Source organism: Callorhinus ursinus, unplaced genomic scaffold, assembly GCF_003265705.2.
Source record: "Callorhinus ursinus isolate GAN/ISIS: 27379988/994484 unplaced genomic scaffold, GSC_fseal_2.0 scaffold64, whole genome shotgun sequence".
Lineage (NCBI taxonomy): Eukaryota > Metazoa > Chordata > Mammalia > Carnivora > Otariidae > Callorhinus > Callorhinus ursinus.
This window is the reverse complement of record NW_027397126.1, coordinates 5,610,321-5,682,409: the sequence shown is the minus strand read 5'-3', so window position 1 is coordinate 5,682,409 and position 72,089 is coordinate 5,610,321. Positions and strand designations below refer to the sequence as shown.

The window sequence follows — 72,089 nt, the reverse complement described above, 5'->3', positions numbered from 1 at the left end:
TGGAGTGCAGTGGCCTCAAACAGACCTCGAATTTGAAATTAGATGCCATTAATTATTAGATGAATGACCTTGGATGGTTAACATCTAAGATGTACTTGTATGTTTCTCGGTAAAATAGTAATAATAGCAGTATTTCCTTACTGAGAGTTATTGGGATAATCGAATTAGATCATGGATATGAAGGACACCTTCTCCTACACAGTAACCCCTCAGTAAATAAGAGCTATTTGTTTCTGTTGCTGGTCCTTGACGTCTCCTCCTCTGCCCTCTCCTCTTCCTCTTCCCTCTCTTCCTCCTTTTTCTTTTGCAAGCAGGGGGACAGGGATGTCAGAGAAGGGGAAATGGGGAGGGACCGTCAAACCTTTCTAGGGTGGTGGTTTATCAAAACTGCATAGAATTTAAACAGATTAACATGGAAAGAAAGATAAATATGTTCCAGATATAAGGAACATGGTGCAAAAATGCCTCAAGTCACGGACTCAAATTCTGCTCAGAAAGTCAGTGTGAATTCCGTCTATAAAACTGTATCATTTCAATGGCAGCCATTCTTCTGTGTTCTTTGCAGGAGAGGTTTGCGAGAATATTTTTGTTGTCCTCTGACTTCGTTGAGCACGACCAGTTACTTAAGTCAAAGAGCTCACTTTCCCCAGCCATCATTTCACTTTCTGGGAAAGAGGGTCTCCATACCAGCCAGGAGCTGAGGTCAGAGCAAAAGCAATGATCAAGCAGATTTTCCTGTCCTCTGCTTTTGGGAAAATGTATAAGTTGTCAAACGTCAATCATCAATGCCATTTTCTGCCTTCAAGCATATTCTAGAGTATAGATTATGTAATGGTATCTCTAAGTACCAGTGCTGAAGTGGAAGTTATCTACATTCCATCCCTGTTCTAATCTTGAGAACACTAAAAGGGATTTTATGGTTGATATAACTATTTCTTTGAAGAATGAAATTCACTTGGCCCTGGGGCCTTGCCAACATCAAAGAGCTTGGTTCAGATGGTTACTTCAGTGTGACCAAAATATGATTCATTTGTTTTCACCATCCTTCCTCCTGATTTTCCCCAGTTGCTGAAATGGTATGTGCATGTTCCTTCATAAATTCATGAGCTTTCTTTATAATGTATTCTATCAGCCGGCACTAGTTAAACTATTAGCTTCAAAGGTCTATAGAAGTGCATGAAATATAACATAAAATATTTAATAACAATGAAAAACTGCACAGTCTTCAGAGTGATTGCAACATGGCGGCCATGCATCTCCAAAATAAAAAATATTATGACAGCGATACTCAAAATAATGCATGCTATTTTTAAAAGAGGTAATGCAAAAAGGTGCTGAGGTGGAAAAAGTGTCCAATTAATTAGACGATGAAACAAATATAGGCAAATACCTGCCTGGACCATGAGTGTACTTTCTGTCTCCTCAAGTCACCCTTTTTCCAGAGGAATAGGTTTTCCTCCTCAGTTCCCCCACCCCACATCACATTTGCATTTGGTTGTTTTCCCAACCTTCATCAACTCATTAAAGAAACAGATATTCCAATTATTCTTCATTGAAACTTGGAGTAAATTTCACTTCGGGATCCTTGAAGGGGGTGAAAATCATTTTTTTTCCTCACAGAGAGTAAATTACCGGATTTATCAACTTTGAATCCAGTGTCAGTTTCTGGCCCAGTAGATAATGCTTTTTGTCTGGTGCCTTCTCTAAGCTTGGTTCAGATGGCTCAAGTGCCTCAAATGGCTTCTGTAACTCGGGTACAGCTTTGCAGAACTGAGCTGGAGCTCCACATTAAAAAGTGGGTATTTAGGGGCGCCTGGGTGGCTCAGTCATTAAGCGTCTGCCTTTGGCTCAGATTATGATCCCAGGGTCCTGGGATCAAGCCCCGCATTGGGTTCCCTGCTCCGTGGGAAGCCTGCTTCTCCCTCTCCCACTCTCCCTGCTTGTGTTCCCTCTCTCACTGTGTCTCTCTCTGTCAAATAAATAAATAAAAATCTTTAAATAAAAAAAAAAGTGGGCATTTAATAATTCTGATTGTTTCACCATTTCAATGTAACCCTTGAGCTATTACTTCTTAGACATTCTAAATCTTCGAATTGACTGTGTTCTTATAGTTAGAATGTATTTTAAACAGGCAGAAAAGTACAGAGGGTAATATTACAAAAACCCATTTCACTGTCACCCAAATGTAAAGCTGTTGCAACATTTGAGTCAGAAATTTTTCTAACAAAATAAAACATTGCAGAAAGATACATCTCTTGTTACTCATTGTGACCTCTCTATAGGATTGTATCTTGTATAAATGTCATAGTTTACTGGGACGCCTGGGCAGCTCAATTGGTTATGCGTCGGCCTTCTGCTCAGGTCATGATCCCAGGGTCCTGGAATCGAGTTCCGCATCGGGCTCCCTGCTCAGTGGGGAGCCTGCTTCTCCCTCTGTCTGCCACTCCCCCTGCTTCTGCACTCGCACTCTCTCTGTCTCTGACAAACAAGTGAATAAAATCTTTTAAAAATATATATATATATAAAATAGTTTAATAATATTTACAAAATGTTAGACAGTACGCTAAGAGCTTTACGTGTATTAACTCATTTTATTCATTAATCACCCATCTTTGGAAGATGCTGTTATACCCATTATACAAATGTGGACGGAGGCATAGAGAAAGCAAGTAACTTGAACCAAGTTTATACAACAAGTAAGTGGCAGAGTTAGCATTTATATGAGGCTCCAAAGACTATTTTCCCTTTTTTAAAATTTTTATTTAAATTTAAATTCTAGTTTGTTAACATACAGTATAATATTAGTTTCAGGTGTACAATATAGTGATTGAATACTTCCATGCATCACCCGGTGCTCATCACAAGTGTGCTCCTTAATCTCCATCACCTCTTTCACCCATTCCCCCCACTACCTCCCCTCTGGTAACCAACAGTGTGTTCTCTATAATTAAGGGTCAGTTTCTTGGTTTCCCTCTTTTTTTTCCCCTATGCTCGTTTGTTTTGTTTCTTAAATTCCACGTATGAGTGCAATCATATGGTATTTGTCTTTCCTGACTGACATATTTTGCTTAGCAGAATACTGTTTAGCTCTATCCACGTCCTTGCAAATGGCAAAATTTCATTCTTTTTTTATGGCTGAGTAATACTCCATTGTATATATATACCACCTGTTCTTTATCCATTCAACTGTGATGAACACTTGCACTGTTTCCATAGTTTGGCTATTGTAGATAATGCTGCAATACACATTGGGGGTGCATGTATCACTTTAAATTAGTATTTTTATATTCTTTGGGTAAATACCCAGTAGTGCAGTTGCAGGATCATAAAGGTAGTTCGTTTGTAACTTTTGGAGGAACCTCCATACTGTTTTCCAGAGTGGCTGCACAACTTTGCATTCCCACCAACAGTGCACAGGGATTCCTCTTTCTCCAAATCCTCGACAATACCTTAGTTTCTGCTCAGGTCATGATCTGAGTTGTGAGATCAAACCCCGCTTCCCGCTCCGCACTCAGTGCAGAGTCTGCATGTGGTTCTCTCCTATAGCCCATACTCTCTCTCTCTCTCTCTCTCTCTCTCTCAAATAAATAAATAAATAATTCTTTAAAAAAAATAAAGGTATAACACTTAATATGATGTCTGATATAGGTTTCTGAAAGACGTAATTTATGAATTAAAGAACCTTTTTTATGTTCCTAGTTCTGTAATAGCTTTGTCATGAATGGGCATTGACTTTTAAATTATACTAATTGGGGCGCCTGGATGGCTCAGTTGGTTAAGCGACTGCCTTCGGCTCAGGTCATGATCCTGGAGTCCCGGGATCGAGTCCCGCGTCGGGCTCTCTGCTCGGCGGGGAGTCTGCTTCTCCCTCTGACCCTCTTCCCTCTCATACTGTCTCTCACTCTCTCTCTCTTAAATAAATAAATAAAATCTTAAATAAATAAATAAAGAAAAGATTTTAAATTATACTAATTGATTTTGTAATATGAAACCGTCCTCATGATGCTGGGTTAAACATTACTTTATTATGATGCATCATATTTTATGCATTGATTTCAATTTATCAATATTTTATTGAGGTTTATTATAAGTATTCTAATTAATGAGATAGGTCTATAATTTTGATTTATTGCACTGGCCCTGTCAGGTGTTATTGTCAAGGTTATTTCAGGTTCATTTTTTTCTCTTACTGCTCTGAAAGGGTCTTGTTGGATTAGAATTGTCTGTTTCTTGAACATTTATAAAAACAGAACATTAAAACTCATGAATCTTGTGCTTAATTTTAAAGGACGACTACATATTAAATATATATAATTTATTGATTTACTCAAATTTTCTACTTTTTCTTACATTGGGTTATTTATGTTTTCTAGAAATGCATGCTTTGAATGTAACTTTGCAAATTCATTAATGATTTTGATAAGATTTTCATACTTAATCTTCTAGCATATATATGGGTTACATTCATTTGCTAATGTTTATTTTTACTTTACTTTTTTCTAGAAATACCTGCTCAGAACATTCCTTTTTTTCTTTTAAATGCTATAGTCTTTCAGTTTCGTTGGTACTCTCCATTGTTTATAATCTTATTTTTTTTCTAATATTTTATTGTTATGTTAATCACCATGCATTACATCATTAGTTTTTGATGTAGTGTTCCATGACTCATTGTTTGTGCATAACACCCAGTGCTCCACGCAGAACGTGCCCTCCCTAATACCTATCACCAGGCTAACCCATCCCCCCACCGCCCTCCCCTCTAGAACCCTCAGTTGGTTTCTCAGAGTCCATCGTCTCTCCTGGTTCGTCTCCCCCTCTGATTTACTCCCCTTCATTCCTCCCCTCCTGCTATCTTCTTTTTTTTTCTTAACATATATTCCATTATTTGTTTCAGAGGTACATATCTGTGATTCAACAGTCTTGCACAATTCACAGCAATCACCATAGCACATACCCTCCCCAATGTCTATCACCCAGCCACCCCATCCCTCCCATCCCCCACCACTACAGCAACACTCAGTTTGTTTCCTGAGATTAAGAATTGCTCATATCAGTGAGGTCATATGATACATGTCTTTCTCTGATTGACTTATTTCACTCAGCATAACACTCTCCAATTCCATCCACGTCATTGCAAATGGCAAGACCTCATTCCTTTTGATGGTTGCATAATATTCCATTGTGTATATATACCACTTCTTTATCCATTCATCTGTCGGTGGACATCTTGGCTCTTTCCACAGTTTGGCTATTGTGGACATTGCTGCTATAAACATTGGGGTGCACGTACCCCTTCGGATCCCGACATTTGCATCTTGGGGGTAAATACCAAGTAGTGCAATTGCTGGATCATATGGCAGCTCTATTTTCAACTGTTTGGGGAACCTCCATACTGTTTTCCAGAGGGGCTGCACCAGCTTGCATTCCCACCAACAGTGTAGGAGGGTTGCCCTTTCTCCACATCCCCGCCAACGTCTGTCATTTCCTGACTTGTTAATTTTAGCCATTCTGACTGATGTGAGGTGGTATCTCATTGAGGTTTTGATTTGGATTTCCCTGATGCCAAGCGATGTTGAGCACTTCTTCATGTGTCTGTTGGCCATTTGGATGTCTTCTTTGGAAAAATGTCTGTTCATGTCTTCTGCCCATTTCTTGATTGCATTATTTGTTCTTTGGGTGTGGAGTTTGATAAGTTCTTTATAGATTTTGGATACTAGCCCTTTATCTGATATGTTATTTGCAAATATTTTCTCCCATTCTGTCGGTCTCGTCTTTTGGTTTTGTGGACTGTTTCTTTTGCTGTGCAAAAGCTTTTTATCTTGATGAAATCCCAATAGTTCATTTTTGCCCTTGCTTCCCTTGCCTTTGGCAATGTTTCTAGGAAGAAGTTGCTGCAGCTGAGGTCGAAGAGGTTGCTGCCTGTGTTCTCCTTTAGGATTTTGATGGACTCCTGTCTCACGTTTAGGTCTTTCAACCATTTGGAGTCTATTTTTGTGTGTGGTGTAAGGAAATGGTCCAGTTTCATTCTTCTGCATGTGGCTGTCCAATTACCCCAACACCATTTGTTGAAGAGACTGTCTTTTTTCCATTGGACATTCTTTCCTGCTTTGTCAAAGATGAGTTGACCATAGAGTTGAGGGTCCATTTCTGGGCTGTCAATTCTGTTCCATTGATCTATGTGTCTGTTTTTGTGCCAGTCCCATACTGTCTTGATGATGACAGCTTTGTAATAGAGCTGGAAGTCCGGAATTGTGATGCCACCAGCTTTGCTTTTCTTTTTCAACATTCCTCTGGCTATTCGGGGTCTTTTCTGGTTCCACACAAATTTTAGGATTATTTGTTCCATTTCTTTGAAAAAAGTGGATGGTATTTTGATGGGGATTGCATTGAATGTGTCGATTGCTCTAGGTAGCATTGACATCTTCACAATGTTTATTCTTCCAATCCATGAGCATGGAACGTGTTTCCATTTCTTTGTGTCTTCCTCAATTTCTTTCATGAGATTTTATAATTTTCTGAGTAGAGATCCTTTGCCCCTTTGGTTAAATTTATTCCTAGGTATCTTATGGTTTTGGGTTAATTGTAAATCAGATCGACTCCTTCATTTCTCTCTCTTCTGTCTTGTTGTTGGTGTATAGGAATGCCACTGATTTCAGTGCATTGATTTTATATCCTGCCACTTTACTGATTTCCTGTATGAGTCCTAGCAGTTTTGGGGTGGAGTCTTTTGGGTTTTCTACATAAAGTATCATATCATCTGCAAAGAGTGAGAGCTTGACTTCTTCTTTGCCAATTTGGATGCCTTTGATTTCTTTTTGTTGTCTGATTGCTGTGGATAGGACTTCTAATACTATGTTGAATAGCAGTGGTGATAGTGGGCATCCCTGCCGCGTTCCTGACCTTAGGGGGAAAGCTCTCAGCTTTTCCCCATTGAGAATGATATTCGCTGTAGGTTTTTCATTGATGGCTTTTATGATATTGAAGTATATACCCTCTACCCTATACTCTAAAGAGTTTTGATCAAGAAAGGATGCTGTACTTTGTGAAATGCGTTTTCTGCATCTATTGAGAGGATCATATGATTCTTGTTCTTTCTTTTGTTAATGTATTGTATCACATTGTTTGATTTGCAGATGTTGAACCAACCTTGCAGCCCAGGGATAAATCCCACTTGGTCGTGGCAAATAATCCTTTTAATGTACTGTTGGATCCTATTGGCCAGTATTTTGGTGAGCATTTTTGCATTCATGTTCATCAAGGATATTGGTCTGTAATTCTCCTTTTTTTTTTTAAAGATTTTTATTTATTTATTTGAGAGAGAGAGAGCACATGAGATGGGGGGAAGGTCAGAGGGAGAAGCAGACTCCCTGCCAAGCAGGGAGCCCGATGCAGGACTCAATCCAGGGACTGCAGGATCATGACCTGAGCCAAAGGCAGTCGCTTAACCAACTGAGCCACCCAGGCGCCCTGTAATTCTCCATTTTGATGGGGTCTTTGTCTGGTTTTGGGATGAAGGTAATGGTGGCCTTATAAAATGAGTTTGGAAGTTTTCCTTCCATTTCCATTTTTTGGAACAGTTTCAGGAGAATAGGTATTAATTCTTCTTTAAATGTCTGATAGAATTCCCCTGGGAAGCCATCTGCCCCTGGCATTTTGTTTGTTGGGAGATTTTTGATGACTGCTTCAATTTCCTTAGTGGTTATAGGTCTGTTCAGGTTTTCTATTTCTTCCTGGTTCAATTTTGGTAGTTGATACATCTCTAGGAATGCATCCATTTCTTCCAGGTTATCTAATTTGCTGGCATAAAGTTGCTCATAATATGTTCTTATGATTGTTTGTATTTCTTTGTTGTTGGTTGCGATCTCTCCTCTTTCTTTCGTGATTTTCTTGGTTTGGGTCATCTCTCTTTTCTTTTTGATAAGTCTGGCCAGGGGCTTATCGATTTTGTTAATTCTTTCAAAGAACCAGCTCCTAGTTTTGTTGATCTGTTCTACTGTTCTTTTGGTTTCTATTTCATTGATTTCTGCTCTGATCTTTATTATTTGTCTTCTTCTGCTGCGTTTAGGCTTTATTTGCTGTTTTTTCTCTAGCTCCTTTAAGTGTAGGGTCAAGGTGTGTATTTGAGACCTTTCTTGTTTCTTGAGAAAGGCTTGTATTGCTATATACTTTCCTCTCAGGACTGCCTTTGCTGTATCCCAAAGATTTTGAACAGTTGTGTTTTCATTTTCATTGTTTTCCATGAATTTTTTTAATTCTTCTTTAATTTCCTGCTTGACCCATTCATTCTTTAGTAGGATGCTCTTTAGCCTCCATGTATTTGAGTTCTTTCCGACTTTCCTCTTGTGATTGAGTTCTAGTTTCAAAGCATTGTGGTCTGAAAATATGCAGGAAATAATCCCAGTCTTTTGGTACCAGTTGAGACCTGATTTGTGACCTAGGATGTTTTATATTCTGGAGAATGTTCCATGGGCACTAGAGAAGAATGTGTATTCTGTCGCTTTGGGATGGAATGTTCTGAATATGTCTGTGAAATCCATTTGATCCAGTGTGTCATTTAAAGTCTTTATTTCCTCGTTAATCTTTTGCTTAGATGATCTCTCCATTTCAGTCAGGGGGGTGTTAACGTCCCCCCCTATTATTGTATTGTTGTCAATCTGTTTCTTTGCTTTTGTTATTAATTGCCTTATATAATTGGCTGCTCCCTTGTTAGGGGCATAGATATTTACAATTGTTAGATCTTCCTGTTGGATAAACCCTTTAAGTAGGATATAGTGTCCTTCCTCATCTCTTATTACTGTCTTTGATTTAAAATCTAATTTGTCTGATATAAGGATTGCCACCCCAGCTTTCTTTTGGTGTCCATTAGCATGGTAAATTGTTTTCCACCCCTTCACTTTCAGTGTGGGGGTGTCTTTGGGTCTAAAATGACTCTCTTGCAGACTGGGGGTGTCTTTGGGTCTAAAATGAGTCTCTTGCATATTGATGGTTCTTGTTTTTTTATCCAATCTGATAGCCTGTGTCTTTTGATTGGGGCATTGAGCCCATTTACATTCACGGTAACTATTGAAAGATATGAATTTAGTGCCATTGTATTGCCTGTAAGGTGACTGTTACTGTATATTGTCTGTGTTCCTTTCTAGTCTATGCTGCTTTTAGGCTCTCTCTTTGCTTAGAGGACCCCTTTCAATATTTCTTGGAGGGTTGGTTTTGTGTTTGCACATTCTTTTACTTTTTGTTTGTCCTGGAACCTTTTTATCTCTCCTTCAATTTTCAATGACAGCCTAGCTGGATATAGTCTTCTTGGCTGCATATTTTTCTCGTTTAGTGCTCTGAATATATCGTGCCAGTCCTTTCTGGCCTGCCAGGTCTCTGTGGATAGGTCTGTTGCCTATCTAATGTTTCTACCATTATAGGTTACATATCTCTTGTCCCGAACTGCTTTCAAGATTTTCTCTTTTTCTGTGAGACGTGTAAGTTTTACTATTAGATGTCGGGGTGTTGACCTATTTTTGTTGATTTTGAGAGGGGTTCTCTGTGCCTCCTGAATTTTGATGCCTGTTTCCTTCCCCACATTAAGGAAGTTCTCTGCTATAATTTGCTCCAATATACCTTCTGCCCCTCTCTTTCTTTCTTCTTCTTCTGGGATCCCAATTATTCTAATGTTGTTTCATCTTATTGTATCACTTATCTCGCGAATTCTGCCCTCATTATCCAGTAGTTGTTTATCTCTCTTTTTCTCAGCTTCTTTATTTTCCATCATTTGGTCTTCTATATCACTAATTCTCTCTTCTGCCTCATTCATCCTAGCAGTTAGTGCCCCCATTTTTGATTGCACCTCATTAATAGCCTTTTTAATTTCGATTTGGTTATATTTTAGTTGTTTTATTTCGCCAGGAAGGGTTTCTCTAATAACTTCCATGCTTTTTTCAAGCGCAGCTCCTATCTTTAAAATCATGATTCTGAATTCTAGGTCCGACATCGTACTAATGTCCGTATTGATTAGGTCCCTGGCAGACGGTACTACCTCTTGTTCTTTTTGCTGAGGTGATTTTTTTCATCTTGTCATTTTGTCCAGAGAATAGATGAATGAGAGAACAAAATGCTAACAGGTTAACAACGTCCCCAGCAATATACTCTAAACAAATCAGAAAAGACCTGAAACCAGGGGAAAAGAAAGGGAAAGAATGAAAAAAGAAGGAGAAAAAAAAGAAAAAGGAAAAGATAAAAACAAATAAAAACAGTACAAAACAAAAAAAGAACAGAATATGATCAAATATGATCAGGCTAGTGCATAGATCAGTGGCACACTCTAGATCTTGGGTGGATTTTGTTCTGTTAGTAGAAAGTACCTCCTAATATTTTAAAGAAAGACTTATATATGTACCAAATAAGGGTTGATACAATGAAGGGTTGGAATATGATTGTAAAGATGAAAAGTATATAAGATTTTATAAAAGGAATTGATAAGATAAGAAGTTGTTTGAAAAAAGAAAGAAGATTTAAAGAAGGAAAAATAAGGGAGACAATGTGATCAGGCAGGAGACTAGAGCAAATCCATACACTAGTGATTTAGGGTATATTTTGATCTGTTAGAAGAATCTTTATCTCAAAATTTTAAAGAGAGCAACATATATATATGTTTATATATATATATATATATATATATATATGCCAAAAATAAGGGTAACTACTATGAAGGGATAGAATATGACTCTAAAAATGAAAAATAAAAATGTTTTTTTTCAAAGGGATAGATAAGATGTTGGTTGAAAAAGGGAAAAAGAAAAATTAAAAAGAAAAAACAGTCCAAAAAATTAACTTTGAAAAACTAATGAATCATGGTAAAAAAAAGCCATGGATTCTATGTGCAGTATTTCCCTAGCGCTGGAGTTCTCCTGTTCTCCTTGATCGGTAAACTTGGTCTTGGGTGGCTGTTTGTGCTGATCTTCTGGGGGAGGGGCCTGTTGCCGTGGTTCCCAAATGTCTTTGCCGGAGGTGGAATTGCCCCGCCCTTGTCCGTCCGGGCCAAGCAATCTGCTTGGGTTTGCTCTCCGGAGCTTTTGTTCTCTGCCAGATCTCCGTACAGCTTTGGAGGATGAGAGTGAAAATGGTGGCCTCCCAATCTCCGCCTGGAGGAGCCGAGAGCTCGGGGCCCCACTCCTCATTGTGCCCCCAGAGAAAAGCAGTCAGTCACTCCTGTCTCCGATTTTGTGTTCCGCGGCTCTATCACTTGCCAGAAGCGGCCAACAGAGGCCCCCTCCCCCGCCGTCTATCCTCCCGAATATCGCCTCGGATTCACTTCTCTGCACGTCCTACCTTCCAGTAAGTGGTCGCTTCTGTGTTCAGAGAGTTGTTGCTACTCTCTTCTTCGATCTCCTGTTGAGTTCGTAGGTGTTCAGAATGGTTTGATCCCCATTCAGCTGAGTTCCTGAGACCAGACGAAAACCAGGTCTCCTACTCCTCTGCCATCTTGCTCCGCCTCTGTTTATAATCTTATTTAATTCTTACTTATGCATACTTATTCCTCCCTCCCAGTTTATTTGTATTTGCTCTGTTGTTATTTTTCTAACTTTTTTGAGAACAGTGCTTTTCTCAGTATTCTTTAATTTTTCTTTTTTCCTGAAATAGAAATTCCTACTCTGTGTATTTTAATATGTAGTGATTTCATCATCACTCAGTTCTACGTGTTTTATAATTTCCATTTTCTTCATGCTCTCTTTTTATTATTCACATTTATTATTATCACATTGTGATAGAAAGAAAAAGTATGCTCTATCTCATTTAAATTTTCTGTACATAATTGACTGTCCTAGGTAGCCTGGTGTGTTTCCACGTCCAGATGTGCTTGACAAGTAGACACATTCTCTAGTTGTTTAGGGAACAAGTCTCAATCTCTCTCTCTCTTTCTTTCTCTTGTTCCTTCACTGTTAAATTGCATAACTATTTACTAATTCACGAGTTAATTTTTCTCCTGCTGTTTTATATATTTTCCTTCCTCCCAGATTTCTTTTTTTTTCCTAAAGATTTGTTTATTTATTTTGAGAGAGAGAGAGATTACATGAGGGGGGGAGGGTCAGAGGGAGAAGCAGACTCCCCGCTGAGCAGGGAGCCCGACGCGGGACTCGATCCCAGGACTCCAGGATCATGACCCGAGCCGAAGGCAGTCACTTAACCAACTGAGCCACCCAGGCGCCCCCTCCCAAATTTCTTATAATCTCTTATTCTGCAGTGAAGTACAAATCATAAAACTATCATTATTTGTATTGCCATGAAAACCCCCATGAGGTTGGGTGATTGTAAATTCTCTTTTCTCTAGTTTGATATGAAAAGAGGTTTCTAGCTTCCTAGTAGATTTGTCAATTTTCACTCATTTATTAAATTATTTGGGCAGGAAATTATAACACCCATTTCTCATCTGGGTGGGATGGGGAAGTTATGTGACACTTCTTAGAAATGAAAAATAGCTAATTTACTTGAAATGCCAGTTTTTTTATTAGTCTGCTAAATCAGTTAAAAAACCAAAAACAACAACAGTTCAGTTCCCTGACCCCTGCAGCCATGTGCCATACCCTTTTGTGTCCAGATTCAAACTCTCAATCAGCTCATCATCTCTCAGGTGGAAATGCAATGGTACACAAAGGATTCTAATAAGGTGGGAATAAGGCAAATGTCCTAAGGACAGTAACTAGGCCTGACTTGTTCACTCCTATATGTCGTTGTTGAATGTATGCCTGCTATGCACTGACTGGTCAGTTCATATCTGTTCAATGAATGGACGGACTTCAAAGGTTATCAGTACTACCTGTAATTATATGCAAATTCTTATGTATGGATGATCTCAAGAATCTCACATTCTGATAGTGACCATAATTATGAAACAATCACATATGCTCGTGGAATGTGTGATTTCATATTGTATAAAGGAATCAGCATTAAACCAACCTTGGGCATGTGTATACCGCCAGGCCATCACATACAGACGTTTCCACCCAATGGGTCTCCAGGCATGTATTGTCACTACAAGGTCAGTTGTGTCTCTGGTCCCATCCCCTAAAGTCTAAAGCCTTCCACGTGTCTGCAGTTTGCAAGAGCCACTTCAGCATCATCACCTTTTCTGTTATGGCTTTATTCTCGCTCTCTCTCCTTCTTACTTGTGGATTTCCCATTGACAGTTACATATTTAAACTTCATTTTGATTATATTTTTCCTAGGATGCCAATAATTTTGGAGGCAGAGGAAAGTGTGCTCAGTCTGCTATATCCATGCATACTGTTTGGTTATGGTTATTAATTCAATCTTTCACACATACATAAAATTGTTTAATGATACTTCTATTTTTCTATGCTCAGGAACATATTAAATGCTACAAGAGGGAAAAAAGATGAAAAATAATAAGCCTTTGATTTCTGTTTGCTTACAATTTAGTTGCTATGATAAGATGCATAAACATACAAATGCTTGGGGCGCCTGGGTGGCTCAGTTGGTTAAGCATCCAAGTTCAGCTCCGGTCATGATCTCTGGGTCATAGGATCAAGCTCCACATCGGACTCTGTGCTCAGCGGGGAGTCGGCTTGTCCCTCTCCCTCTGCCCCTATCCCCGCTCATGCCCTCTCTCCCTCTTTCTCTCTCTCAGAAATAAATAAAATCTTTAAGAAAAAAAAAGCTTACAATTCTAAAATCACATTAAGGGTATATATCCTGACTGCCCCTGTGCACTGGGGCACTGGAGGGAAGGCAGGAGGAAACAGTCTACGGCGAAAGTTTGAAAACTAATGGCTAGCCAGCCAAAAGAGCCCTTTTTAAGCTTAGAGAACAGAGCCATATAATAAGATATGTGGGGAAAAAAAAAAAGATATGTGATCTGGAAGGTTTTGGAAAACTGTCAATGCTCTCTCCAACATTACACCATAATGCTAGATCAGCTACACATTATTATTGATTTCACATGGTAGTGTCAAGCTGAACTAACATTACAACATGGGATTGAATTGAAATTGATGTACTTGAATAATTCAAGCTGTTATTGTTGTAAGTCAGCCATTTTTTGAGGAGCATAAGCATTTTTAAAATAAAGTTTTTTCAAAAATGTATGGGCTTCCAAAAGTTTCAGCACCCCCCCAATTTACAGCTTAAAATTCATATAAATACTGCATTCCATTTATGTCAGAAACACCAGGATGATAGTGTCGAAGTATGGTATTTATCATCAAAGTTTGGGAACATTCTTTAAACGACACCTCCCATTGCCTGACTTCATCTTAGGATGACCAATTAGGCGATGAAGAGCTTGAACATTTTGTAAACATGTTTAATTAGGAAGCGTACAGGAGGACTGAGCAAACTTGCAGGAACCAGAGTGAGAAAATGACTCATTTTGTGTGAGGAAAAAAAACATGTTTTCCTCTAGAATTTAAAAATATATTGCAGATATATTGAAAGCATTTTTAAAGCTCTGACAAGAAAATTCAGAATACCTGCACTTGGGGAAAAATAATCTATTTTCTCTTCAGAAAAGTAAGACAGCAACCAAGGCACAACAAAAACGACTCTGAGTGTTTTGCACTACTCTCTAATGTTTGCTTCTCATCCACACTCAACTCCCGTCGGGTGTTTTGTACCAGGTCAGCTATGCTGCTCTTTCCCAGTGTTAGATCTGAGTGCTAGAGGAAGGGAATAGCCTGCCACTTGTATGACTGAATGCAAATTTCTCTATGTTCCTTCCTCTTCCTGGGAGTGAGGATACAGATAAACCTGCAACCCAACTTCAACTGAGCCAATGAGGACAATGCCCAGGGATAATGCTAGAGAAATAAGAAGTCAGTCAAAATCCTTAGGTGACCAAATGGAGCATAGTAGCCTGCTTATCCATTCTGGACTGTTTATGAAAGGAGAAGTAAACATTTTTGGTCCTAAAGTCACTTAAAGAGTTGGATCTCTCTACTGCATACTTCATCAGAAGTCAGAAATATGGCCAAGCTGTTTTGGACACATGCATTAAATATAAAGTCCTTAGAGCAACATCTCAAGTATTTTATTTTATTTTTTAATTTAATTTAATTTTTTAATTTAAATTCAATTAGCCAACAGAGTACATCTTTAGTTTCAGATGTAGAGTTCAGCAATTCATCAGTTTCAAGTATTTTAAATGTTTTCATTCATCTCATGTCATTCTTGCTATTCACTAATAAGGATCTCAGTTGAGTCAGAATCAGAATTAGCTACATTTTAAAGGTGGGGAACTGAGGCAGGAGAGGTAGTTTTTAATCACAAAATTGTGCCAAGAGAATCAAAAATTACAAACCAATTGTATGACTCACAGCTCTGTCCTTACATAGAAATTTTATTCTATATCAAATGTTTTATACATATTTCCTGATTCATCATAAAATTCTGGGTTAGTTGACGACAGAGACAACCCTGGCCAAAAGGTTTTGACATTCACCAGATGTGTGGTTCATATTGCCCCACTCATATAACATTTACAAACATATCATCTGCAATCGAACAACTCTTCCCATCAAATAATATTGTAATTCCCAATAATAATTCCTCTCCAACAGTGAGGCTTATGTGCCTGAACACTTCTAGTACAGAAATTTTTGGTTAAAGACCTTCAGGTCATGTAGGCAATATTCAGCCAAAGAGACTGCAGTCATGGGTGTAATTGTGAAAGCCACTGAGTTTTTGTCCAATAAAAATAGTGTATTAGTAAAAGAGAACATAAAAGCTATTTTCATAACAAAATATTAATAGTACCATCAGATTTCCAGTTATCCTCACTTGCTTCCTAAACACTCAGCTCGGCCTTTTCCTATGAAGTTTAAAGAAATGAATTCCGTTTGCTTCATTGTATATTTAGAAGGAATACAAAGAGGCATTTTATCCTGTTTACTTCACCATTCAAAGATTTAATGTCTTTCCAATTTTGCAATGTGGAGTTGACTTTTGCCTCCTGCGATTATGAGGACTTAAGGAGCTATTTTCTTTTGATTGATTTCTAGCATTATTGACATATGATTGACATATACTATTGTGGAAGTTTAATATGCACGATGTGACAAAATAAATTTAAAAAGATGTACAACATGATGTTTGGATACACACACATGTATGTTGCAAAATGATTTGCACAATGAGGTTAGTTAATGTTCATCATTCATGTAATTACCTTTTCTTTTGTGGTGAGAATATTTCAGACCTATTCTCTTAGCAACTTTCAAGTATAAAATACAGTAACAGCTTGGATGCCTGAGAAAGACACAAACAAAAACAAAAAACCTTAGGTGGCTTTAAGTGATATGGCATGTTAAGTGACTATTAAATTTCATATCTACTTTGAAAACATTTTATCTTAGTTCCAGTCATGATTATTTCATGCTAAGGAGCATGCCAACCGTTTGTGTCTTACTTGGTCTTCCTTGATAGACAAATGAGTGCAATGGTCTGATTCTGGTTTACTTTTCCTGGCCTTTTTTTCTCCCAATGCAGCACTGCAAAATACCCAGGCCCTCCTCTGCCATCTTTTCAATGTTCCAAACTTTACTCCCTCTTCTAATAAAGAGCCTCAGTGGAGGGGTTTTGCAGTCTGTGCTACAAGATTTTACCATCTTTATGTACAGTTAACTCACATGACTCAAACTGTTGGTGTTCAGGACTCAGTGTGAATCCAGTGATTAATGACATACATTTTTCATGTAACAAACTCACTATCAAGCCAAGTCTTTCAGTGCATGCTCAACATTAAAAATAGCATAGTTTCAAATAGCAGTCTCTTTCAACAGACTGAAGGAAAAACTGGCTGTGCTGGGTTAATTAAGAATGATATAAATACATTATGGATCATTTAAAATATTTAAAGGGTGATAGTGACATACCCAATTTAAGCTCTAAACTTAATTTTGGAAAATAATCCTTACATAAGATGAGAATTTGATGTGCTGGAAGAAATTTTTTCATGGCTTATTTTCAAGGTATATAGAAGTAAATTAAAGAAACTCAGTGTATGAATGGATAAAGAAAATATCACATTTTCCTTATCAAATGTCACATAATACGTATATTAATATATATAATGTCTATTATATATATTTAATATATGTTACATATATATGTATGTATATATGTTATCCAGCCATAAAACAGAAGGAAATCTTGCCATTTGTGACAACGTTGATAAACTTAAGGACATTAGGCTAGGTGAAATAAGTCAGACAGGAAAAGACAAATACTGTGTGATCTCACTTACATGTGGAATCTAAGAAAGCCGACTTTCTAGAAGCAAAGAGTACAGTGGTGGTTGCCAAGGGCTGGGTGAGGTGGGGTGGAGTTATGAGATGTTGGACAAAGAGTACAAACTTTCAGTTATAAGATCAGTAAATTCTGAGGATCTAATGTATAGTATGGTGACCATACTTAACAATACAGTATTTTATACTTGAAAGTTGCTAAGAGAATAGGTCTGAAATATTCTCACCACAAAAGAAAAGGTAATTACATGAATGATGAACATTAAGTAATCTCATTGTGCTAATCATTTTGCAACATACATGTGTGTGTATCCAAACATCACGTTGTACATCTTTTTAAATTTATTTTGTCACATCGTGCATATTAAACTTCCACAATAGTATATGTCAATCATATGTCAATAATGCTAGAAATCAATCAAAAGAAAATGAACATTTCTCATAGGGGAAGCTGTGCAAGATAGATTTTAAGAGTATGACCCAGAAAACTAATAGACATTCCTATTTCTATACTATTCTATATCTAAGGCCATATCCTCAGCGCATCCTTCTCAGACGTGTCGGGACAGACTATTGTGTTGATCTCTGTAGTGCTATAAAGAATATGAACAGTGTAGTAAATACTTTCCAGGTTCTTTTTTTTTTTTTAAGATTTTATTTATTTGTCAGAGAAGGGCACATAAGCAAGAGAGCGGCAGGCAGAGGGAAAAGCAGGCTCCTCCCTGAGCAGGGAGCCTGGTATTGGACTCTATTCCAGGACCCTGGGATCACTACCTGAGCAATCCATACACTGGAATCCACTATTTGAATTTCTCATCCACGCTGCTCTTGATGGCAAATGCCCTAGAGATATGCTGTACCAACTTGTTTCACGTCCTTTGTTCTATGGAGGGGGTCCTGTCTGCCTATCATGGGTGTGATTTCTCTAGATTGGGAGGACAAACAAGCTACTTTTCACACATAACAAAATATTATGCTTGTAGATTATTCTGTTTCAGAATTTGTGATGATTTACCTAGGTAGAAGCTTCCCTCTCAGGGAAAGTAAGTTTGTTATGTAAATATATAGTTTTCAACAAATGGGAAAGACCACATTTATCTTTGTTTTTGTTTTTTTTAAGATTTTATTTATGTATCTGAGAAAGAGAGAGCAAGAAAGAGCATGAATAGGGGTGGGGAGGGGCAGAGGCAGAGGGAGAAGCGGAGCCAAATGCTAGGGCTCAATCCTAGGACCCTGGGATCATGACCTGAGCAGAAGGCAGACGCTTAACCAACTCAGCCATCCAGGCACCCCCTTTGTTTATTGTTAAACATCATATATTACATGATATTGTATTATTTTTAATTAATAGTATAAATCATGTATAACATATACACTTACATATTGCATATATACATATATTACATAAATCACATAACATGAATACAGTATTTAACATTAAATATCATAATATATTATTCTTTAATATCAACTGCCATTTTTATTTTTACTATTTGCTCGATATATTACCTAATTTACTACTCACAGCAACACTAGGAAGGTAGTCTGGTAATGTAATAAACTGTGTATCATTTTATTCATTCATCACTATGACCTTTTATGTTAGGAGGTATTATTCCCATTCTTGCAGATGAGCTATCTGAGGTTCAGGAAAGTTAAGTGACTTTTGCCAAATTTTCTGATTCTAAGGAGAAGTGTCAGATAATGTAAACCATCTGTCTGACCCCAGAGCCTATGTTGTGAACCATCACATTACTCTGTCCCTTCCAGCTCGTAAATGGGATGAGGTTCTGAAAACCACACTGGCGGCATAAACAGTAGACAGGGCAAGTCGTAGAATGTAGAGGTTAAGATAACAGTTACATCTGGGTTCATATTCCAGTTGTGACACTTGATAACAGCACGATCTTGGGCAAAAGTCTTTTCGGCATTGGTCTCCTTACTGTCACATGTGGATGAGGATACCTCCTTGATACAACTATTTGGAAGTGTAATTAAGATAAGGCAAACTGAATGCTAGGTGGTTTGATATACAGAGCACTAAATGGTCGCTGTTAATATTGCTGCGGTTCCCTCTTTGGGTGACAAGGGCAATAAGCACTAATGGGATGATACTCAATCAATATTTTATCTTCATTTATTCATCCATTTGTCAGATATTTATCACAGACCTTTAGCAAGTGGAAAGCAATGAAGTGGTCATGACCAGAGCCATCAATTGTCCATTCCACCTGGTCAGCACAGCCCCTTGATCCTCCATATTGGCTCCATATTCACCAAACTCTGCGTTTGTCTCAACAGAAATTTCCTCTATGTCTGGGTCTCTGATATGTGTTGGCATGCAATATGAAGGAGCACACAGGCCCCTCATTGAGAAACTCGCAGTTTAGCTGGGTGGACACACATTTGAACAACTAAATCTGAGGCAGTGAGAACTGTTTAATCACGAACACAATTCAATAGGTACACAAAGGAGTGATTAATCTGGGGAGAAAGGATAAGAAGGTCTTTAAGAGGAACTGATGTTTGAAAAGGGTTCTGGAAAGGAGAAAAGTGAACAGGACATTCCAGGGAGCAGGGGGCAGTAGGAGTTAGGCGGAAAGGAAATTCAAGGGGGAGACTCCAGATAGTTGACTTGGCTTAGAAGAATAGACTAAACTCCAGAACACGTCTGAAAAGCTGAAACAAGTGATAAAGTCCTTTAAATGGATAACATGAACAGCACGCCCTGTACTCACAGATCACGTCAGACTCCACTTGGTCTGCCTTCAATTTCCTCTTCTCTTTTTCTTACATCCATTAACATTAATTACCTGCTCACTCTTCATAGAAACTTGGAAGGAGAAAACTAGTTTAAGGAAGTCTGTGCACACCACAGCTGGTCATTGAGGGAGAAGTTCAAACAAGCTATTGAGAACAGATTCACTTAAAAATCTTGAGGTGGGGAGATCATCTGGCATTATCCCGGTGGGCCCAATCCTTATAAAAGGCAAGAGTGTGTCACAGAAAGAGGTGATGGAAGCAGAGGTCAGAAGAGAGGGATGTTTGAAGATCCTACACTGCTGAAGTTGAGGGTGCATGAAGAGTGGCACCAGCCAAGGAGTGTGACCAGCCTCTAGAAAATGGAGAGGGCAAGAAGATGGAGATCCTCCGAAAAGGAAGGTGGCCGGGCTGACATCTTGATTTTAACCCAAGGAAGTCTCTGTGGGATATTTGACCTGCAAAACTGGAAGCCAATACATTTTTATTGGTTAAATCTCAGTTCGTGGTAATTTGGAACCACAGCAACACGCTGTATTTAATGCCCTCGATAATGACCCTGAGGCATCAGAAACATTGTCATGGCGTTAAGCACACTTTTTTCTTCTGAGAGGGCAGCCATGTTTAGGGTCCATCTCAGCTTAAATAGAGCTTAAAATTATGAAAATAAATCTGAACTTTGTAGAATTCAAATATTCAGAAATGTTTACCTCCTTTTATTTCCTGAGAGGAAGTGATACCTGTCAGCACACAGACAGCACTGTGCACTGAACGACTTCTGCCTTGCGTCTAACTTTTATATTCTCTTGAGAGGTGGGAAAAGAAAATGTTTGAGCAATCGATCGCTGCATTTTAGACTATGTAAACACTTTTCCATTGCCCTATAAAGACTGGCCAAGCAAAATAGTCTGATTTCCATAATGCCAACTTCTTTCAGGCAAATGAAGTTCTTGAGCCTCTGCTTCTGGAGACAAAGTATCATGGCAGATAGTGCTCTTGCTCGGTCAGGATTCTCCGCACAGAGTTGCCAATAAGTCTGAGGTTGTGTCAGACTTTAAGGACTCAATGGAACAACATGTCAACAAATTTGATTCAATATAGGGAAAACAATCTGCATGCCTTAGCGCCAAATGGAGACTCTAGGTAAACTTATATTCCTCTATAGAAAGCTTTCACATTATATATTAAAGTGTTTAGCCCACTGGTAATGCTGCTGGGGACCCCCATAGCTGGTGACCTCTGAAAATGGCAACGGGAGTAAATGAATGTTGCCTCTCAGCTTGTTAAAAATAATGTAGCTGTGTTGTTAATAAATACGGAGCTTTAGAACATCACCCAATAGATTGTTATGTTAATGTTCTGATGTTTCTCTTCCTGGGACTGCTTCATTAGAAGTGAAAAGTACTAAATGATTCCAAGCAAAAGCTCAGAGTTACAGGATTTTGACCAGTTGCCTGGAAGCAGGATGGAATATTAAGTCCACACGGAAAACATTCTGCACAAATTGAGACTAATATTATATTAGAAAGTGTTGACTCCCTGAATTACATCTCTTCATGACCTTCACCGTACTGTCCAAATATCTCAGCGAGTCATACACAGCCCTCCTTGATCTTCTCACTGCTTAGCTGTCAAGCATCGGAAGTAGGTGGAAAATTACAGCCTGATGGAGGACCTCTCTCCTGTCTTGCCTCAGCGAAATGCAGGTCTTGTCTTCTCCTTGGTGTCTTACCCAGCCCTATTCCTGGAACCAAGTGGCCTACATCTCTACTGACCTTCTTCCACTTTCTCCCCAGCTGACATTTTGGCCTTTTTTTTTCCAGTTCTGTGGCTGCCTCTTCGATAACTTAGTAGTGTTAAATCAATCCATTTATTCACCCCTTGAATCTTTTAATTTTTGATGATTTCATTTCCCTTCCTAGCTAGCTCATTTCAACATAGCTACAGCCCTTCCCGTCATCCTCTATCTCTACCACTGTTTTTCCCAGCCCTTAGGCTAGGGCTCTGGAGACCTCTAGCCTGTCTCTTGCTTGGAACTTGATAAATAACATTTATAAAATCACATGATGGCATTAATGGAATTGGGCAGGGTAACCTAGGAATCCGAGAAATGTTTATAAGATTGCTTCTAGGAAAATAGTGCTTCTGTTTCCAGATAACCAATTATGTCCGGAGAAATAGTTCTTTTGTTTCTAGCCAACCAATTAAGACATGGTGAACTTTAAAAAATAAAAAGTTTTTCATAAAATGGGCCATGCTTGTGAGAAGATGAAAAGATGATGATGGTCACCAAGCATTACTGAGTGCTTGCTACATGTCAGACACTCTGCTATGTGTTCTAGATGCCTTATCTAATCTGGTATTCACAACAACTATCTAAGATAGAGAATTTCTAGGATTTCCATTTTGAGTTTCTGGGACTTTTACAAGTCCCACGAATGGGAATTGTTGTGGCTGCTGCGTGAACTTAGGTATATCATGTTCTCATGCTCTGTGGTACAACGCTCAGGGCAAACACTAGTCCAGTTGACAGATACTCATGGAAAAAAGGAAGGAAGGAGTAGATGGACAGATGCAAGAACAGATAGATCATGTAATGTTGCGTATTGTATAACAGATTTGAAAATACAACATTGTACTGCTTCAGTGGCTTTTAGTAACTCTCTTCCTCTCTGCCAGGTGCCTAGATCCCTGCCGAAAATATATCAGCCGTTACAACAGAAATCACTAGTATCATTTTGTATCATTTCACCAGCTAAAGTAACTGGCTGCCTGGTTACAATAGAGTTATTTTTTTCACAGTGCAATGATTGCCTCTAAAGTACCTAAAGCCAGGCACCTGGCTGGCTCAGCGGGAAGAGCATGTGACCCTTGATCTCAGGGTTGTGAGTTCAAGCCCCATACTGGCTATAGCGTTTACTAAAAATAAATCAGCTTGAAAGTGCTTGAAGCAGTATGTTTTTAATTATGTTTCATGATATAGAGCCAGACAGTTTTGGAGTGAAGGACGTTTGAGGAACACGTCAAACTCCAGAAATCCCTGGCTATAACCGTGAACATGCTGCTTGGCTCTTCTGTGACTTATATTTCTCACCTGTAGAATAGTACTTCACAGTTTGGGGATTTTTAAAAGTTTCTTTAGAGTTGGGTTCTTTTTTAGCTCATAGATCAGAATTTTTGGCTTAGTGCCTGGTACATTAAAATTGTTAGCTATTTATATTAATAGTGCTAATTAATAGAAATAGCTTCTTTCATTTATCTTATGACTTACAATTTTCAAAATGTTTTTACTGAAATTATCTCAATTGATCATCTAAGAAGCCTGGACATAAGACTTAAAAATAGCAAATTTGATCTTCTAAGACAATTATTAACATGTTCCAGGCTCTGTATTGCTTTTTCCATTCTTTTTTAAGGTTGAACAAAAATCCATTATAATTAACATAGAGTGTTACATTAGTTTTAGGTGTAGAATACAGTGATTCAGCAAATCTGTAAATTACTCAGTGCTCATCTTGGTTAATCCCCCCACCTCCCCTCTGGTAACCTACCAGTTTGTTCTCTGTCGTTAAGAGCGCACTTTTTTTCTTTATCCCTTTTTCTTTGCTTGTTTTTTTTCCCCCTTAAATTCCACATGTGGGTGAAATCATATGGTATTTATCTTTTTCTGACTTATTTCACTTAGCATTATACTCTCTAGATCCATCCATGTCATTGCAAATGGCAAGATTTTCTTTTTGATGCCTGAGTGTACACACACACACACACACACACACACACACACATTCATTGTGTATATATATACACACCTTTGTTGTAGATATATAACACATCCTCATTATCCATACATCAGTCGTTGGACACTTCGGTTGCTTCCATATCTTGGCTACTGTAAATAATGCTGCAGTTAACATAGGGGTTCATCTATCTTTTCAAATTAAAGTTTTTGTATTCTTTGGGTAGATACCCAGTAGTGGAATTACTGTGAATCCTAAGCTAGTTCTATTTTTAATTTTTCGAGTCACCTCCATACTGTTTTCCACACTGGCTGCACCACTTTGCATTCCCACCAACAGTGCACAAGAGTTGCTTCTTTCCATTCTTAAGCACAAATGTGGCAGGTAGGTACTAGTATCCAGTTGAAGAAAATGAAGTTCTCAAATAACTTGTTCAACGGTGTTCAGCTAGGCAGTAGCAGAAGTCCGAATCAAATGCACTTTGAGCCATTTCTCAGCCCCAATCGCAGCACTTTCCCAACATTGATCATGTGACAGCTTTATTCTTGAGAATGTGATTGAGCATAGAGACTTTAAAGATTTATTTGAGGGAGGGTGGGGCCGAAGAGGAGGAAGGGAGAAAAATCTCAAGATTCTCCCTGCTTCCCCGCTCCCTGCTGAGTGCAGAGCCTGAAACGGGATTCCATCTGATGATCCTGAGATCATGACCTGAGCTGAAATCAAATCATCTGACTGACCATCCAGGCGCCTCAAGCCTATAGACTCTAAAGCCCATGTGTGCATGGGTCCAAATTCTGGCTCATTCACCTACCAGCTGTGTGAGCATAGTCCTCAGTTTCCTCATCTATAGAATGGAACTTGTAATACTACTTGCTTCATCGGGTGTGGCGAGGATTAAATAAGATCATATATTCAAAGCAATTATAATCATCCCAGGGATGTGTTAGCCATTAATATTGGCAATTATTTCTGATGCACGTAGTCATCTCCTATATAATCAAACAATTACAACTCATTGCTCTTCCAGTATACTTACTCTGTTCTGAAACTGAATGGAAGCAATTAATTTAAAAATCCAAATCCTGGGTACCTGGGTGGCTCAGTCAGTTAAGCATCTGCCTTCAACTCAGGTCATGATCCCGGGGTCCTGGGGTTGAGCCCCACATGGGGCTCCTTGCTCAGCGGGCAGCTGCTTCTCCCTCTCCCTCTTCTCCTCCCCCTGCTCATGCTCTCTCTTTCTCTTTCTGTCAAATAAATAAATAAAATCTTTAAAAAAAAATCCAAATTCTTTATTATGAGGATCGAACAATGCACTATTTCAGCACTACCATCTACTTTTAAATAACATTTTGGTGTGAAGTGAAGGTACCCATTTTCTGGGTTGGGAGAATGAGATACCCACAGTTCAAAGGCCATTCTGAAAATGAGAAGATGATTGTCAGTGAGCCAGACATCAGTCTCAGTACTGGAGCACTGTTACTAGATGGGTGATTCTGAGAACACATTGATCTACCACTTCCTATCCCCCCAACATAAATGTAGAGTCTTGGTTGTAATAGAGCTTATGTTCCTTCCATGGAACCGATTTCTCTATTTAATAAGCATCTACAGTGTTTCAAGATATGAACTAAGCCCTTTATTTTTATTTTTTTATTTTTTTTTTTTAGAGAAAGAGAGAGTGCGTATGCAAGTGAGGCGGGGAAGAGGCATTGAGGGAGAGAGAGAGAGAATCTTAAGCAGACCGCAGGCTCAGCATGTAGCCCGAGGCAGAACTCAGTCTCACCACTGTGAGATTATGACCTGAGCCAAAACCAAGAGTCAGACGTTTAACCAGTTGAGCCACCTGAACTAAGCCCTTTATATTCATGAGATGAAAAGATAATCTGCAGAGCCAAGTGGTAGAGATAGAACTTTTTTGTCTTTTTGTGATTTGGCCTAATTTCACTTTGTGGCCCACATTTCCCAGGGTGGCAGAAAGTCAGTGACTCACTATCCTGGCAGGATTTCCCCCTGCCCATTTCCCCATCCTTGTGAATGCAGGGCCTAGGGCTTAGAATACGCCAAAGCATTTGCTGAGAATGGGCCCGATGAGTAGGAGTGCTGGTACATCTGTTTCTCATCCGGGTGATCTGATCCTTGCAGGAAACCATGGAGGCATCCCTCATTTCTCCTCATAGACCTCTGGGGTGATTCTTGCCACTACTTCACCATATTTAAGGATCTGGGAATCCATCTGTTATTAGTCATTCCCTGCTGGGCTTGTATAATCACTGCTGGACTGTTTATGCTTCATCTACTGAGACACAACAGAAAATCATTCCCACTCTGGGATCTTGCTATCTTCTTGTGTCTCCTACATAGTAACCAGAGTATAGATCCCCTTGATGTCTTGACAATGCCTTCCTTCATTGATCCTCAAGATGAGACCACAGCTGACATCTTGATCACAGCCTCATGAGAAAATCTGAGACACAGGATCTATCAGATTACTGACTCATAGACATTGTGGGATAATAAATGTTTGTTGTTTTGAGCTGCTACGGTTTGGGGTAATTCGTTATGTGGTGATATATAACAACTAAGATGGAAATAAAATCTCTGTTTGCCTTCCAGTATTTCTGTCTTTTCCTAAAGTCCTTATTCAAAACCAAATCCAGGAATTTTTCCTTTTGGGCTATGATCTCTGTTACTGTCACATCCTTCTACTGATGCAAAGTATATCACAATTCTTGAGATGAGGTGAGGGAAAGAAGCAGAAGGGCTTATACATTAGTAGAGAAAAATGGTTAGTATTTTAAAAATACCATTCTTACTTTCACTACCATTCTAACAGATAGTTATCATTATGCCCATTTTGTAAGTGAGAAAATTTAAGCTTCAGAGACATTAATTTACCAAAGGTCACACAATCATGTATTCATCATCAACCTTCATTTCTCTTCACTGCATTTCACGACCACTAGGAAGAAGTTTGAGCCTACATTAGAAAAGAAGAAACCATCAACCCTGCTATTTAAATCTGCCATGCAAGTTTTTATATATGTAGTGTTGTATACCAATCGAGAAAGGTTAATTTAGTGTAATTGAGGTAACAGCATAATAGGAGAGAAGTTGACTTTGGACTCTCTCGACTCTGCTTTTTTTATAAGAGCAAAACCAGACTGCAGTAATTTCTGCAAATTATGATGAAGTACATAGGAAAAATTCAGATACTAGACCAACATTTTCACCTTCTTAAGTTGTCATACTTATTCAAGTTCTATCCTACATAGTCCTTTGGAAAGACATGATTTAATATTGCTTTCACCTGTGAGACCATTCATAACATTTGGTTCTCATCACATTTTTCTTCTCATATATAATGAGTATTCATGATGGCACCTCTCTTCATCGAGCCTACAGAATTGAAATCAAAGCCAAGAAAATATATTCTGCTCTCTCCACATTGATATATTGAATCTATGACCATCTTGGCAATACAACAAAAATTAGTGTGCTCTGTACATAAATATATATTTCTTCATTAAGTTACTTTCTATTAAATACACTTAGATTGTTTGTGCTCCTTATCTAGTCCATCAGGTGGAGAATTTATTCAGCTGTATCTTTCTTTACTACAGCCTAAAGAATCCAGACTGCTCCAGGATATTTAGCTCATTGAAATATTTTCATTAAATAGAGGGGTAGATAGGTAAGTGGGTCATGGTTAGATGCTTCTGTGTTTTCAATAAAAAGAGACCTTCCAAGGCCTTAAAAAAACATTTATTACATTTATTTAACAAACATATCATAATTACAGTATCTGACACCATTCTAAAAAATTTTGTAAGTACTAATTTAATTTTCATGACAACCCCCATAAAGCAGGTAGTCTACATTAATTTTTAAAATTGAAGAAACCAAGGCATGAAAGATTTAAATAAGTTGTCCAAGGTTGGACAGCTACTAGGCAACAGAGACAGGATTCAAAATTTGGTCTTTTGGTTGGAAGATCCATGTCCTCCACCACCACACTATGCCTTAGGGACAAAAGGAATCATTTTAACAATGTTTGAGAAATCACAAGAATTTCTTTAATAGCCTATCAATGAAAATGCATACATATTTGATATCCATATATATTATGCATATTCCATTCATATGTGGCTAATCCTAATGAACAGCCCTGTGGATGACCTCTCTTAGATATGAAAGCATAGATGTATAATATCTACATATGGATATAATAGAGGAAAGCATTGCCTTATTATCAGAAGACATCTTGAGTCTGGACTGTAACTCATTAATTATGACTTCAGTCGATTTTTATATCAGCTTTTTTTTTTAAGATTTTATTTCTTGATTTGACAGAGAGAGAGAGAGACAGCGAGAGAGGGAACACAAGCAGGGGGAGTGGGAGAGGGAGAAGCAGGCTTCCCGCCAAGCAGGGAGTCCGATGCTGGGCTCAATCCCAGGACCCTGGGATCATGACCTGAGCCGAAGGCAGACGCTTAACGACTGAGCCACCCAGTCACCCCTTTATATCAGCTTTGTGTTTGTGTTTATGTTTTGCTCACTATTGTATTATACTCTGCCCCTTGCATACTATGCTTAGCAAACATTAAGTACTTAATAACTGTTTTTGTTGAATTGAATTGATAATGTGTACTGCTTGATTATTTGGGGATTATCTGTTATGTCTTCCCATGAGCTGTGTAATAGTGAATTCTCCCCTATATTTAACCAAGAGCTAGATAGTACTTGCTTAGTGTACATTATCAAAAAAAAGATATATTGTGTAGAGGAACCAGAAAGAAACAAGTTTCATAGGAAAGTCAAATGCATATCAACTCATAGATTAGATTCTACATGCCTTACTTATTCTTGGGTTTTGGAATATTAGACGAGCCCATTCTATGCTAGAAATGAAATACTTTATGACTACCCAGGAAATTGAAATGGAAAAAAGCAAAACAACCAACTGGGTCAAATAATTACCTTGAAAAGTTTGTAGATTAGGCCTACAGTTCCAAAATACTATGTTCTAAAAGAATTCTAGTACTTTCTTCATCAAAGAATCAAAAAAGGAGGGAAAAAGTTTTTTTTTTTAAGGTTTTGTTTATTTATTTGACAGGGAGAGAGACAGCAAGAGAGGGAACACAAGCAGGGGAAGTGGGAGAGGCAGAGGCAGGCTTCCCGCCGAGCAGGGAGCCTGATTCAGGACTCGATCCCAGGACCCCGAGATCATGACTTGAGCCGAAGGCAGACGCTTAACGACTGAGCCACCCAGGTGCCCCTGAAAAAAGTTCTTTTTATTGCCCTTTTAAGATGCTGTGTTTTTCTTTTTTATCTGACCTTACCCGATTTTCAGATTTTTTTTAATCACAGCTATAGGTATTCCTTTTGGGCTCAAGCAGTGTTTTTTAAAAATATTTATATAGGCAATGGATTCCTCTCCCTCTTTCTCCCCGTCTTCCCCCGCTTCCTCCTCCTCCTCCTTTCAACTGAGTATGTGAAATTACAAAGTTAATAAAGCTAACCTAAGCTAAACTTGCAAACTTGATACAGGATCTTACAAAATGTCTACAAAGAGAAATGGAAATATTTCGAAAATGATTGCCTTTAAATCACAAAAACTGTGTTGGAAGCTTTAATATGCATGAAGGTCTTACTCTCATGTTCAGGTCATGTTCAAAATCTCTCATTCTCATACTACTCATTGAGATGCCCACTGCCAGTCACTAAAGCTCTTTCTAGCTTAAGCCCCACTTTGCTAACCTGGACTGTAGCTACTTGCGACAAAGAAAAAGAATGCCTTTCTTTCAAATTCCTAGAAACTAGGAATCTTTCTCCCTCTCCAGTTTCAGTGTGGTTTGGTAAGCTGGCCTTACTTACATTTGTTTCTTTTGTTCATTCATTGCAGTATTGAAGAGGATGCCCTCACACCTACTTTCTTCCTCTTCATTTTAGAATTCTATTCAAAAACCCAAGCTTGTTAAAACCTCCAAATATATTGTTGTTGGAGATGGTAAAGTTTCCAAGGTTCTAAATTATTTATTTCTAAATAAATCTCTACACTATAATAAATACAGCCTATATAAGAAAATTGAAAAGATTTTTCACATTTCCCAAAAGTTGTGTTTACGTTCTCATTTATTATTCACATGAATATTCCCACTATACAGAACAAATTCTCTTTAAAAGGTGAGAGAATTGGGAAAGAATTCTACAAATCACTTAGGTGCAGTTCTTAGCACAGTTCACTCATGTATGGATTAAATGAGAATATTAGAACAAAGATTGTCTCATTTTCAAGGTCTTTTCTTCCAGTAAATTTAAGCAAACGTGAATTAGATTTCCCTATGGTGAGGCTGCAAACAGACACATGCTTTTCCCTGAGACTTATTCTTTTGTTCAAAATGTACCTGGATTTTTTCTCTTTGACAAACTGTTCATAATGGCTCAATGGAAAGGTTTTCGTGATTTATTTTACCTTGTTTTATCATTGGTGTCAGTGCTTCGGACAGTGTGTTTACCTATACAATCGGATGCTACCAATGTTGGACTGTAGACCCAAATAGCTGATGATATAAAACATTTGTCAATTTGGCAAGATGATTTTTGGTTTTTAATGAAAAATGAGAAAATCAATTAAAAATGTTCATTAATATTCTTTTCAGTTTGTTGACTAAGATCATCAAAATATATGAATGGTTTTGTTTCTTCATGACCAAAGCTCCAAAATTTTGAATTATTTTAACAGTGGTAAAGTGGCCTATATATGAACCAGCAGAGTAGGATATTCTGTAACATCATCATTTTTGATGGCTATCTCCAAAATATTGTTTATTGAGATGAATTATAGTTGATGTTAGCCAAAGGAGTAACATTTATCAGGTGTATGAGATGGTAGATTAAACCTTCATATTTGCATTTTAATAAGGACCAATACTTTTTCTGCTAAAAATAAATGAAATGCAATTTTTAATTAAAAATAAGTTTTTGACAAGGGTGCCAAGATCATTCAAATGAGGAAAAGCCAATCTTTTTAACAAATAGTATTCAAAAACTAGGTATCCACAGTCAAAAGAATGAAGCTGAATCCCTACCCTATACCAAATCCAAAAATTAACTAAAAATGGATCCATGACCTAAATTTAAGAGCCAACTCTCAGAAGAAAACATAGAGGAAAACTTCATGGCATTGGATTTGGCAGTGATTTCTTGATGTGATGCCAAAAGTGTAGGTAACAAAAGAAAAACCATATAAATTGGAATTTATAAGAATAAAAACTTTTATATATTAAAACAAACTATCCACAGAGTTAAAAAGCAACCCATGAACTGGAGAAAAACATTTGAAAATACTATACCTGATAAGATGTTAATATCTTGAATTTTAAAAGAGAACACCAACAGATCAACACTCTAGGTAACAAAACCTGATTAACATAAGAGCAAATGACTTGAATAGCCCTTCTCCAAAGGTAATAGGTCAATTACCAGGAAGCACAGTAAGATACTCAGCATCACTAATCATTAAGGAAATGCAAACCAAGACCTCCGAGAGGAGGTGACATCAGCAAGATGGAGGAATAGGAGGTCTCAAGTTCATGTCCCCCAACAAAAACAATTTTACAGTTATCCAAGGACAAAAGTGCCACTGTGGGAACTTTGGGATCCAGGTAAGAGGTTGCAAAACCCCAATGAACCCCAAGACTGAAATGTGCCACTTTGAAAAGGCAGGCCCACTTTCTGGTGGGAGGCTTACCAAACACAGTACTACCTACTGCCCAAAAGGAGCCCAAACCCACTATGTACTTGGATCCAACTTCACTTGGCTGCCATCCTGCAACCAGCCTCATCTTCTCATGGACCCAGATGGAGCCACACCCATATACCCCCAGGTTATGGTCCCATCAACCATGGACCTGATCATAAGTTCTGGAGCAGCCCTATAACTTAGCTATAACCTTGCTCTCTTGCTGGTCCAGAAAAAAATTCCTGCCTCCACAGGGACCCAGGAGGAGCCACACCTGTTCTTGCCCCTGATAACAGGCAATCAGGACACAATTTCAAAGCTGTCCTGTGACCCTGCTCCAGTCTGGCTGTCCCAGAGACCCAATGATACCAGTCCATGCAGCTGGTAGCAGGCTGGATGAACTCAGTCCCACCTGTGGACCTTGAAGAGGCTCTGAGACTCACTTCCAGCCCCACTCTGCAGTGGTCCGGGGGACGTCCTGGCCACTCATGGAACGGACAGAAGACATGCCTACTCAAATCCCTGGTGGCAGGCCTGCTGACCTAATTCCTGTGGACGGACCCTGAAACAGCCCTGTGACCCAGCTCCAGCCCCACCTACCATGGTCCTTGAGGCAGTCCCGTCCACCCAGGGAGCCCTCTCCGAGACCTAGCGGGAATCAAACCCATCAGTGTACCTGGTAACAGGCCCACTCTCTGTGGGCTAGACTGAAAACCTGGAAGTGGCCCAAAGACTGACTCAGTTCTGCTCACACGCAGTCCGGGAGCAGTCCCATCCACACGGGAATCTAACAAGAACCACACATGCCTGTGCCCCTGGTGACAGGCCTGCTATCCGCAGACCCAAACTGTGGACCCCATAACAGTCATGTAACTCAGCTCCAGTCCTGTCAGTCTGGGAACCCAGCACTGGTAAAGGTAAGTATATAATCAAATTCAGAATACTCTAATACTGTGAGGAAAGCACTTTTACCACAGGCAATAATATTGGGGTGCCCAGGTGGCTCATTCAGTTAAGTGTCTTGTCTTCGGTTCAGGTCATCTCAGGGTCTTGTAATCGAGCCCCACATGGGGCTCCCTACTTGGTGGGGAGCCTGCTTCTCCCTCTCCCTCTCGTCTTCCCCCTGCTTGTATGTGAGCGTGCACTCCCTGTCAAATAAATAAATAAAATCATTTTTAAAATAGGCAAAAGTATTGAAATACTATAGATACAATACTTTCTTAATGAACACACTAAAAATAATGTGAATTGTGACATAAAAATATAAAGTGGGGGAAGAAAAGTATAGAATTTTTAGATGCAATTAAAATTGTTATCAGCTTAAAATAGACTGTTATAAGGTATATAGATGCTGCAAATAGAATATGCATGTGCAGAAATTTCTATATGTTTTCCTTTCCTTTTTAAATCCCAATGTACTATTTGCTGTCAAAGAATTATTTAGTGCTAAGAAGCAAGTTTATATCCCTATGAGAAGGTAACTTTCCCATCTGAAGCTCTGAAATCATTTAGTTTATATTGGTTTTGATCAAATCAGGAGATAGCAAAAGATGAGAAAATGATTTCAAACAATAATCCTACTCTGTTCCTAAGATTGGGATATTTTATGGATGACAGCTAAATTAAATTGGAGTAAGAATTGCTCACAATGATGAATGCCGCGGTTCATTCATAGTAACTTGAAAAGAGAAAGAAAGTAATTTTTCTTTAAAAGGAAAATCAATAGCCTGAAGGAATGATCAATTACTGAAGACAAATCCTGAGAAGATTTATCAAGAATTTCAGCTTCATCATCCTCTTCGAACTCATGAGGCCTTTGGTCAGAGTATGGATGAAAGATTCTTCAGGAACCTCTGCCCCTACTCACTACTAAATTTGACCCCAAAGGCAGCTGGGAAAGCATGGTTGTTGAGCTGCAGGTTTTGGTATCTTTCCCATGGCCCCTAACAGCAAATACTTGACAAGCCGTTCATTCATTCACTCATTCATTCAGGAAGTGCTTTTTGAGCATCCACTATGAGCTAAGCTGTAGAGTGAGAGAATGTAACCCGAAACAAAAGGATTTTAAAAACACCAAGAAAGACAACCCCCTTCCTAATTCAAGCCACACCCACTGTCTACTGGGGCTGAGTGAATTCCGAGGCCTTAGGTTTTTGGCAATCCTCCCAAGTCTGCATATCACCCTACCGCTGCTTGCCCAGAAGCAGAGGCACTTTTGGCTTTCTGAAAGTTTTCTTCCTCATTTAGCTGCTGTCTTGGCCCCATGCCATCATGCAGAAAGCAAAATCTATAAATATGAACTAGCTCTCAAGCAGCTGAGAAAATCTACAAGAAAGATGATGGTACTAATAATGATAAATGTTCTTTACCCTTTGATTGATAAAATAATTGTATTTTAAAAGATCGGCTTTTTTTTAAAGCACTGAACAGATTATGGGTCACAGACTTCAGTTATCCACACAAGATACATATCTTTCACTTTATTAGTGTCTGCTTTTGTGAAAAAGATCTCAGTAATAACAAAGGAGTTTCTTTTTTTTTTCCTCAGTTCAAGTGCAATAGAAACAACAAAAGACAAAAAGTGATGCCCTGCTACTGTACATAACAGTTGGCCTGCCCCATAACAGCTCGGGCCCTTCTCTCCAGAGGAAGGAAGCCTCACCTCCCCAACTCCTGCAGGAAAGGCCTGTCCTGTCCCCATACCACACCTGCACAGAGTCTAAAGTCTTATGTTCTGAGCATGACAATGGTACAAAAGAGATTTTGTTTTCATGGCCCCCCACTGCAGCCCAGCCCTAAAATGACCCGGCACTCACTTCTGCTTAGAGAAATATTCTTTGCCCTTCTGGACATCAGGCTTGATGGTATCACTGCTAGGCTTCCAGCCAGCTGGGCACACTTCCCCATGCTTGTCAGTAAACTGGAAGGCCTGAACCAGTCGCAGAGTCTCATCCACAGAGCGGCCTACAGGAAGGTCATTTACCGTGATCTGCCTAAGGATACCTTTATCATCAATGATAAAGAGGCCCCTGAACAAGATGCCTTCATCAGCCTTTTGGACCCCATCGTCCTGAGCAATGGTACGCTTGGGGTCTGATACCAAGGGAATGTTCAGGGGTCCCAGTCCTCCCTGTTTCTTGGGTGTGTTGATCCATGCCAGGTGACAGAAGTGAGAATCCACAGAAGCACCAGCCACTTGACAGATGAGTTTCTTAAATTCTTCTGCCCTGTCACTGAAGCTATGATCTCCGTGGGGCACACAAAGTGGAAGTCAAGAGGGTAAAAGAAGAACACAATGTATTTTCCTTTGTAGTCAGATAGGCTGAGGTCTTTGAACTGGCCATCTGGCATAACAGCCGTGGCTTTGAAGTTGGGGGCAGGATGCCCAATTTTGGCATTTCCTGAAGACATCTTGCTATCGGCAGCTCTGAGAACAAAAACGCCGAAGATAAGGCAGGAAGAAGACACCTAGCAAAGGAGTTTCTTATAAAGAAGATAATCCATCTAGAATTACTCCACAAAAGGAGTATCACAGAGCATGTATTAATAATAGACCTTTTTTTGTAAATATACATATTCATACCATTACATATGTTTTGTGTGTCCCCCGTTCACTAGTAGTAAAAAAAATAGATAAGATCATAGTATAAGGTTTGCCATGTCTTCCAGTTACAACCAGAATAAAGTTCTTGGTTTTGGGTTTTTTTTTCTTCTATTTTATTAATATGCACATTTACACAAAATGTAATGGTCCCAGTATGTACCCCTAAAGAATTAAATGACAAGAATTAATTGACTCTTATAAGTCAACTTCTGTATTATTTAAATATGGAATTTATAAACTTGTCCGATGTGTAGAAACTGGAGAGAAAAGTTTTGGCTTCAACTCAAGAAATGTTTAATGGTCAAAAATATGCAAATATATCATGGCCTGCCGGAAGATAATGCTTCATAAGATACTATTGGATGAAATGAAGGTGTGGAATATTTGATAAATTTCATCTTGATTATGGAAAGAATGATGTTTCTTTACCTACTAAGGAGTTTCACGCATCAGCAAATATTTGGAAAAACATATTTGGGGTTCAAGTTAAGTTACTTTGGAAAAATATTTTGATTAAATACTGTATAAGTAAAGACAAAAATAACTCTATGTAACACTTACACTCCAGTTAATAACTGGAATATACTGGTTAATAATAACCCATGCAAGTATGGGTTAACAATTCTGAAACTACTGTATGCATGCATGCACCAGCACTGAAGAAATAAATAAATATATTGTAGAATATGAGAACAAGTTCTCACTGTCAGAAAATAAGCTACAAACATGGAAAGAGTGAGTCCTAGAATGAATCTCATGGTGTTGGATTCGAATTGGAGATATCATTATGAATGCATGTTTTTGTTAACATATACATAGCTAGATGATAGATGTCTAGATAGATAAATAGAGAGAAATAAATATAGATGTGTATGTAGGCATAGGTTAAACATATGTATTTCCAATTTCTGCTCACTGAGAAGGCCTAGGAGCAGTGATACCCAGTAGCAGTGAGCACACCTTATACCCCGGTAATAGTTTCTAAATACCATTCTCCAGTTAAAAGAGACAGAGTCACCTGGAAATGTGCCTGATTCTAGGACGAGGTCAGAGAAAATACAAAATAGTTCTGGAACGTTTCGCAGTGTCAAAAATTAAGTGCCCAAAGAAGGAGGCATCACATCAAAGGGGCAGAGACATCAACCTGAAAGAGTTCCCAGTGGAGAAAGTGGAAACAATTTAAACAACAAAATAAGTAATTATAATACTGGGTGAAAACCTGTAGATTATCAGTCAATGCAGGAGAGCAATAGCTCTTTTTTATTGTTTATTTTTATTTTTATTGAAGTAGAGTTGACATTCAATGTTATATTAGTTTCAAGTGTACAACACACCTTGTGATTTGACAGTTCTGTACATTACTCAATGCTCACCACAGGAAGTATAGTTATCATCTGTCACCACACAAAGTTATTACAATATTATGGACTACATTTCCCATGCTGTACTTTTCATCTCTGTGACCCACTTATTTTATAACTGAAAATCTGCCAGTCTTAATCTCCCTCACCCGCTTAATTCTTCAATAAGAATGGTTCTTTTTTACTGAAGAATTCCAATTAATAAGTGTGGAAGGAATGAGAATAACAGAAAATAACCATGAACTAATAATTTTAACACTATTAATTGCTGCAAGCAAGATCCACCAATGGTTGATAAGCTGGTGAGCAAAAGTTTGAGGAGAAACAGGATATTTATGTAGTCTCAGTGTATCACTCCCAAGATATTTGTTAATTACAACGGGAATAATTGTAACTTTATGGCAGAGACTGGGTCCATCAGATACCACCTTAACAAAGTGATCAAGGTTAACATCAACAAAAATGAGACCTACCCACCTCTTCTATGTCCTGAATTGTTATACTGAGAAGGGTAACTCACCTCTGTAGCATTCTAACTAAAAATCCACAACCACATTCCAATCACATGAAAATATCAGATATACCCAAACTGAAGGGTATTCTACAAAACAACTGACCATTTCAAAATGTTAAGGTTAGAAACATTAAGATCTAAGGGTTGCCTGGGTGGCTCAGTCAGTTAAGCGTCTTCCTTTGGCTCAGGTCATGATCCCAGGGTCCTGGGATTGAGACTTGCAGGCTCCCTTCTCAGTGGGGAGCCTACCTCTCCTTCTGCTGCTCCCCCTGCTTATGCTCTCTCTCTCCCCCCCCCCGCCCTCTTTCTGACAAATCTTTAAAAAAAAAAAAAAAAAAAGTAAGGTCAAAAGACAAAGGATTTAGGAATTGTCACAGATTGGAGGAGAGCAAGGAGATGTGACATCTTTATTAAATGTGGTAGCCCGCAATGAATCCTAGGTCAGAAAAAGAAAAAGGACTTTAGGGGAAAAGCTGGTGAAATCGAAATTAATTCTGCAGGCTAGTTCATTGCAATTCTAATGTTAATTTCTTGGTTTTGATAACTACTGTGGTTATATAACATGTTAACATTAGGGTAAACTGAGTGAAGCATTGTTCTATGGGGGAACTTTGTACTATTTTTGCAACTTTTCTATCATTTTAAAAATTATTTCAATATAAAAATCATAAAAGTAAGCATACACCACTGATCCAACATCATATCAGTTGGAGCCTGGTATTTTTCAAATGAGAATTTGACACAACCCTCTTCATTTCATTATTTCTGTTATTTCTTTCCCTTTCTCTTTCTATCACTTGTTTGTGCATTAGCATTCGCATATCACTTCTTATGCAACATTAAAGTAAGTACAAGAAGCAATTGTTTATCGACAACAGGAGAAAGTTAACCCTTCCATCTGTATAGCATATAATATCTCTGATTTACTTTAATTCTTAGCTTATCAGAGCTATACTTTGGACATGAAGATGGATGGCCTGGGATGTTTTCCAAATTCATCTTTAAAAAGACAAGGTGTTTCATTCTAGTCTATTTTCTAAGTGCAGCAAAAGATTTATCTCTTCATTAAGCTCTTTAAAAATCGACTGCTGCATAGGGCTTACATTTGGTAATGTGACCATAGAAGGCAATGCAGATTAAGTAACTCAACTTTATTTAAATAATATAATTTTATAAGTAAAAAAATAGAGTTTAAGTTATGTAATTTAAATAATCATAACAGTACCAACAAACATTTAGTGTGTCAGGTTCTTTGATATATGGTCTACGTGGATTATTTAACTTAATAATAATCAAAATTATGAATTGCTAATCCATATTGCATGTACTCCATGTGCCAGGATGCTGAATGCTTTACACAGTTTATTTAATTTCATCCTCACCACAAATCTGAGCTGGGTGGTAACATTGCCCTTAGAATCACCTGGTGACTTGTTAGTCTCTTAAAGCCAGGCCACGCCATGTATCAATTTAATCAGAATTTCTAGGCGTGAAGCCCCAAATCAATGATTTCTTTCACAGTTTCCCAGGTGACTGCAATGTGCTACCACATTTAGGAATCCCTGCTCTAGAAATTGCTTATTCATAATTTTACAAGATGTCAGTGAGAAAAGACATGATTAGGCAAGCTAGGTACATAATATAGAAACTAGGAGTGCCTGGGTGGCTCAGTCGTTAAGCGTCTGCCTTCGGCTCAGGTCATGATCCCGGGGTCCTGGGATCCAGCCCCATGTGGGGCTCCCTGCTCAGCGGGGAGCCTGCTTCTCCCTCTCCCACTCCCCCTGCTTGTGTTGCCTCTCTCGCCGTCTCTCTCTCTGTCAAATAAAGAAAAAAGATTTTTTAAAAAAATTATATAGAAACTAGAAGTTATTGACACGTTATTGTACAGAAGTTCTAATTATTACTGAGATAAAACTTTTTAATTTCAACAGTCTCCTCTGATGAATAGATTACACATTCCATTGTGGCAATATTTTCCTATAATCTTTTACGAATGAAAAATAATTATAACTTAAAAATAATTGAAAAAGAATTATTACTGAAGTTGGTAATTATGCAGTTTCTTCCCCCCTGGTGTCTCTCATAGCCTGTTTATTCCCCACTTGGCGCTTAGTAAGTGAAAGTGCATTATTGTTCTGTACATTTGTTTTCCTTTAAAAGAATAAATGTGGACTATTTTCTCTTTTGGCTTATATGTGGGGTTCTTTTATTATTTTTACATGTTTGTAATATAATCATTAGTTTATATTACTTTTTAACATAGATATTCTATTTCTGAACAGTTTATCGAGATGTTAAAACGATCATCTAAATCATTCAAGGAAAAGAACAAGGACTTTTAACCAAAATTCACTGTATTTAGCCTGGGCGTGCATTTGAATTCTGGAAATAAACTCCCTCCGATCTCTTATATATCTAGAGACAGTATGGATTCTTTCTGCAAGTGCCTATGGCAAGTATGTCCTTTGTGGTTTTTACTTAAAAAGATATATGTTGATGGAGATAGGAAATGCAAACACTACCTGTCTTGTCTGGTTGCATAAATTGTGAGGATAAATAAATTTGCAGCAGTTGAAGGGAGACCATTCCTGAGATAGTCTTGAACAATGTCACTTCAGGGCCCAAGTGACAAGATGAGATCAAACCAAGACAAGGGCAAATCTTCCCAGCTCTGCAGAGGATCAAGCATCACCCAGGCTTCGGGTGAAGGAACACTGGGATTAAAGCATTCCTGGTACCAAGGATGTCTCTAGAAAGACACTGATACCTGCAGTGGTGAGTTTCTCAGGTGATGTCCTAAACAGAGGCCTCTAGTTAGGAGGCTGGAGAACAGGAAACTGGGGATTAGCTGTGAGCATATGCACGATAATGCTTTGTAGCTCACAAGAAAGGATGGAGTGTACTTTGTTTGGGGGATTCCTACATTTGAGTTAGTATAGGGCTGAGATGTTATAAACTGAGCATTAAAGTTTAATAAGGAAAGAAAGCCAATGTGACCTCATTCTAAACTCGCAGCCCAATGAAGCTTAAGATAAGCAAATCAGAGACCTAAAACAAATCTGATGACTGTACATGGAGATATTATGTTGATTCAAACCTCCCTACTTCTAACTTCTGCCCCCTAACTTTGTACCAAATAAAGCAAGAGCTGCACAATAATTGATGGAAGTTTCAGAGAATAAACTAATTCAAATTTGTTCATCAAATATTTGTAGGAATCGCCATTATTTATAAAGCATTATTCTAGAAAGATATTACAGCATGGTTACAACATTGTCCAGTCTGTAAGAAATTTCTGTGACTAATCTTAGGAAATCTTTTTTTTTTTTAAGATTGTATTTATTTATTTGACAGAGAGAGACATAGTGAGAGAGGGAACACAAGCAGGGGGAGTGGACAGGGGAGAAGCAGGCCTCCCGCTGAGCAGGGAGCCCAAGGCAGGGTTCCATCCCAGGACCCTGGGACCATGACCTGAGCTGAGGGCAGACGCTTAACGACTGAGCCACCCAGGCGCCCCATCCGTGGATAATCTAACAGTGAGATTTCAAAAATGTTCCTTCTGGTTTAACCAAAGAATACACTCAGTAAACCCCTACTGAGTACTGGGCATTGTGCCTGAGGATGGGAGCTGGTGCCTAGAGATTTAGGAGCATGGGAGGACTCAGACTGCAGCTTGCAGTGGCCGGACACCACTTCCACAATGCCAGAATAATCTACACACACTCCCTACTACCACAACTTAATCAACTTCCATCACACAAGTGAGAAAGGCAGAGGGAGGGAAGTTAACCATTAAGGGCTGAGGACTTACTGAATGTAAGCTAGGAAATAGTGACATAAGTTTTATTACTTGAGTTCGGCTTACAGATAACTGAATTAAAGTTTATGAAAATGCTAGAAAGTAATAGATCTGTCCATTCACTCTATGTAGATGTGGAGCTTGAGTTGCATTACTTGTACATGTAAGTTACACTTTTGCATACCCTAGTTTGTGACTATTTGGTTTATTTGTAGTCAGATTACTATCAAAACAACTAGTTATTTGACTGAATTACCCCATTTCTTTCTAACGGGTATGTCTAAACTATTGAGTTATTCAAATGGGATGTATGCAGGTAGACTCCTGCTCAATTGTCATATTACCCTGAAAACGCAGGCCTTAGAATGGGGGTGGGGGAGATGTTGGTCATAGGGTACAAATTGGCAACTGGAAGATGAAGAAGTTTTGGAGAGCTCACGGACAGCCTAGTGATGATAGGTAACAGGACTGTGTTACATACTTCAAAGTTGCCAAGAGACTTAATGTTCCTAAATGTTCTCACCACAAAAAAGAGATGAGGGGCACCTGGGTGGCTCAGTCCTTAGGCATCTGCCTTCAGCTCCGGTCATGATCCTGGAGTCCTGGGATGGAGCCCCGTTTCGGACTCCCTGCTCAGTGGGGACCCTGCTTCTCCCTCTCCCTCTGCTCCTGCTTGTGTTTCCTCTCTTAATGTCTCTCTGTCTGTGAAATAAATAACTAAAATCTTTAAAACAAAAAACCAAAAAAGAAATGATAGTTTTGTGACCTGGTATTAACTAACACTGCAGTGGCGATCATGTTGCAATATAGAAACATCTCCAATCGACACGACATGTTGTACACTTTAAACTTAACCAGTGTTACATTTCAAGTATATCTCAATTAAGAGAAGAATAGGAGCACCTGGGTGGCTCAGTTAGTTAAGCATCTGCCTTTGGCTCCGGTCACGATACCAGGGTCTTGTGTCCCAGGCTCTGCTTCGTGGGGAGCCTGCTTCTCCCTCTCCCTCTGCTGCTCCCTCGGCTTGTGCTCTCTCTCTGTCTCTATGTAAATGAATAAATAAAATCTTAAAAAAAAAAAGTAGATACAGTCGGGGCCTCTGTAGCTGCTCGGCTGCCTGTCCTAACTAGTTTCCCACGTCTCTGTTTTTTTCTAATGTTTTCTGCTACTGTTTACCAGTTTCAAAACAAAACAAAACAAATCTGTATATGGTATCCACCTGCTTAATCCATAGGTTTCCATTACTCTTCTGATTAAAAAAAAAAAAAAAGACTATCTCCCGTAATCCTTACTCATAGTACTTACATGAGCAGAAGTATGACCCCTACCAACGTCTCCTACCTCATGTTATACTCCTCTCTTCAGTGTCCCTTTATTCCTACTGTGCTGGTTTTATGTGATTTCTTCAACTAGACACATTCTTTACGATCTCAACGCTTTTGCACAAATTATTCCTTCCACTTAAAATACTCCATAACTGCCCCTCCCCGTCATGTGCCACACTTTGGCCTATTTAATTACTATCCATTCTTCAGGTCTCAAGTCCCTAACTTCACAGGTTATAGTGGGTTCTCCTGTGTAGACTACATAGCATTTATCACAGTTTGTAATTACATGCTCTAGTGAATCTGTGTCAGCAAGTATGTCTATATCTCTGTTGCCCACTGTCATAGCCTTAATGGTTAGCATAGTTTTTGCTTGTAAGACACCCTTAATAAATATTAGTTGAGTGAATGAATGAATGAATTAGTGTGTGAATAATTGCAGAGGATAAGGGCTGAGCCAGTCCAGGGAGGGCCTTACATGGAAAATAGGCATTGGCCTATTATCAATAATGACAGGCCCTGGAGAGAGCTAGGTAATTTGGTGTATAATCTTTGGTTCACAGCTCAGGTTGACCGTGTAATAGATGTGTAACCTTAAGCAAGTTACTTTTCCATTTTTCTGTCTCAATTTCCTCATCCTAACAATAGGGACAAGACTAATTTTCTACCTTACAGGTTTATAGTAGGATTAAATATTGTATTTAAAGTGATAAGCATGGGGGCTGTTGCCTAGTACATGCTCATTAATGAGAATGACTATTGTCCTTACTATTGTTTTATTAGGTCTCATTAAGAACCTGCTTGAGATACATGTTTTAACCTGGGGCCAGCAAGTCTAGGGATGAAAGCATTCTGCCAGAATGCTAAAACTCAAATCCTAAAAGGAGGTCTAAACAAAGCACCTACCTAGGGAGGAAGCACCACATAATGGGCTAATGTCCATATAGAATGGAAGTAGTGGAAATGAAGTTGGAGGAACAGTGATCCTCAGATTTCTTACATAATCATCAAACCAGTGAGATTTTGGAAAAGAAACTCTGAGAATGAAAGACAAGAACCCAATCCCTCGTGATTGGCAGTAGACTCCTACTTACTGTAGAGATGTTGTTAAGGCTGTTGAAGAGTGTCCTCTTTTCAAGGTCCCTTATGGAAACTTTGTCTTAGTCCTGAAAATAAACAGTTCTACTTCTCCTGGGAATGAATCATGCAGGCAATCATATTTCTTGGTTGCTTTGGCCACTAGGAAGCTCAGAGGCAAATAAAGTGGTCACAAATAGCAAAGTGTGGTATTCAATGAATCAATCATTGGACAACATAATTTCCAAACCAAACAAGCTACTTTTTTAATTATATGTTTGCATAAGCACACATTCTTCCATATCACTTATCACAGATACACATTTTCACTTAATTGTATTATTATTTGATTAATATCTGCCTCTTCCACTAGAGAAAGTTCTTTGAAGACAGCAAAAGTATTTATCTTCTTTAACTCTCTACACTTCAATTCTTAGCAAATGGTAGATGACAAAAATATTTGTCAGATGAAGAATTCAAGTTCATAGTAACTTGACTTTACCATTCTTCAGGTCTCAAGTCCCTAACTTCACAGGTTATAGTGGGTTCTCCTGTGTAGTAAAGTAAAGTAACTTTACTTTGGGCGCTAACCTCAATCCTGGCTTTTTCTTTGCACTGATTTTTTTCAGTTGTATTTTCAAAAGTAATACCTGTTCATTGCACAAAATATTATAAAATAGAGTCGAGTAGGTGTAAAATAACTCATAGTCCCTCTAACTAAAGATAACTTCTAATGGGGGCTGTATCTTCCAGAGCTTTGATTAAATATGTATGTATGTATGTATGAATTTTTTCATGTCTACAACATGAACTAAACTTATTAATTTGTACAACATACTAAGTTGTATGGTTTAAATTGTTATCTTGTAGGTACTTTTGATTAAGGCTATAAATCCTTTTTGGAACAATAATGGCTCTAACTATGTAAGCACTGGGAATTGGGGTAAGCAGGTCGGTGGGGGTTCAGACACATGATGTAGTAGACACTTACCTAGTGGGCTCCTGACCCCAGACTCTTTCTGTTCCTCCCACCTAAGCCTTGGGTCATCCATGATCCTGAACTATAATCCCGGGATCAAGTAGGCTCAGCTTTTAGGGGCAGCAAGTTATGGGAGGGATTCACACTGTATTTTCTGGGCTAAGTAACATTTCAGGGTTGGAGCATGAGGAACTTCTTAGGTGGCCGGTCTTAGGAGTCCTGGGCATGGACAGTCTTTTAACTCCTTACCTCTCCATCTACCAAATCTTGAAATCGTATCATTTTAAAAGTCGGCAAAACACTGTGTGGGTTTTATTGTTATGTTTCTGTCTTCCTTCCTTCTAGGTGAAGCTCTCCCCTCAACCCTGGAGTTCCAGAAACAGGAGTGAGAGAAGTACCTTTGTATGGTACTTTTGATGAAACACATGGAAATTGGATGTTTTCCATTTAAAAACTTAACACCAACATTAACACCACCAAGTAGCTAGATTTCCTCTTCTTACTAAACGTCATAATATACAGTAAATAAGATTGCTGCAGAAAGTGGGCTTCAGAGTGGTGTGGCTATGAATAACTTAACAGATTCACAGATTGTTCCCCAAACGCGAGGCTTTCTGCCGTGCCTGTTTCTATGGAATGCCAGGGGATCATTACCAGGGAACTAAATAACTGAAATGTTAGAGAGTATTTCAAATCATGTTAATGACCCAAATCTATCTCACCACCACTCCTTTGAATTGATGGCTCAGGCAGTTTTTAACGGGCTTACTTATCTCCTAAATGCAGTGGTGAGTTGGATTCAGCCTTGGATACACTGTAACACAGAGCTCTCCTCAACGCCAGTACACTGTAACACGGAGCTCTCCTCAACGCCAGTCCCCTAGCCAGACCCAACCAGAAGGCTTGCCAGGTTTGTTGTGCTGAAACCCAGAAAGCCTAGATTTGTTTTCCTTGCTGTCCAGAAAAATTAAAATGTGCACACACACACACACACACACACACACACACACACACTGAACTTGTTAGCCTGTGCAGTTACTCTGAGCTAGAAGAAATTTTTTCCTCAAAATGCAAACGTATAAAATCTGTAAGTCAAGGGCGCCTGGGTGGCTCAGTTGGTTAAGCGACTGCCTTCGGCTCAGGTCATGATCCTGGAGTCCCGGGATCGAGTCCCACATCGGGCTCCCTGCTCAGCAGGGAGTCTGCTTCTCCCTCTGACTCTCCTCCCTCTCATGCTGTCTCTCATTCTCTCTCTCTCAAATAAATAAATAAAATCCTTAAAAAAAAATTTAAGAAAAAAATCTGTAAGTCAAGTTATCTGTAAAAAATATCTTTTGGAACCTATGAGTCTCTGAAAAATTAAACTTTTTCATCCCTTCTACACACATCGCAGAGTACATTTAACAATTATAAACAGGCAGACCTTCCAAGATCTTTCCTGAGTCAGGCAGCCCCGAACTGCTGGATGGTGTGCCCGTAGCTCACCAACAGTGATAAACGCAGACAAGGAGAGAGCTAGGTCTCCAGAGTATAGTAGAGTGGAGCATAGCCGTGAGGAGTGTGGCTGGAAAGCATGCCCTGGCAGTAAACCTAGAATTCTAGATGTGAAGTCCAAGGGTTTCTAGGCCAATGATAAAAATGGGAAAGGAGGTATTTCCACGTGGTGCCAGTGCACCAAGTCCAAACTCCTGAGCGTGGGAACAAGGTCCTGTGTCACTTGGCACCTGCCTACTTCTCCATCATCCCTCACATTTCCTCCCCACCACTATATGTTCCAAGCATTACCCAAATTTCCTGCTGGGGGGCTGTGTAGGTACAGTTTCTCTCTTCTCAAATATCTTTCACACCCTCCCTTTATCTAAATGAGCTGTATTTAATGTTTAGACTCCATTAGAAGTATCATCTCCTCTAGGGGGTCATCCTTGACCCTTCTCCCAGCTACCTGCTGAATTGTCTTCTCCCCCTAATTCTGGAACAGATGATTGATATGGGTGCTACTGCCCTCACTTCAATAGACTAAGAGCTCCTAAATTTATATCTCCATCCCCAGTCCTCGCATAGTAGATACTCGGTTACATGTTTATTTAATTACTGATTAAATGGATATAGTCACATGGTTAACAGCTTTGTGATTATGGGTGATCAACATATTTGGAGATATATTCCCCAGAAAGCAACTAGTGACATCAGGGATTAGGCCTGCTGTCCAGAGAAAAGAGGTTAACAAGAGCCAGTTAGGGCTCCATCAAAGTAGTTCAACCTTCCAAATAGGACTTAGCATAGGAGCCCAGCTTTTCAAGCTAGTCCACCCTCCTGAAGATGACAGAGAAAACTATAGCTTGGTGAGAATGAGTGACTGTGACATTGACCTTGTCACACGAAAGCACCAGCAATTTCAGACACAACTTGCTGTTGGAGTTCAGGCAGCCAGTGACTCTGATAAAGGGCAAGGAGGACATTTGTTCACCAGTAGAGCTAAATAAACTTTCAGGCCAGGCTCTGTGACCAAGGAACAAAAGCAGACAATGGAGGTGAGCATAGCACTAAGCAAATCTCAGGGAGAGTCCTGAAGACAAATTCAGATTGAAAAGTAATATCAGTTATTTGAGCTTTACTTTGCTCATCTGAAAAATGGAAATAAAATAGCACCTCACAGCACTGTCTGTCATTACTAATAGATGTGTAAGTAGTTAGCATAGTTCCCAGTGTCCAATAGTCAATAAATGCTATTTTCCTCAATTTCCTTTTCTTCCCTTTATAAAAATCAAATCCATATACCTTAAGTACTGGGTTTACTCAGTATTTGACATTTTAAATGTTCAAAACATTTGCTCTTTCATAGTCTCTGGAAAGGAAATGGCATACTTTTTTGAGCATAAAAATTAAGATTTCTCTCAGTGATAGTGATTCAATGAATAAAGGTTGTTTATTCATTGTTTCTCTTATCATTTCAATACAGCGAAAGCTTAAAGTGAATAATATTTTCAAAGAGAAAATATACTTAGATTTATATTTCTTATTGCCCCTGAGGGAATAACTGGGACTCGTGTGTAGAAGTCACTGAGCAATAGATTTTGAGTTGATATGAGAAAAAATCTTTTCTAACAGACAGCTGGCCAATGATGGAATGAGCTATTTTAAGAGTTAGCAAGTTCTTAGTCGCTACATGTGTTCGAGAAGCACCTGTGTGAACACTCCTCGGGGCTGCTGCAGAAGGGTACCCTGCATACTCTCTAAGACTCCTACTTAATCTGAGACAATACAGATCTGTTAGTATCGTTATGTATTTTTCAGGAAACCCTGAATTCTCTATATTTCCTCAAGAAATCTCTCCTCCATTAGCCCTTGGAAAACAACTATCATGTCATATTTGTCTTTGCTTGAACATTAACAGATGCCCAGTAAATGGCTATTAGACTCGTAGACTGCCTACACTATGCATAGCATTATGTTTACTGTTTCAAGAGCATATTTCCTATTTTGGGGCATGACATAAGCAGATCGAAGATGAGTTGGTTCTACCAAACTGCATTATTTCAACAAAAACCGCTGAAAATTCCTTATATCCAACAACCTCTTAAGTACGGAAACCCAAAGTGCACTCAATAATAAGTCTTCTAAAAGGAATAATAAACTAAGATGGAATATTATTTCTGCAATAGGCATAGGTGCAGGTTTAATGGGCGCTCATGCATATGTGCATGCCTACGTGTGTGCGCATTCATAGGGCAGACTATATCCATATGTGAAAGACCTTATATCAAGTAGAAGTATTACTGTTAAGTATATCCCTGCTTTATGGTAACAGATTTCTGGTAGTCTGATAGGAAAATGTAAGGCTTCAAAATGCAAAAGGTACCAGGGGCGCTTGGCTGGCTCAGTTGGTAGAACATGCGATCCTTGATCTCGGGGTTGTGGGTTTGAGCCCCACGTTGGGTGTGGAGATTACTTAAAAACAGTCTTTTTAAAAAAATGCAAAAGGTACCAACTACACAGGGCTATCTTGTGAGGGCTATTCCCTAGAGACCTTCTCATCATTTTTTTTTCTGGTATAGCTACTTAGAATGCAATACCTATTTTCTTTCCCTAAGATTTCTGAATATCTGAACCAGGAGGACACGTGTAGAAAGCTGTGAACGAAGTTTTTTGACACTCACTGTCATTCTTCCAGCATCGAGAGAAATAAAAACTAGGTAGAATGAAAATAACTTTATAGCTAGAATCGTGGTAGCATAAGCAAACATGCTCACTGTTGTTTGCTTGCTGCAATATTTCTATCCGGTAAGAGAAAAAAGGATTACTAGTGAGTCTGAGGAGAGAAGGAAGGTGCCCCTATCCTTACTGTTAATACCTACTCTTTGTAAGTATTATGCATCTCTTACTGAATGATTTCCAGAGCCTCTCCAAGCATATATCCTTTAAATAATCAAAAGACTCTGTTGAGACAGTTTCAAACACATTCTGGGCATTTTGCTAAGCAAGAACTTGGACTCTCTTTGTTTTTGTTTTGTTTTGTTTTTTAAATTTTTTAATTGGTGAAATAAGCTTTCTCCTATGACATCCAAATGAGAACCCAAACCCCCAAAGCTCAGGCACATATTCGGCTTCATCAGCTCTAGAACAGAAGTAAAACTCCTAATATGAATAGAGGCTACGAAACAAAATCACCTTGCAGACCATTGAAAACTGCCTCTGGTATCAGGGAATAGCCTTTGGTGTTAGGAAATAGCCTTTGAGTTACACATGACTGCAGTGCTTTATTTTTCAAAACAATCTAATTTGATGTAACGGAGCATCCACACATTACAAAAAATCCTCTCAGGGCCCAGCTGTTCCAAGATTTTTAATAAAATGAACCAGCTGTAGAATAGATAGGTGAGGAGAGGAAGAACAGTTTCCCTTCGGAAGCTGTACATTTCTTTCAGGTAACAGAACAGCGAGGTGAAAAGACTGGTTTTTATGTCTCTTATGTGTCACTCTTAATTTTTGTAACATAATTTACTCACAATAAAATGGGCCCACTTCAGCTGTATATTCCAATGTTTTACCAACTGTATACATCTGAAAAATCACACCGCTACCAAAGTATAGAAAATTTCCATCCCCCCAGAAAGTTCCCTCATGCCCCATTGAATTCAATCTCCCTCATCTCCAGCCCTAGGCAACCACCAATCTACTTTATGGTACAATAGGTTAACGTTGTCTCTTCTAGATTTTCATATAAATGCGATTGTATAGTATAAACTCTTTTGTGTCAGGCTTCTTTCAGCATGTTTTTGAGATTTATCAATGTAGTTGTGATGCCAATAGTTTGTTCCTGTTTCTGTATAGATATACCCAAATTTGTTCATATCTTCATCTGTTAATGGACCTTTGAATTTCTTCCAGGTTTGGCTATTATGAGTAAAGCTGCTATAAAGAAGTTATTTCCAGGGACACCTGGATGGCTCAGTCAGTTAAGCGTCTATCTTTAGCTCAGGTCATGATTCCAGGGTCCTGGGATTGAGCCCCGCATCGGGCTTCCTGCTCGGTGAAGAGCCTGTTTCACCCTCTTCCTCTGCCCCCTCCCCCCCCCCCCCACTACTCCTGCTCTCTCTCTCTCACTCTCTCTCTCAAATAAATAAATAAAATCTTTAAAAAAAAAAAAGAAAAAAGAAGTATTTCCAGGGGTGCCTGGCTGTTTCAGTTCGTAGAGCCTGCGACTCTTGATCTCGGGGGTTGTGTGTTTGAGTCCCACGTTATACATTACTTAAAAATAAAATCTTTTTTTTAAAAAAAGAAGTATTTGCAAGCCTTTTTATACGCATATATGTATGTATATGTATACTATGCTTAATAGTGACTAATATATGAGGAAACCATCAAGGTATGGTGAATTTATATTATTATTACTAATACCAGTACTGTATCAGCCTTTGGCACTGCTAGATATTTAGACTGCTTCCATTTTTTTCTTTATTATAAATAAGGTCACAGTGGGCATTTTTCTGTAGAAAGCACTGTCCTCATTTGGGGCTATTATTTTAAGAAAAGTCCCTCCAGGGAACATTGGAAGCCTCAATAGATACAAAAATTATAAGGTATTTGATATATTGCTAAATGAATTCCTAGGAAAGTTGAGCCAATTAACATTTGCATTAAGAAAATTTTAATATCACTAAAGAAAAAACAAGAACAAGTTCCATGGGGATGTCTGGGTGGCTCAGTAGGTGAAGTGTCTGCCTTCGGCTCAGGAATTCTCAGACACAGTTGGTTGGGTTATAAATTGACAGGGATACTTTGGAAAACAGTGCTTGGCAGGATCTCATAAATCTGAACACTTGTAAAAAAAAAAAGCTGAACACTTGTACACACTATAACTCAATTCCATTTCTGGGTATATGTCAAAAATGAAGTAAGTGCTGATCATCACTAAAAAGCATGTAAAAGACTGTCCGTAGCGGCACCCCTTGTGATTCGTCCCAAGAAACCGAGAGTAGAAAGGAGAAATATACTGTGCCATGATCACACAACGGAATGGGTGTTACACAGCAACGAGTGAATACACGACTTAGAATTACCTACAGCAATATGGATGAATCTCACAAGCATGTGGAGCGAGAGTAGCCAGACACAAAAGTATGTATTCTTTTCTTCCATTTACCAAAGACATACAAAGCAAACTTAACACTGTTAGAAGTCAAGATATTTTGCCTTGAGGAGGGACAGGAGTGGGTAGTAACTTGGATCTTAGAGGGCACAAAAGGAGTAGCGTAGGTTGTGGTCATTTGTAAAATTTTATCAGTGTGTACAATTGTGATTTTTGTGCTTTGTGTTACGCATGCTATGGCTTACTAAAAGGTTGAGGGTTTTTTGTTTTTTTTTTTTTTAAGAATATAGTCTAGCTGGTGTCACTTTGTTTTAGGAGGAGTGCAAAGGATGCACATGGAATGAATGGGGAAAATAACTCTACCATACATAACTTTCACATTTCCCCCTGTATTACCCCATCCTAACAATGGAAAGAAGGGTGGGCAGAATATTCCTTGAGATCCCACATGCTTGCACTACAGTTCTCACTTAAATGCAGTATTTCTGTTTCTTTACATATAGTATTAAAGGCATACTTCTCTGTAGAGCAGCTCTATTGATTCCAGACAACCGTTCTAAACCTCATTTGCTACTATGCCGACCTTAATTTCTGTTTTCAAGTACATTTTGGACTTCATTCATTTTCCAATTTGAGTTGAAATATTTGTTGGATTTTACAGTGTGAATTGTTCCCATAATGGGGTACATATTGGTGTTTCATAGAGTGGGCACTTAATGATCCATTTCTCCAAAGAAAAACTGAGATTGGTAAACTGTATAGAGCAATGTTTTCATAAAGAAACATTTCAACTTTCATTTTGCCCAAGTGAGAGAAAAATCTACAACTGTTGACCAATTATAGATTTTGTTAAATTTCATGTAATAATAAGATCAAATATTTTGAAAACACAACATTTTGAAATATTGGGGAAAAAAAAGATTTTATTTATTTATTTCACAGACAGAGACAGGGAGTGGGAGAGGGAGAAGCAGGCTTCCCGCTGAGCAGGGAGCTCGATGCCGGACTCCATCCCAGGACCCTGGGATCGTGACTTGAGTCGAAGGTAGATGCCCAATGACCGAGCCACCCAGATGCCCCACGAAATATACTTTTCTACTAATATATGCTTATTCACCATATTCACTTAGTTCAAGCGAAGATATGAGGCAGGAGATTAAATCACCAACATTCTGGATGGATTCAAGATTCACATTAAAGCACTGCATCATCATTTCATAATCTGTGCAGTTCGATGATATGCAAAATCATGGTTTCCTTTTAGTTTTGTAGGTAAAGAAATTGAAGTGATAGAAGTGGCAGCACCAAGACAACGTGATGTGTTTGAAGCAATATGGACATAGTCGCTATTTGATTTGAAACAAGTCACTGAACTTCCCTGATCTCAGATTCCTCAGAGAAAGTAGAGATCACAGTACTTTATAGATGGGGCCCCTGGGTGGCTCAGTCAGTTAAACATCTGCCTTCGGCTCAGGTCATGATCCCAGGGTCCTGGGATCGAGCCCTGCACTGGGCTCGCTCTCCCTCTCTGCCCCTCCCCCTTTCCCCCCGCTCGTGCTCTCTCTCTCTCTCTCTCTCTCTCTCTCTCTGTCAAATAAATAAATAAAATCTTTTTTAAAAAGCCCATGATAATAATACGTTATAGGGCTGTTGGGAGCGTTTAATGAGAAAAGGCTCTTATTGATTTAAAGTGCCTTTGTACAGTGCCTGGTATATAGCAAAGGGCCCAACGACGTGATTACCTGCCCATCCTCAATTATAAAAAATGGAATAATTGGAATTTTGGGGAAGTTCTAGGCAAAGACGGGAAGCAGTTTAGTGTAAATCCTAAATGCTTCATGGACAAGGCTCCTACCTGAAATCATGGTTAATACCAACTTAGAAATTCAATGTCAGACTTACCTATTCTCAGACTCTGCTCTTGCTTTTCTGATAAAAAGTTGGCATGAACATTTTATTGTTTTGCCACAGTTGTTATTACCAAATATTAGTGAATATCTAGGAAGAATCCATTACTGAGCAAAGACGTAGCAAAAATTAAAATCATTAAGTGCTCAAGTGGTGTTCTCCCAGGAAATAATAGGATTTGTGAACTGACCCAAATCATGTAAAAAATAGTGCATTCTTACCGCACATTTATGTTGGTTATGTCAAGCAACTGCCTCATTTTTTGTCAGCAAATTATTTTTTTATTCTTTATAGCACCAGGTCTTTCTTTGTATTAAAAATATTAGAGTGAAGGGTGCCTGGGTGGCTCAGTTGGTTAAGCGACTGCTTTCTGCTCAGGTCATGATTCTGGAGTCCCAGGATGGAGTCTCGCATCCAGCTCCCTGCTCAGCTGAGAGTCTGCTTCTCCCTCTGACCCTCCCTCATCTCATGCTCTCTCTCTCTCATTCTCTCTCTCTCAAATAAATAAATAAAATCTTTAAAAATATATTAAAATTTAAAAATTATTCTAAGATTTTAGAGATTTCCATGTCTGAATAAAATTCACTAAGCTGATTATTGGTGTGGTAGCCATGTAAACATTTTGGAAAAATTCGTTACATTTAATATATTTGGTTCAGAGTTATCATATTGGCAAATCAACTAGTTTTACCCTTTCTTGTTTCTACTGCTATTCAAATTAATTCACTTCTCCATTATTCATAATGATGCCCATCACTTATTAACTGGCCTCACTAGACCAGACGCTCTACTAAGAACTGAATTCATTAACTTTTTATTTTAATATATTGCAAACCACATAGATAAGTGGCAATAACTTTAGAAAGACTCTTGCTCGGGGCGCCTGGGTGGCTCAGTTGGTTAAGCGACTGCCTTCGGCTCAGGTCATGATCCTGGAGTCCCGGGATCGAGTCCCACATCGGGCTTCCTGCTCGGCGGGGAGTCTGCTTCTCCCTCTGACCCTCTTCCCTCTCGTGCTTTCTATCTCTCATTCTCTCTCTCTGAAATAAATAAATAAAATCTTTAAAAAAAAAAAAAAAAAGAAAGACTCTTGCTCTACACTTTACCAACATTTACCAATTCTTTACATTTTCACCCCAGGTGCATTATCATTGCCTCTCCATCTCCTTCTCTGCCTCTTTACACTTTCAGTGAATCATTCGACATTAAGCTATACATATTGTGCCCATTTGACCTAAATATTTCAGTGTATATTTCCTAAGAATAATGACAATGTCTTATATAAACAACAGTACCATCATCAAAATCAGCAAACTTAAAGTCACATTATATATGTAATCAGTAGTGGAGATTCCAATGGCATCTTTGTTTTTAATCCAAGGAAAATGTGTATGCCCTTTCATCATTAAGCGTGATAACAACTGTAGTCTTTTTGTTTGTCTTTTGTAGATGCTTTTTATCGATCTGAATTAATTCCCTTCTATTCCTAGTTTGCTGGAATTTTGTGTCGTGAACAGAATTGAATTTTGTCAAATCATGCTTTTTACATGTATGTAAATGATCAAATGACTTTCTCCTTTATTCTTCTGATATAATCACATTGATTGATTTTCTCTTTTTTTTAAGATTTTATTTATTTATTTGACAGAGAGAGACACAGTGGAGAGGGAACACAAGCAGGGGGAGTGGGAGAGGGAGAAGCAGACTCCCCCCTGAGCAGGGAGCCCGATGTGGGGCTTGATCCCAGGACCCCAGGATCATGACCTGAGCTGAAGGCAGATGCTTAATGACTAAGCCACCCAGGTGCCCCAGATGATTTTCTAATATGAAACCATTTGTGCATTCCTGGGGATGAACTGTACTTGGTCATAAAATACTATCATTGTATTTCCGGATTTGATTTGCTTGTGGGTTTTTTTGTTTTTTTTCATCTATATTCAGATGATATTGTTTGGTCATTTCTTTCACTGTAATTTTTTCTTCGGTTTTGGTATCACGGTTATGCTGGCCTTGTAAAATGAGTTGCCAGGTATTTTCTCCTCTGTTTTCTGAATGTGTTTGTCTAAGATTGGTACTATTTCTCCGTTATGTGTTAGAATCCAACAGTGAAACCCTCTGGGTCTGTAGTATTCTTTGTGGGAAGGTTGTGAACAAATTATTCTATTTATTTAATAGCTATAGGGGCATTTAGACTTTCTGTGTCATTTTTCACAGTTTTGATAATTTGTGTGTTTCAAGAAGTGTTTTCATTTCATCTAAGTTGTTAAAATAATTGGCATAAACTTCTTTATAATATTTCTTTATCATACTTTTGATACATGTAGGATATATATAGTGATATCCCATCATTCACTCTGGATATTGGAAATTTCTGTTTTCTTTCTTTTCTTCTGCAGCCAGCCTGCTAGGGGGCAATCAATTTTATTGATCTCTCAAGGAAACAAATCTTGGTTTTGTTACTTTTTTTCCTTTTTACTTCTTTTTAGTTCATTATAGCCTTTCCTTCTACTTTGGATTTATGTGATCTACTTTATCTACATTCGTATGATGAAAAGCTGGAATTTGTTTTGGTTCTAATACAGGCACTCAAACTAATTTCTCTCTAGACATTGCTTTAGCTACAAACCCATACATTTTAATGTTATCTTTTTTCTGTTTTCTCTTTTTTCAGTTAAGCATACTTTGTAATATCCCTTTTGATTTCTTTGACTGAAGAGTGATTTAGAAGCATTTGTTTTGTTAATGTACAGTTACTTGAGGATTTTTTAGGTATTATTATTGATTTTTAACTCAATTCTTCTGTGGTTAGAAAACATATTCTCTGTATCATTGGAATCCTTTGAAATAACATGGTCTATCTTGGTCAATATTCTGTGCACGCTTGAACTGTGCTCATTCTGCTGTTGTTTGGCAAAGAGTTCCATCAAGGTCAATTTGTCCTAAAGTCTGCTTTGTCTTACACGAATATTATCACTCCAGGTTTCTTGTTCTTACTTTGTGCCTGCTACATCTTTTTAAATCATTTCAGGTTGTATTTTTCCATAGGCTTATTTTTTTTCGAGTTTTTATTTAAATTCTAATTAGTTATATAGAGTAATATTAGTTTCAGGTGCAGAATTTAGTGATTCCTCCCTTATATACAACACCCAGTGCTCCTCACAACAAGTGCCCTCCTTAATGCCCGTCATCCATTTAGCTCATGCCCCCTACCCACCTGCCCTCCAGTATGCATCAGTTTGTTCTCTATAGTTAAGAGAAACTGTTTTCTGGTTTGTGTCTCTTTTTTTCCCCATGTTCGTCTGTTTTGTTTCTTAAATTCCACATATGAGTGAAATCATGTGGTATTTGTCTTTCTCTGACTTATTTCACTTAGCATAATATACTCTAGTTCCATCCACATCATTGCAAATGGCAAGATATCATTCTTTTTATGGCTGAGTAATATTCCATTGTATATATATTTATATATATTCACCACATCTTTATCCATTCATCTGTCATTGGACATTTGGGCTTTTTCCATAATTTGGCTATTGTTGATAGTACTGTTACAAACACCAGCGTGCATGTGTACCTTCAAATTAGTAATTTTTTATCCTTTGGGTAAATATCTACTAGTGCAATTGCTAGATTGTACAGTAGTTTTATTTTTAACGTCTTGAAGAATCCCCATACTGTTTTCCAGAGTGGCTGCACCAGTTTGCATTCCCACCAACAGTGTAAGAGGGTTCCATTTTCTTCACATCCATCCTCACCAACACGTGTTGTTCCCTACATTTGTTAATTTTAGCCATTCTGACAGTTGTTAGGTGGTATCTCATCGTGGTTTTGATTTGTATATCTGTGATGTTGAGCATCTTTTCATGTGTCTGTTGGCCATCTGTATATCTTCTTTGGAAAAAGGTCTGTTTGTTTCTTCTGCACCCTTTTTTAAAAGGATTTTTTATTTCTTGGGTGTTGAGTTTTGTAAGTTGGGATAAGTAGACAGCAACAAGCAAAAGAATGACACTGGACCACATTTTTACACCATACACATAAACAAATTCAAAATGGACGAAAGACCTAAATGTGATTCAGGAAACCATCAAACTCCTAGAGGAGAGCACAGGCAACAATCTCTTTGACCTCGACCATACCAACTTCTTATTTGACAGGTCTCGAAAGGCAAGGGAAACAAAAGCAAAAATGAACTACTGGGGCTTCATCGAGATAAAAAGCTTCTGCACAGTAAAGGAAACAACCAACAAAATGAAAAGGCAACTTACAGAATGGGAGAAGATATTTATAAATGACATATCTGAGACAGGGTTATTATCCAAAATATATACAGAAATCATTTTAGGTTTGACCTCCATTTTTATATTTAAAGTCCATCTCTTAGAAAAATCATATAGTTGGATATTATTCTTTTATGCAGTCTGACAATCTGAACTTTAAGATTTTATTTATTATTTGATTGGAGATGGAGGGGCAGAGGAAGATGGAGAGAGAATCTCAAGCAGCGGGGCTTGATCCCACAGCCCTGAGATTATGACCTGAGCCAAAATCGAGTCAGACACCTAATTGATTGACTGACCAGGTGCCTCCTGACAGTCTGAATTTTAATTGGATTTTTAAGTCCACTTACATTTAATATCTATGGATATGATTATACTTTTGCCTACCACTTTGCTGTTTCTTTTTTATGTATCACATGGCTTTTGTTCCTGTTTTTCCTGTCCTGCTTTTTGTTGGGTTAATGAAATATATAAATTTTTAATCTTTCACACTTACAAAAATGTTATAATTATAGTCCAAAATTTAACTATGTATACATCACCCCAATTCCCAAATGCTCACATCTTGCAAAATCATAGTACAGTTGTCAAAATCAGAAAACTAGCATTGTTGCAATGCGATAATAAAATCTACAGTAATGTCTGACCATTATTCAAAGGTCACCAGTTATCTTACTAGTTATCTTTTTCTAGTCTAGAATCCAATCTAGGATTAGACATTGTATTTAGTTTTCATGGCTCCTTAGTTTCTTTGTTCTTACTTAGGTCTTCGGTCTTCATATACGTTTTTTTAAAAATTGTATTTATTTATTTGAGAGAGAGAGCGAGAGCATGAGCGGGGGGAGGGGCACAGGGAGAGGGAGAAATAGAATCCCTGTTGAGCAGGAAGCCCAATGTGGCTCCATCCCAGGACCCTGAGATCACCTGAGCCAGAGGCAGATGCTTAACCACCTGAGCCACCCAGTCACCCCTTTATTTGTATTTAATGACTTTAGCATATTTGGAGACTACAAGCCAGCTATTTTGTGGAAAGCCCCAAATTTTGGGTTTGTATGAGGTTTCCTTACAGTTATGTTCACCTTATGAATTCTTGGCAGGAGTACCACATAAATGATGTTGTATCCTTCTCGGTGCATCATATGAGGAAGCACCTGGTGTTGATTTATCTCCTTGGTGGGAATGTTCACTTACATGTGGAATCTACAAAAACAAAACAAACTAACAAACATTATTATTATTTACTTTATTGCTTGCATTGTCCCGGATTGGGCCACTGAGAGCCCCCTCAGCCTGGCTTTCATGTCCTTGTCACTTTGTATGCACTTCCTTATTATTTGGTACTGCAAGATGTTTCAGGCTCAGGTTTTACTTTCCTGCCCACGCCCTGGACTCAACCATTTCACCATGAATCCCTCATTCCTTTTGCTGGTTCACTGTAATTAGGACCCAAGACCCAGGAGCTAATTGTGTTCACTGATAGCAGGGTGTCATTGTTAGTAGGCTGCCTCGATGGTCAGAGATATGTATGTATTTATGCATATATCTATCAATTTCTATATTTCTCTGTGAATTTATTAAGGACTACGAGGTCATACTGAAACCACCAAATCTACTCAAATATCACAGGTTCATCCCTTCTTTATTTATAGCTCCTTTCTTTGACAGTGAGAAATAGATCACGCTTTGTATACAATATTTTTACTTATTTGCTCAATTCTAGAATACATTTGAAGTAATTTGAAAATTGATAGCATATACGTCTGTGAAAAACAAACATGGGGCACTGGCTGGCTCAGTCGGTGGAGCATGTGAATCTTGATCTTGGGGTTGGGAGTTCAAGTCCCAGATTCAGTGTAACGACTACTTAAAAGTAAAATTAAAAACAACAACAACAAACCTATTAACTACTGTACAGTGTCTGTGCAAGGTCATTTTTGTCCTTGCCGCTAGAAATACATTCATAGTATTTTTTCCCAAAGTTAGAAAAGCTCTTCATTAAGGTTATGTGAATGTCTTATAAGACAGCTATGTTTATTTGATTCTGTTTGTATTCCATTTGGGGCCCCGATCTTTATCCTTGTGGATTTGTTTTATTAATGTCATTATTGTAGATTCTATGAAATACCAACCAAGATCTAAAAGTCAGCATCATGCAAAAAATTATACTTAGAGAAATTTCACTTCCCGTTCCATCTTCCCCATTCTAATTGTCCATATATTTTGACCCACTCTCTCTACATAAATGACCTCATTCGTTTTGGTTTATTCTTCCTGTCTTTCTTTTTGTCAAATGAGTGTATCTGTGTGTGTGTGTGTGTGTGTGTGTGTGTAATTTTCTTTACCTTTCTTACACAAAATACAGCACATTATAGATAATCTTCTATACTTAATTTTTATGTACAATATTTTGGAAATCATTTCTTATCTTTTTACAGAAGCCTTTCTTGTCCTTTTTTACAGCTGTATCATATTGCAATATATGGATTAGCATAATTTATCCAATCACTCTTCTCTGCATGGGAATTCAGATTGTTCTCAATATATTATGATTACAAATAATGCTGACAGGTATATCCTTGTGCATATTTTTGTTATTCTTGGAGATAGATCTTCAGGGTAACTTCCCCAAAGTAGAATTGCTATGTCAAATAGTAAGTATATTTGTACTTTTATTGGATATTACCAAATATTCCTCCCACAGAATGTTATCAGCTCACATGCTAATCAGCAGTGTTTGAGGATCTCCATTTTACTGTAGCATCACTAACATCATGAGTTGTCATTTTAATAAATTTTTGCCAGTCTTCTAGGCGGTAGATTGCTTCTTGGCATGGCTTGAATTTGACCTTCCCCAAAGAGGAGTGAGAATGGACATCCTCTCACCCGTTTCAGGGCCATTTTTACATCTGTTTTTGTTAATTTTTTGTTCCTGTCTTTTCTTCATTTGTTCAGTCAAGATTTTGAGGGTCTTCCCCCCTTGATTTTGAGATGTTCACATATATTAGGGATATTGACTCTTTATATATGACATATGGTGGAAACATTCGCTCCCAGTCTGGCAGTCACCTTTTGATTTATTTATGGTGGGTGTTGGTTGGTTGGTTGCTGTGAAACAGTTTTTTAATATGTACATAGCCAAAGTTCTCAGTAATTTTTCTTGTTGCCTCTGGATTTTGAGCCATCTCTAGAAGACTTAGCTGTATATATAGGATAAACAGAAATTCACCCATGTTTTCTTCCAGTGTTGGTGTCATTCAGTTTTTACATTTAGATACCTAATCTATTTGGAGTTTATTCTTGATTTTACTGTGAGGTAGCTATGATTATATCCTTTCCAAAATCCTTAGCCAATTTTCACGAAGATCTTATTTATTTCTTTGAGAGTGAGAGCAAGAGAGAGAGCACAAGCACACACAGTGGGAGAGGGAGGGAGAGAAGCAGATTCCCTGCTGAGCTGGGAGCTCCATGCTGGGCTGGGCTCGGCTCCATCCCAGGACCCAGGATCGTGGCCTGAGCTAAAGGCAGATGCTTCACCGACTGAGCCACCCAGGCGCCCCTACAGCACCATTTTTCAAAAAGTCCACCTTTGCCCTGGTATTTTGAGATGCCATGTTAATCACATACTAAATTTTCTTATGTAGTAGGATCATTTTTTGGCGTTCCTGTTCTCTCACACTGTTTTTTTTATTCATGTGTCCTAAAACTCTTCTGTTTTGTTTAATGGGACTTTACAGTATGTTTTAATGTCTGATGGGGCTAGTCCCCCCTTGCAATTTTTCCTTTTCTGTATTATCCTCGCTCTACTTGCACGATTGTTTTCTATATAAAATTTACTGTCAATTTGTCTTTACTATCAACTTCTCTAGCTCCACTTAAATGTGAATAAGTATTCTTATTAGAATCACGTTAAATTTGTAAGTCAACAGAGATAACGAACACCTTTGTGAGGTTGATTCCTCCAGTGGAAGACCGGGGCATAGTTTTTAGTGTGTCCAGGTCTGCTTGGAAGCGTTTCGGGTGTTTTAACGTCTTCTTCATAGAAGTTTTGCGCTTCCCCTGTTCATTTTGTTCCTCAGCAAACGACCTCTGACGTCGTCATAAGTGGTGTTTTCTGTGCTATTATTTCCCTAACTCGCAGTTGTTTTTCTATATGAAAGCTAACAATTTCTGTACATTAATTTTATATCCTGCTATATCTTACTGAATGCTTTTTATTGTTTCAATTAGTTTTATCATTGACTCTTTAGAGATTTTTGGATGTGCTATCAGAGCATCCGAAAATAGAGATAACTTCACTTCTAAACCAGTTATTATACCTCAGACTGATGTTTCCTCCCTTGTTGAGTTCCATTGACTAATACCTCTAGTCCATTGTTAAATACTCCACATCCTGGAGTATCTTTTGGATGGAAAATGCAAATTAAAACAAGAGCGGGCCACCCCCATACACCTATTAGTATGGGGGAAATCCGAAACTCTGACAACACCAAATGCCATTGCAGATGTGGACCAACAGAATTCTCATTCACTGCCGGTAGGAATGCAGAATAGCACAGCCTCTTCGGAAGACAGCTTGGAAGTTTCTGAGACAATAAACTTACTCTTACCATATGATCCAGCAATCTCACTCCTTGGTATTAACCCAGATGAGCTGAACACTTATCCCCACACAAAAACCTGCATGTGATGTTGATAGCAGCTTCATTAATGATTGCCAAAACGTGGAAGCAACCAAGATGTCCCTTAATAGGTAAATGGATAAATGAAGTGTGATAAATCTGTACAATGGAATATTATTCACTGTTAAATAGAAATGAGTTACCAGGTCATCAAAAGACATGGGGGAAACGTAAATGCATATCACTAAGTAAAAGGTACCAATGTAAAGAGGCTACAGACTGCATGATTCCATCTGACTTGCAGGAAAAGGCAAAACTATGTAGACAGTAAGATCACTGGTTGCCAGGGGTTTAGGGGAAAAGAGTGATGTACAGGCAGAGCGCAGGGGATTTTAGGGCAATGGAACTCTTTTGCATGATACAATAATGATGGATAGATGTCATTATACAGTCATCTAGACCCAAAGACTACATTACACCAAGAGTGAACCAAAGGCAGAGGGCTGGAGGAAGATGAAGTCCTGAAAGTGGGGAGCAGGACACACCCTCCCCCGAAGATCGCAGCTAGCACTGGGGATCTTCAGGTGCTCTGGGAAGGCCGCAAAACCTAATCCAGTCTGTGCTATTTTGGCATAGTAATGAAGTAATAGAGGGCTACCTGAAGACAAAGCGTAAGTTGACACCCTGCAACCTCCCCCCTACCCCCACTCTTGGGCGGGACTTGTGTGACATTCTTCCAGGAATCTCCCAACTGTCTTAATGTTAACACCTTGCTAGAGGGGAAAACAACCTTAACTTGACAATGACAAGACCTCTGGTATCTTGTAGGTATCTTGTAGGTAGGTCTGCTTTAGCATATGAAAGTTCTTTTGAAACCTCCCTTTCCCTTACTTCCCCCAACTCCAAAGTATATAACCAGCCACTCCTCAAGACCTCTGGGCAGCAGCTATTTCTCCCCAGGCGTCCTGCCCCTGTGCTTTAATAAACCACCCTTCTGAACCAAAGAAGTCTCAAGAATTCTTTCTTGGTCGTTGACCCTGGACCTCATCCCACTGAACCTCACCTATATTCCAAAACCACATCAATAGTATGTTTTGCAAATTCATTTTCTACCCTCTGTCTCACTTTTGTTTCACTCTTATCATCAGTCCTTTCTCTTGACGTTTTCTCAGTGTTCACTCTCAAAAGGTTAAAGGATATCTTCATGTTCTTTGATGTGTAAAGCTGGTTTTCTAAAGCCCTGATAATTGAAGGGCAGCTTGAATGAATCTAAAATCCTTCATTGCACTTTCTATCACTGAGGTTTCTCAAAATGTTTCTGCATTGTTGCCTTGCTTACAATGTTTTTGAGAAGTTTGATATCAGTTTAATTCTTTTGCTCTTATTACTCATTTAAATTTATCCTGCTTAGAAAGACAAATACCGTATGATTCCACTCATCTGTGGAATTTAAGAAACAAAACAGATGAATGTATGGGAAGGGGGAAAAAAAGAGTAAGGAAACAAACCTTAAGAGACTCGAGGACAGAGAAGAAACTGAGGGTTGCTGGGAGGGAGGTGGGTAGGGGGATGGGATAGATGGGGAATAGGCATTAAGGAGGGCACTTGTGATGAAGACTGGGTGTTATATAGGATGAATCACTAAATTCTACTCCTGAAACCAATATTACACTTATATGTTAACTAACTAGAATTTAAATAAAAATTTGAAGGAAAAAAAAGAAACACAAAACAAAACAGTAAAAAATTTATCCTGCTTCCTGTTTGTTTAGTTTCTTGAGTTTGTAAGTTGATATTTTTAAACAAATTTGGGAGATTTCAGCTATTATTTATTCAAACAATTTTTCTCCCTTACTATCTCCTTTCTTTTTGAAACTCCAATTACATGTGTTTGTGATTTGACATTTTTTCACATGTCACTGTGGCTCTGTTTGTTTCTTTTTAATCATGAATTTTTCTCTATTCTGCAAATTGTGTAGATTCTACTAATTTGCCTTCAAGTAATTAACTCTAATTTCCCCGGCCCAGTTTTCTAGTATGCTCATTTAGTGAATTTCTAATTTCAGTCTCTCTTCTCCCCCTTTTTTATAGTTTTCATTTTGTTAATTAATACTTGCTTTCCCTTCGATCATTCTGGCAATATTTTACCACTTTGGACATATCCATATTGGGTTCATTGAAGGTCCTTGTATCCTAACTGTGTCATCTCAGGCATCTTGGTATTGACTTCTATTAACTTAATTTTTGTTTTTTATTTCCCTATTTCCTGGCATGTGGAGTAATTTTTAGTTAGAAACTAGATATTCTTGTTGGTACACTGCATATTGTAGAAAATCTGGATTCTGTCTTCTATCTTTGAAGAAGACTGATGTTTCTCCTGGGAGATTGTAAAGTCCAATTTGTCCCTACTTTCTCTTACAAAAGAAAGTATCTGAAATCTCTGATTAGCTCTTTCTGTGGTCTCCCTCACTCAAAAGCAGTTCAGGAATTAGTGGGGTTTGAGTGAAGTATATATGTAGATTTGGAGGCTCTCTCCACTCTGTCCCTCCCTCCCGGGTGATTTCCCTTCTCTCTTTGCTGCTACTCTAGCAGCCCCAACCTGGGTCCTCTGCTCAAGCTCATATAACTGCATCATCCTGCTTAACACGTGGCCTTCCTATGCAGCATGGACTGGGGCTGCCTTTAGACGGAAAGCTATACGAATGTGAATCTTACTCCCTTGAGTGCCCTCCATTTAGAGGTTGAACTCTCTTTTCCCGTGCTTTTACCCACTTTTGTGGGCCTTGTGTGGTAGGCAGAATGGTCCCCAAAAGATGTCTATGTTCTTTTTTTTTTTAAGATTTTATTTATTCATTTATTTGACAGAGAGAGAGAGACACAGCGAGAGAGGGAACACAAGCAGGGTGAGCGGGAGAGGGAGAAGTAGGCTTCCCACTGAGCAGGGAGCCTGATGAGGCTCTAGATCCCAAGACCCTGGGATCATGACCTGAGCCGAAGACAGACACGCTTAATGACTGAGCCACCCAGGGGCCCCAAGATGTCTATGTTCTAATCACTGGAACCTGGAATATGGCAAAGGGGAATTAAGGATACACATGGAATGAAAGTTGTTAATCAGCTGACCTTGAGATGGAAGGATTATCCCGATTGCCCCAGTGTAACCACAGGGTCCTTATATAAGTGGAAGAAGAAGGTGGAGGAGGCATAGTTAGAGAGATAGAAATACTTGACCAACCATTGCTGGCTTTAAAGGTGGAAGGAGGTCATGAGCCAGGGAATGTGGGCATCTTTGGAAGCTGAAAAAGGCAAGGAGACACAGTCTCTCCTAGAGCCTCTAGATAGGAACACAGCCTTCCTGACATCTTGAGTTTAGCACAGTGAGATCCTTTTCAGGTTTCTGACCTCCAAAAGGGTAAGACAAAAATAGGTCCTAATATTTTAAATAATATCTTAGTGTTTACAATGATTAATTCTGCAAGGACTAGTGTGATACAAGATCCTCTGCCAGAACTGGAAATTTGTGGCTTTAAATGTATTATTTCATGTAAATATTTATAAATTAATCCTTTTCAAAGAATCATCTCTAATATCATTCAGAATCATATAATTTGTGAAATATGAGCAGAGGTTCTGTTTTCTGATTTTTCTTTTAGACCTTAAATAGCTCAAAAAAGTGAACTGATACATTGCACATTGGTGAAAATTGACCACAGGACTTGGAGTCAGAAGTTCCAGTATGTTCTAACTCTTAGTTTCCTCTTCTTTAAAATGGGAAAATGAATCCTTTCACTTTCTTACTTGTTAGTGAACATAAATGAGATACTGAGTGTGAATGTTTTGCAAAGCACTGTATAAATGTAAGGCATGATTGATGTGATGAGTTTGTGTCCCCTGAGTAAGATAAAGAAGCTATACAAAAGGTTGAATGTGGAGAAATACAAAGGAATAGGAGAATTGAAGTAATTTTAATAGAAATAAAGACATCATGGACATTTCATAGTGCAAAATCTGGTTTTTCTATGTGCAGTTTGAAATCCCAAGCAAAGGCCAAGGATGTCTAGCTAGGCAGCAAACAGTAAAACATACCAATCCTAAAAGATCAGTGTCTGTTAACCAGGAAAAGTGCTATAATTTCTTTGGAACCATAAAGCTACATAAATCACAGCTCTATCACCCTTTTATATTACCTTCTTCTCACCTTACTTTTCCTATAATCTCACCCTACCTTGCTCTGCCTTTTGTTATTCTTGACTTGTGTACTCATTGTCAATATCACTGCCAAACTTTTCTAACTGGATCACAGGAATGCATGTTCCTGATAAGCAAATTACCTTTTATCTTATACTATATTGCACTACACTAGTATAGATACATAGATATAGAATTAGAGATGTATAGGTATATAGATATGTTCTTTGTTTTTTAAAGATTTTATTCTTAAATAATCTCTCCACCCAACATGGGGCTTGAACTTACAACCCCGAGATCAAGAGTCGCATGTTCTACCAACTGAGCCAGCCAGGCGCCCCTAGATATATATTCTCTATCTATATATTTATGTATCTATATATTTTAAGTGTATTCTATACATATATTCTATGTATTCTATATCTATTCTGCATAGAATGTATAGAATACATCTATATAGTCATATTTATATTTATGTTCATTTATAAAATAGAAATATTCTTTGTGTAAAACATTTTTTTTAAAGATTTTATTTATTTACTTGTCAGAGAGAGAGTGCGCACATAAGCAGGAGGAGCAACAGGCAGAGGGAGAAGCAGGCTCCCCATCGAGCAAGGAGCCAGACTCAGGCCTCCATCCCAGGACTCTGGGATCATGACGTGAGCCAAAGGCAGATTCTTAACCGACTGAGCCATCCAGGCATCCCTGTATAAAACCTTTTCATGGAACTTCATTCTTTTTACTATACTACCCTTTAGCCTCTGATTTAGTTAGGTGCAGCTATTCTCCAGGACGGCCTTTTTATATTCACTGAACACTTTACAACTATCTTTACAGTTTTACTTACTTTACAACTGTCTCTAATTCTGTCACTAATGGGATTTTGTTAATATCAAACTTGAATGACCCACACCAAAACCTAGTATTTCATTTCTTCACTCCTAAACTCCAATGACCCCATTCCATTTCAGCCATCCACTCCCAAGTTCATAATGTACATTTCTTTTTAGTTACCAATTGTATTAGTTTGAATCCTCAAAAGAGCAGATGCTAATATGGATGAAATGTGCAAGAGTTTTATTAGGAGAAATGCCTGTGTGAATGTAAATATGGTGGGGTCGGGGAGGCTTCCTAGGAAAGCTGTCAAATTGCCATGCCAGGATGAGGGATAGATAGAAAGAAGTTCGGTGAAAGTAACTTAGACTGCAGTGCATTCTAACAAAGGTTTGGCAAAGCCACGTGGTACTCCTGGAACCAACGTCAGCTAGCACAGGAGCCCTGTATCTTTCTGGAGTGGGTTTGCCTTCGTATCTTCATTAGTATTCAAATACTGGGAGAAGACTATGAGGGGCACACTTGGCACAAACACAAGGATGGATGATCTCCGAGTGCAGCAACTGAGGCCCTTGGTTAATTATGCTCCCTGTAGTAGGAGGTCTGTGAGTGCATTCTTATGGCCATCACCATCCAACCCTGGGGGCCATGCAGATCTACCTGCCACAAAGGTTTGTTGAGAAGCTCCTACATAGTTCCCATGGACATTTCTTTCTGAAGGAGAGCTCAGAAGAAGATAGTGGGATGGACAACAACCCCAGTCATTGCAGTTGGTCTTGACACAACTGCCACTCATCCTCTCCCTCATGCACTACGCATTCTAAATTCACCTGGCCTTCAGCTGTCTCCTCAGCAGGTCTTGGTTCTTATCTGGTGATAGAACCCAAACCTTCAGGATTGAGTGGTATGAGACTCGCTGTTATTCACAGTTACAATGGGTCAAGGGAGTAATAGGAGGTACCCACATGGATCACCTGGGATATACACGTAATTCTTCCCTGTCGCCATTGTGTAAAAGCTGCCCTGCCTCCTCCAGAACACTGGGATCCATTACCCTTGCCAGGACAGTGACTCTTCTTCTCACCTTCTGGCCCCTGGGCACGAGGAATCCAACGTGCCATAGAATCATCTCTGACTTGTAGTTCATTGGGATACTTGCTGTGCCCCGGGAAAAGTGTAACCCACTTTGGGAAACAGAACCTCCAGCCTTACGGACCCAGAGTTGAGGGGCCAGAAAGCATAAGTCCCTCGGTGGGTCATTAGGAGTAAAGGTAATTGGCACCACTCTACATCCAACTCTAGGTTCCCAGATTCAGGTATCCTTAATACTGGGGTAGAGCACCATAAAGAGGTCTGTGATTTAATAAATACACTCTATCTTCAAGCTTTTCTCTCTGTTTTCAGAGTGTTTCCTCTAAGCTGACACTTCAGTAGTACCTGTAGAAGGCTGTTCCCGAGTTCTTTGAGACCAGCTCCCTCTGAGTGGTGTGGTATGTCATATGACATGGTGGGCCAGTGGTCATTGGCCCACTTTTGCCGGGAGAGGTTAGTCTGGTCATATGCTGTGCGATGTGGAATAGCAGGCCTATAGATCAGAAATTCCATAAATCCACAGACTGTGGTGCTGGCTGGAGCTCTGCAAGCAGGGAAGGCAAACTCATGCCTTGAATGATTATCTGTCCCTGTGAGGATTAACTACTGGCCCTGCCAGGATGAGAGAGCCTCAAAGAGCCAACTTGGCCAGTAAGTATCTTCAAGGAATACTGCTAGACGAGGGGCTCAGTATTGGTCTCTGTTGCTGACAGTTTTATTATTGAGAGGCAGCAGTAACTAAATCACCCTCCTTAAGTTGGAGTCTATGCTGTTGGGCCCACATGTACCTTCATCTCTTTCGCCATAGACACGTTGATGTGCCCATTCTGCCAGTTTTGGAATGCCCAATGACGAAGGCCGACGAAGGTGAACTGGCCGAGTTATTTTGTCAGTGTGGTTGTACACTGTTTCTTCTAAGGTAGATGCTTTCTGGTGGGTATTGACTTGTGGCACAAACATCTTCACACTTTGTCCTCCCATGTGCCCATCCACATGCCTCTATTGCTAAACTCCTTGCCTTATTTGGCCCCGCCATTGGTCACTGCCATGTACCTCAGTCCTTATTAATACGCTCTAGCAGTGATAATAGAAATGGCATGATAACTATAATCAGGGCTTATATTGCTAAATTAAGTCTTTTATAGTCTACAGTCATTCTCCAGGATCTGTTAAGTTTCTCTAGTGGCCACTTTGGTGCATTCATTGTAGATAAGATATGGACCAGCAAGCCCCTCAACATCTTTTAGGCCTTTTAGGTCTGCCATAATTTCCAACTCCAATAATAGGTATATACATTATTATTTATTTTTTTTTTTAGATTTCACTTATTTATTTGACAGAGAGAGAGAGAGAGAGTACAAGCAGGTGGAGCGGCAGACAGAGGGAGAGGGAGAAGCAGGCTCCCCGCTGAGCAGGGAGCCTGATGCAGAGCTTGATCCCAGGACCCCGGGATCATGACCTGAGCCGAAGGCAGACACTTAATCGACTGGGCCACACAGGCACCCCTGTAAACATTATTTTTAATTTAATATCTTGTCTGGGGTAGATGGGGAGCATTTTCAGTGATTCCTACTTGGCTTTCCTCAGTATATCTCTTACTCCAAGTCAAGGCCCCCCCCACCCCCGAATGTGGGGATTACTCCAAATGCCAAGTATATCCATTCTGATTATATACTTAGCATCTGGGTAAATGACTTCTGGGCCCACTGTGAGCTAGACTTTTGGCAGGACTCTATTTATTACTTGATCTTCATGGGGCCCTACACCACAGGGGAGCTACGATGATTCTTTGGGCCTCTGTGTATCAATATCAACTCACATTCTGTGTCTAATAGTTCTTGAATTATCTAGTTATTCCCATTTTATCAGTCATGTGAGTAAATAGCCATAGGTCCCTTTGGGCAAGGACTGGGGGAATTGTCATGGCATATATTTTCTATGGTGTTATGAAGTACCTCCCCCTAGAGATTCAGATTCCTTTTCAGTCATTGGATTCTAGAACTGAAAGTTAGCTCAGGTTCGGGAACTGTGACTTTTTTATTGGGGTGACCTCCCTCAGCCTTCTGGTTCTCCATTCTTACATTTTTTTGGTTGTAAATATTAAGCAGCACCCTTGTTGTCTACCCTTTATTTTGCCCCTAGTAATACCATGCTGTCTTAACAATCTGTGTCTCACCATGGGTCAAACCCTTTCAGCTGCTCCTCTGGTCTTGCTGGTAATTGTGATAAATGTGGCCTTCCACTTCTGGTAGTGAAGCACTATCACTTAGCCTCTGTTATATCACGGTTCCAACATCACCATGGCCGTTAATGAGTCCAGCTCTGCAAGTGCCTTTCCTAATATTAACCCAACCGTAATGAGGAGAACCACCACTGAAAATCTTGGTGATGCTTGTGTCCCTATCATCAGTACAATCCTGATGACCTTGGTGAATTGTGCATACTCTGGTTCCTCTCAGGGAATATACATGTGTTGTGAAGTTCTGGCCTTAATATATCGATTCCTGGATGTCCACTTCCCTAAGCTTCTTTATTTTCTTTTTTCATTCTGCAGGGAAATGTATGCATGTCTTCTTTGCTGAACACTGGCCATTATTTTTCCAAGGCTTGTAAGAGTCATCCTAACAGCAAGTTTGCCCCATTCCTTGCTAGGATTAAACCTCATGCCCCAAGAAAATTTACAAAGTCAATGAATTCTTGCTTATTTATCCTTACTTCTGACCCCATCAGTTACCTTCAAAGCACCCCTGGAGTACTCCCCTAGTTCCTGTTGGTATATGCTGGATTGTTCCTGCAATTCTTTAAGTATATAACCTCTTAACGTCCTTATCAGTCCCAGCTTGTCCACAGTAAGATTATACTGAAATTTGTGGTGCCTGGGTGGCTCAGTCAGTTAACCATCCAACTTTTGATTGCCACTCTGGTCATGATCTCAGAGTCGTGAGATCAAGCCCTGTATCTGGCTCCATGCTCAGTGCGGAGTCTGCTTGAGTTTTTTCTCCCTCCCTCTCCCTCTGCCCCTTCCCCCACTCACTTGCTCTCTCACTCTGTCTCTCTCAAATAAATAAATAAATCTAATAAAAAAAAAAGATTACACTGGAATTTGACACTAGTTATAAGCCTGGTGGCCAGGAGAGTAGATGGGAGAAACTGCTGAAGGGACACCAGTTGCCTTGGGGGAGAGAGGCTTCTGCAGCCTCTTGAATTACAGCAGAAGTCCTAGCCATTATAGGGGAAGGGTGAGCCATCTACACATCATGCCTGGTGCATTTGTGTGTGGAGTGTGGGAGCGCTATAGAGTTAAGTGTGCTCAGGACAGCCATCCAAATGTGTCCCTTCAAGTTTTTAGGAGACTAGGTTTTCCCCATCAGGGTCCTGACCTTCACATAACAGACCTGCTTTGGTGTCTCTGGAGCTCTGCAACTCTCACAATTAGTTGTTCAGCCTGCTGTTTTATTGTGTCTTGGTCTTTTGCTGCAGGTGATGAAGGCCTCTATATGCTACCACTGAGGCCCTTGGTTCCTGCACTTAGCTATTAACTGCTTGTTAACTGCTCTAAGTCTCTCATTATCTGTATGCAGTGTGTCAACACAGCTTAGCATTAACCAGCCAACTCCGCTGCCTTTGTAGGCACTCTTCTGCTCATATATTCCAAATGCCTGCGTCCTTGCACCTGCTACAGCATTCTCCTCTACTGAGATATTTTCCAAGGTTACCATAGGTGAAATATTCAGCAACTGAGTAACTTTTTTGGGCCAAGAACTCTCCATGGTACCAATCAAGATTGTGTCCTCTTCAATTTAGTGTGGGGTGAAGTGGGGTAGAGATGGAAGGTTATGTGAATCAGTTAGAAATCCTTATCCTACTCACTGTTGTTTTGGACCATTCTGGGTACCACTTATTTTAGCCTGGGTCCTCCAAGAAGCAGACACTAAGAGAAGACTGAATGTACAAGGATTTTATTAGGGGACTGACTATGAAAGGGAATATGGAGTGAGCTGGGGAAACTGGAAGAGCCATCAAAGCTCCTGAAAGCCAGGGAAGAAGAGAGGGAGAGAAACTTGGGTGGAAGCAATCTGGACTGTGATGGATTCTAAAGAACTTTGGGCAAAGCCATCAGGAAACCCTTAAACCAAAATAGACCAACAAAGAAGGCATCCTTTCTCTCCCAGGAACATGCCCACCTTAGTACGATTCAGTCACCTTAGTATTATTCAGTCATTGGTGGGGAGTAGCCCATGGGAGGTATGGCCTTGGCACAAACTTTAGATAGATTTCAGGGTAAAGCAGCAGCTGGGGCCTCTGATCAATTACATTTCTTATTATAAAAGAAGCCTAAGAAAGACATTTTCATTGTTGCTGCACCCAGAAATACTCATTACCCCCAATCTTAAAATCTAAAATGATGAGTGATGATATAATTTGTTGTCCAACCAGGA

General features: G+C 39.0%; 1 pseudogene; it reads right to left on the bottom strand.

Moving 5' to 3' along the window:
* Positions 1-34,296: 34,296 nt before the first annotated feature.
* On the bottom strand, positions 34,297-34,903 carry LOC112815529 (peroxiredoxin-1 pseudogene; annotated as a pseudogene).
* Positions 34,904-72,089: the final 37,186 nt, after the last annotated feature.